The following is a 72,089-nucleotide window of genomic DNA, read 5'->3' on the forward strand; positions in this document are numbered from 1 at the left end:
TACCATGAAATAAAAGTTTTGAATCCACTTATCGTCTGTTAGTTCTAGATAGTTAACACCCTTCTCGAGGAGAAATGCTTTGATTTCTGGAAACAGCTATTCGAAACGCTTTAAAACGTTCCCTCTTGATAACCAACGTACCTTGTTATGAAGCAGAAGATCACCGTACTCACTCTCCATTTCAACTAAAAATTCTTTGAATTGGCGATGATTAAGAGCTTAAGCTAAAATGGAGTTAACAATCGTAATCACCAATTCCATAACTTTACAAATTTCCAATAAAAACACATAAATTTGTTTTTGACCACTATAGTTTTATTTTCACTCTACCGGTTTCGGAAGAACCCTTCCTTCGTCAGGAGAATATTAAAAACTTACACAACTTAAATTTTAGGGAGAACCAACAGACAAGCAGTTGTGTGGCAACTTTACTGAGCTACCTCTATTTTAGGGAGAACCAACAGACAAGCAGCTGTGTGGCAACTTTACTGAGCTACCTCTATTTTAGGGAGAACCAACAGACAAGCAGCTGTGTGGCAACTTTACTGAGCTACCTCTATTTTAGGGAGAACAAACAGACAAGCAGCTGTGTGACAACTTTACTGAGCTACCTCTATTTTAGGGAGAACCAACAGACAAGCAGTTGTGTGGCAACTTTACTGAACTACCTATATTTTAGGGAGAACAAACAGACAAGCAGCTATGTGGCAACTTTACTGAGCTACCTCTATTTTAGGGAGAACCAACAGACAAGCAGTTGTGTGGCAACTTTACTGAACTACCTATATTTTAGGGAGAACCAACAGACAAGCAGCTATGTGGCAACTTTACTGAGCTACCTCTATTTTAGGGAGAACCAACAGACAAGCAGCTGTGTGGCAACTTTACTGAGCTACCTCTATTTAATACTTAAATTGTGTGAAACGATTGTATTATTAAATAAAATCTTATTCGGCTGTGAGCACTTTTGGTAATATACAGGTTAATTTAAAATTGATAAACGTTGTACATGTAAATACATTAAAATTTATACTATACAATAATGTAGAAACTATACGACAAATTTTCGCGTGCGATATGTAATACCGCTATTCGATTTAGTATTTTCATCGCTTTTGTTAGAACACGAAATGATGAAAACAAAAAAAAATCATTTTTCACTCAAAAGAACAAATCACGGCAGACGAATCAAGCAACATGGCCTAAAGACAAACTGCAAGCGAATGATGTATGCACAAGTTATTTCGCCCCAAATTTCAAACTGCCTGACCTTGATCAGTTCAGTTCTCGCCTCCGGGTTAGAATATGCTAAAATTTTGCTCCGCAATTATTTTTCTTTAAAACGGTTCCGGTCAAACTTTTACAAACATCAAAGCGCCACCAGGTGTATTTTTTTCGGGCTATCCGCCTGAAATACTTATTTTCTTGTTATTGTGTTACTTTTGTATTATTATCGTTTTTAGTGTTAAAAACTAATAATCTGCCCTAGGGGTGTCTTCACCACATCCCCGGTATTCCACTACCGATACTGGGTGAAAAGTTCTCATCCGAGCGGTGTTCCTCATCAATATACGTTTAACGTGCACAGTTATCAGTGAATCTCGACGACACATACTGTATCAGACGCAGAATTTTTTTCTGCGTCGAGTGATCGTCGTGTTTTTTTTGTGAGTTACATACTTTTTGTGATTTAGACGTTTTAAAGTGCAAACACGTGGTAATTATTCCAGAACATTCCACGCAAATCTCTGTTAAGTGACGAAAGAACAGTTTGGAGGACTAACCCTTTACTTGGGAACAATGTTAAATTTTGATCTTTTTTTTGAAAATTAGTATGGTTAAGTCCAATATTTTTCAGTTTTTGTGAAGTGCCATATCCATTTTGAACATCTTATTTTTTTAGATAATCAATATAAAGTGGAGGACTAATAAGTTGATTTCTTAAACAATATTTTTTGTGGTTTTATTAAATTCAAAGGGGAGGGATACTAAAAAATAAAATAAATTTATTAAATAAAATTGGGTAATTGTAGATTTTTATTGGGTAATTGTGTAACTTCCTTAAAATTGACTTTTTTTGAATTTTGACAAGAGTTAAGGTGAAAAATTTTCCCCATTTTTGGGTAAAATTTCAAAATCTAGGGATTTTTTTTAATTTACCCCATTTTTTCGGGAAAAATGGATTCTGACGTAGTTTCGCCCGGCGAAACCGGTGGTGCCACTGGCAGACGTGCCGGACCTTCCAGTTCGCGGGAAAGTGCGCTATTAGCCCGTATGATCAGCCTCCAGGAGGATATTTTAGGCACAAGAACTCCTGCAGGTCTTTCCAAGAGCAAAAGGAGACCAAAAAGGAAAACGGCCTCCAAAGACCAAGGTGCCTCCACGCCTTGTGACTCGGATTCCGTGGACACCTCGGACCAGGAAGATACTAGCCGTTCTGCACCTATACCAGAATCACACGATATGGTCTCCATCGCCGCTGCCGCGACACCCAATGCAGAAAACAAAAAAAGAGTCAGATATAGCGACTCTCCAGACAACCAGGAGCACAAAGCCATCCCCGCTTTGGCTAAATGCCAAAAAATTCGTTGCATCCTGATGGACGGAACAAATAAACTTAATAAGGCCGACAAAAGCATCCTTAATACAACTCTGGACGACCTCATGTCGGACATCACTCGATTAATGCTTGAGTTAAACACCCTCACTACGCGTAGTTCCACTATAGATGAGATGCTTAGTGCCCAGTCTGCAATGTCATCTAAACTTGATCAAGCACTTTTGACTCGCCCGTCGACAACCGCAACTCCCTTTACTAAGGAAACTTTCTCCTATGCCAGGGCTGCATCGTCATTGCCTGCATCTAAAAAAATTGTCATTAATGGGTTTGAGCGCCCTATTCCTAAAAAGCCACTCACAATCCTTGTTTATCCAGAAGCTCCTGAAGGCAAAACATCGGAGCAAACCCAGAAAGCCCTGGAGAAGATCCTCAACCCCAAGAAGGATGATTTTCAAATCGTCCGATCTAGGAAAATCAAAGGAGCGGGAATGGCCTTTCAAGCCAAGGACTCTAAGGATCTGGAGAATATAAAAAAGGCTGAAGCGAAACTTACTGCAAACGGCCTGAAGTTGATCAATCCCTTGGGCCGTCTTCCTAAAATAGTTATCTACAATGTGCCAAAGGGCGAACAATCCGCGGATCAGGAATTATTTTCCGAGATTTTCTCCAATAATTTATCTGGCCAGACCACTTTGTCTTTGGAAGATCACCTTCGGACTATGCGGCGAGTTTCGCTTTTTGGCAAGCGCGACACTCCTACCATGAACATGGTGGTGACTTGTCATCCAGCTGCCCGTAAGGTATGTTATATTTAACTTTAATAGCCATGTAATATACTATCGGTGAATTACACAAATAGTCATCGCCGCACAAGGCAGAGCTTGATACTCCTATCATTCAAGGTGTGGATTATAGTCGGTCTCCCAATGAAACATGTTTCTGTGATACTATATGTTTATTGTACAGGTAATACAGGTTATCAAACAGATCTACAAAAGGTACATAGCTTTTTAAGGCTTAACTTGATACTAGGCAATCTATTGACTCTAAGGGCTCTGATTGACAAAGGTATATTATTAGCTCACGTGTAATTTACGGCGGATGCGGTGAAACGGTCGGCAGGTGCCATGGCGGGGGCCAGGCGGAAGCCGGACAGATGCAGAAGGGCGGCCACGGGGGCACACCGAGCTGGACAACAAAGGAGCGCCAGGGCGGCGGCTGGAGACGCAGAGACGATGGAGCAGGGCGGGGGCACTGGTTGGAGGGCCAAGGGGCTCCACACAAACAGGCTGGAGCGGCAGACGCCCAGAACTGAGGCAGGGGTCTACGAGTTCACTGGTCTCAGCCTGGCGTGGACGGTAGGAAGGGCGGCCGACATCAACCGAGGTAGGCGGCTGGCTGCAAGGGCGGATACGGCGAGGAAGAGCTGGAGCACGGGTCGGTTCGCCAAGGGGTTCTTCACGACCCGGCTGTGGTGAGCAGAAGTGTCTGGGCCGTAGACAGCATGTGGCCTGGACGGAGGAGACATGACTCAGTTGTACAACGTAGAGTGCTGGTGGGTAGCTGGTGCTTGTCCGGACGAACTGCGTCTCGAGACGCGGCACATTATAAAACGTATGCACGCTGATCCATTATTATGGGCGCCTTTGGCGGTAAAATGCTAATTACGAACTAGTCTCGAACATGTCGCCTGCTACGCGTCTGTCAGGGAACTGAAGCGTGGGCCGGCTTGCGGGGGGAAGCTTGTCCCTACTTCTCTGCCTTTTGGCGTGTGGTCCCATGCCCTTATAAGGACACGTTTTGCAATTCGCCATATGATTGGTTGTAGGTACTTGTAAGTCCGCGCGTTCCGTATCGGGCGGAGATATCTCGAGCTCCTGTGTATGTATTAGTGTCTTGACATGAATTCAGTGCGTGATCGATTTCTGGCAATGCGTGAGAATATACCTAACTTTGCAGTTAGCTCTTGCAAGCTATGTGCAAACATAACACTACCCTCCTTGTCGACGAAAGAAGATCCCAGGCAACGTAGCTGAAGCAGGGCAACGTCCTCCTGTTGCCGTTAGAGAGGTACAGAGCTACCTCATTTCACAAAGATTTAAACACTCCCTAACTTAAGAGCCAAAACAAAAATTTAACTACCTGAGAGCCAAGTTGAACAATCCTAACAAGTACACTGAACAAGGGTTGCCAAACGTCTTTCAAAAATAATTGCAGAAATGATCTCCAAGGCGCGATACAAAACACGCTATGATTTACATACACAACTTTTTTCCCAACAAAAGAATACACATGGCCTTCTTTCCAAACAGAAAAGAATACATATCACCTTCTTCCCAACCAAAAAGAATACACCTGGCTTTCTTTCCAACAGAAAAGAATACACATCACCTTCTTCCCAACCAAAAAGAATACACCTGGCTTCTTTTTTTTTTAAGACAACACCAAAACAACAAATGTAGCATACAATGTGGTATATCCGAACGGATGTACACAATTTACCACCAGGCCTACACTTTCCATCAAACCACAAAAGAAGAACAACTTATCCATGTTCACAATTGTACAATTTTATACATAATGATATTCTGGTTAGAGAATATTATACGCTTATGCGATTGACCAAAATCAACCCATATTTCGCGTTTTTTTTTTTTTTTTTACAATGAAATTCTTAAACTAGACATGGTTTTTTATACGCAATATTCCTGTTATGGAATGTGTACGCTGATTATATCATGCGATTGACCGAAATCAACCCATATTTGCGTCTTTACCAATGAAATTCTTGACACTATACAACACAAGTATCAATACACATGTTATGTTATTTCTTATTATCCATTGATAATTTTGAAAAACGGGAAAAAAAAACAAAAAATTTTACTCAAGATTTTAACAATATATTCTCATTTAGTCATGTTTTGTCTGGTTGCTAATAATTCTTAGGCATATAGATCAACCTCTCGTTTCGCATATTGATTATACAGGTCAACGCTACCAAGACCTCCCATGTAATTAATTATAAGGCTAATATTATCCTATAACATTTAACGATTTACTTCCTGTAAACCATACAGCGCTGTACCAGGTGTTAACAAGAAACACCCGCACGTCGTAACGATAACGTTCGACAAAACAATTAGACCACTCATAAAGTGTTCTCACCAAATAACCAGACAAAACCCAAACTGACCTTAAGTGCAATTATCAACCCAATTCTTTGGTTAAGATTCAATAATGTCCCAAAATGACATAAATATGCAACCTCCATTTGTCCTTAATGACCAACAATATTTGATTACCAATGAATCCAAGACATAATTACGTTATTTTTACAAAAACTATTTCTTCTTACCGGGTATATATTATAATTCATCTACCTATGAGAAATATACACACCACACTTGACAAGGCGTAACACATATTACAAATAACACAATTTTATTTCGTCTCAACTTTATGAAGGACTTTACACGTTATTTCTTTTTATTGATACCGAAGCAATCAAATACGTGTTTACAAAAAATACAATTCACAACCCATAACTAATTAATAATTAGTTAGGGAACAATTTACACAATTATAATTTACAAACATATAGCATACCACTCAACAACTACTGTCTGTGATAATTCCATTTCTGTTATATAAGACTTATTCGAGTCTTTTTAATTTAATAACCGAGAACTACATCATTCGATTTCTAGAGATTGACTTCCTTAAAAATAACGACACGTATTCACTACGCAAGAAGGAGAAAAGAAAAAAAAGAAAATTCCAGAAAAAACAAATAATTGGTAGGTAACCAATTAAACACAACAATATTTGACATAATTTTCTATACAAGAGAATGTCTGAACAAAAACCACATACAGGGTTTTCCTTATTTAAACTATACAATTTTTATAACACAAGATATTTGAGTTATAATTACAAAATGGGTTCCTAATCTACCACTGATAACTTTAAGTGATGAAGAACGAAATCATCACTTCAAAAGTACAGGACATTTCTTACGCCGTTTCTTGTCAACGAAAAGATGATTATATATACAAATATAATCTTAATTTGTACTAAAAATTGGTATATATTCTTAGTACAATAATTCCACGAAATGTAAATTAAGTTTACTTTTTCGGTCCCGGGCAGGATATTGAATACTTAAGTCGGTTTTTCCTTTATTGAAATAATAAAAAAAATTCCACTAAACTCAAGGTTGCTTGAATTAACCCTCAATCAATGTAACGTGTCGGTTTCGTAAACGAAATATATACAAAAATGTATATTTTTAAATATAAATTTATATAACTTATGTAGTTACTTCATAACCACAACTTATATCTTCTATATCACAATACTCACTTATTGTGATAAAAGTGTCTGAGTTTCGATTTATTGTTATTTTTATTTTAAAACGAGTTTTAGTTATGGAAGAGAGAGATAAAAAAAAAATATATATATATATATATATTATGTATTTCTACAAGATATCTGTTAGCTACTCAGAATCTCACAGAAAACATAATGAAATAAACAGAGTGGTTACTATGTCAGCCAAAATAGATGCACTCAAAGATTCATGACGTCTTTGAGTTATAAACATTGAATGACACATAGCCCCTTGTTTATTCAAATAATATTATTAAAATGCACGAAATATGTATTATAGTTTACATAATATATCGCATTAATTGGGTGCGAGAAAGAAATATATGCATCAACATGAACGCGGCGACCTTTGACGAATTCATATTTATTATTATTATGCGTAAATATTGTTCATTGCGACGCGGGAATGAATCTTTTTGTCGGTATTTTAATAGTCGTGTATTATTAAGATATATCAAGTTACCGCTCGTAGCGTGTTTTATTTTTGACCAAACAATTTATTTTCTGTGTAATATTTTTCTGTTGCGAGTTTTTATTCTGATCTATGATTTATTTTCTGTTATATTATTTTTGCGGCAAGTTAATAATAATAATTCCCTTGTCGGCATATTATTACCAGTGAAATTGTTAACGATATTTATTCTCAGACCGGATGAGCAAAGTGATTGTATGTGTAATGACCGCCGTTGCCTTTTCAACATTTAAAATTCTACCAATATTGGGAGGATCCATGATTTAATAATGGGAACGACCGGTAAAGTCTATGGATCTTAATTTAAAAACAACCAATACGATATTTATTAAAGAATGTGAATTAAAACAATAACTGAATTTAATCCGATCGCAAATTGACACTTGGAAGTTCGTTAGAGTATTTGAATTATTCCAACTTATTACAATGAAACAGATAAGCAAAGCTTAACCTGACAAAAAAAAATTATTTCTATAACGAAACAATTAAATTGCATTTCAAAATTGAAATAACACATCTATCTCTCGGAAACATCCACAGTTAACATTTATTACGCCGCAATTCCTCGTTGGTTTATTGCGTGTTTACTAATTGAAAACTACGCATTACGAATTTGCCGTGAAACTACGCGTATATGCGCGTATTTAGTTAATAAAGAGTTCCGCGTTACACTACCGACTGCACATTTGTATTACAAACACTCCCGAAACAGAAATTGAATTATAACACACAGCTGTGGAAAAAAAACATAAATGCACAATAGTACCATCATAGACACACAATCACAAGGCACAAATCAAATTGGGCCACCGACTATCCACGTTGAGCGTCCAGTGTTACATTAAACTTTAATAGCCATGTAATATACTATCGGTGAATTACACAAATAGTCATCGCCGCACAAGGCAGAGCTTGATACTCCTATCATTCAAGGTATGGATTATAGTCGGTCTCCCAATGAAACATGTGTCTGTGATACTATATGTTTATTGTACAGGTAATACAGGTTATCAAACAGATCTACAAAAGGTACATAGCTTTTTAAGGCCTAACTTGATACTAGGCAATTTATTGACTCTAAGGGCTCTGATTGACAAAGGTATATTATTAGCTCACGTGTAATTTACGGCGGATGCGGTGAAACGGTCGGCAGGTGCCATGGCGGGGGCCAGGCGGAAGCCGGACGGATGCAGAAGGGCGGCCACGGGGGCACACCAAGCTGGACAACAAAGGAGCGCCAGGGCGGCGGCTGGAGACGCAGAGACGATGGAGCAGGGCGGGGGCACTGGTTGGAGGGCCAAGGGGCTCCACACAAACAGGCTGGAGCGGCAGACGCCCAGGACTGAGGCAGGGGTCCACGAGTTCACTGGTCTCAGCCTGGCGTGGACGGTAGGAAGGGCGGCCGACATCAACCGAGGTAGGCGGCTGGCTGCAAGGGCGGATACGGCGAGGAAGAGCTGGAGCACGGGTCGGTTCGCCAAGGGGTTCTTCACGACCCGGCTGTGGTGAGCAGAGGTGTCTGGGCCGTAGACAGCATGTGGCCTGGACGGAGGAGACATGACTCAGTTGTACAACGTAGAGTGCTGGTGGGTAGCTGGTGCTTGTCCGGACGAACTGCGTCTCGAGACGCGGCACATTATAAAACGAATGCACGCCGATCCATTATTTTGGGCGCCTTTGGCGGTAAAATGCTAATTACGAACTAGTCTCGAACATGTCGCCTGCTACGCGTCTGTCGGGGAACTGAAGCATGGGCCGGCTTGCGGGGGGAAGCTTGTCCCTACTTCTCTGCCTTTTGGCGTGTGGTCCCATGCCCTTATATGGACACTTTTGCAATTCGCCATATGATTGGTTGTAGGTACTTGTAAGCCCGCGCGTTCCGTATCGGGCGGAGATATCTCGAGCTCCTGTGTATAAATAGCAATCTTTCAATTTTTTAACCGACTACAGAAAAAAATATTGAAAACATAATACAATCACTTAAAAATGGTAGTGCGCCAGGATACGACGGTATAACTACAGAAATCTTGAAAAAATACTGCAATTTTCTAACCAAACCGATTACGCATATAATTAATGTAAGTACTAAATACGGAATATTCCCGTCTAACTACAAAAAAGCCATTATAATCCCAGTATATAAATCCGGAGATTCAAAAGAAGTAAACAATTACCGCCCAATATCCTTATTATCCAACATTGCAAAAATACACGAAAAAGTAATAAAAAAACAAATTACTGATTATACAGATAACCAAAAATGTATTAACCCTAGTCAATACGGTTTCAGAGATAAACTTAGCACACAAGACGCAATTGCAGAATTAACTTAGCTTATTTACAAAACATTAGATAGAGGCAAAAAGTGCCTAAGTATATTCATTGACCTCCGTAAAGCTTTTGATAGTGTCTCACATTCAAAATTAATTAATAAACTAAATAATATAGGAATTACTGGCAAAGCTAAAACATGGTTAAAAAGTTATCTCTATCAAAGAACTCAACAGGTTAAAGTAAACAACGAATTAAGTGAAATAGAAAATATAGATTTTGGAATTCCACAAGGAACTGTTTTGGGACCTTTACTATTTATACTATATGTAAATGAACTTTTTGAACTCCCAATCATTGGAAACATCATATCTTACGCAGATGATACAGTGATAACTATTGAAGGAAATTCTTGGAATGAGGTCGAAGTATCAGCTAATAATGCCATAAATATCGTTAAACTATGGTTTGACGAAAACTTATTAACACTAAATGTCGAAAAAACCCATTTTATACCTTATAGCCTAACAGGGAATATCTCAAATGTAAATCTAAACATAAAAATTCACGAAAGAAATTGCCTCCTTAGAATCGCACCCTGTAACTTTAACTGTATAAACATTAGTAGTAAAAAAGAAGTAAAATATCTTGGAATAATTATTGATAATAACATCAAATGGAAAAGTCAAATAAATTCCACAGTAGACAGAATGCGAAAACTGATCTATATATTTTTTAGACTAAGAAATACTGTATCATTAAAAATACTAAAAGATATTTATTATGCACTGGCGCACTCTGTCCTACAATATGGAATCGTGGCTTGGGGGGGTGCATATAAATCATCCCTACTCCCACTGGAAACTATCCAAAAAATACTAATAAAAATCATCTTAAAAAAGCCATATTACTACCCAACTATAAATGTTTTTCAAGATTTCCCGGTTCCCCCACTTACAAAAATTTATGACAAAATTGCACTCCTACAAATACATAAAGATTTCTTTAGTAAAAATAATTCACCACAATTGAATATTAGCAAAAGAATAATATCTGTTGGAGGACTAACCGTGCCACTAGCACGAACCACAACAGCACAGCATCACTATATATTCAAGGGTGTAAAATTATTTAATAAATTACCCCTTGATATACGATCGGAAGAAAACTTCGAAAAATATAAAAAAAAAATTAAATTAAAATACTCTTGTACCACCTCATAACTTTACTTATTGTTTAGAAATATGTTTTTGCCTTTTAAATTCTTTGAACGATTTATTAACTAACCTATATTTTTATTACTTTTATTGTTATTTTTTGTTTTATTACTAATATTTTTTGTTTAATTTAAACAAATGTTAAAATATTTTTGTTGTCCTCTCCTAAACACAAGCAGCTGCTTTATTAGGAGAGTGATTGAAATATTTGTGTTTATATTGTTACAAAATTGTAAATCTTGTTTATATGTTTCAATAAAAAAAATAAAAAAAATGTATTAGTGTCTTGACATGAACTCAGTGCGTGATCGATTTCTGGCAATGCGTGAGAATATACCTAACTTTGCAGTTAGCTCTTGCAAGCTATGTGCAAACATAACAGGTACTACTAGACAGCGGAATGTGCTTCCTTGGGTGGAATGCCTGTCGGACTCGTGATTACACTGGTGCCACCAGATGTTTCAAATGCCAGCAATATGGCCATATTTCCAAGTCCTGCTCTCAGGACAAAGAAACTTGTCGCCACTGCGCCGCTGTGGGACACACTCATGAGGATTGCCCCAAGAAGGCACTTCCCGCTGTCTGTGCTACCTGCACTCGCTTTAGGAAGCCTGCCAATCATCCTACGGGGGATAGGGATTGTCCTGCTCACCTGGCCGCCATCAATGCTCAAGTCCGTATGACTGATTATGGCTCCGCATAATCTACTCTCCCTAGGTCAGATTAACTTACAGCGTTCCCGGTTGGCCACCCTGGACGCGCAGCGGGTCATGTCTGACCTCAAAATTGACATTCTGCTTATTCAGGAGCAGTACACCAGGGAAGGTAAGACACCAATTGAATTTCCGGGAGCGGTACTCGAAGTCGGCTCATCTCCAGGGGCGGGTGTTCTGGTCAATACTTCATTGATCAGCCCCTTCCTTCTGGCTGGGCTGTCTAATGAGTACCAAACCTGTGTATGTATTAAATTTGCTGATACTGAGATCTATCTGATCTCAGTCTATTTTAAATGGGGGAACCCGGTAGGACCACATATCCTGAGTCTGACGCGCGCCCTAAACGCGCTTAAAGGTCGTAACGTAGTTATCGGAGGGGACTTTAACGCTCGCTCTCCTCTTTGGTTTGACAATACTAAAACCCATTCAGTACGATCACGGACTGACGCCGTCGAAGACCTGATTGCTGCGCAAGGCCTTTGTATCGTTAACGAACAGAGTTCGTTCTTTACATTTTCAAACACACTAGGAGAGAGCAACATTGATCTAACTCTTTGCTCTGGATCAGTTGCGGCCAGAATATCTAAATGGAGGGTCCATGAAAGCGCAATAGTTTCGGATCATAGATTAATCACATTTACAATAGGTGTTAAGAAAACTGAAACTCCGAGATCCTCCTGGAATTTCAACACCTCCAAGGCGAATTGGGATAACTTTGGGGAGGCGCTACGAGATACATTAAGGGATTTTCATCACGTAGCAGCTAATGATCCGGACAATTTGGGGAACTTTTTCAATTCTGCCGTTGTATCTGCGGCTGATTCCTCTCTGGGCAGATCAAACCCAAAGACGAAAATTAGAACGCCGTGGTGGTCACCTGAGCTGACTTCGCTAAAGGGGGCCTACAAAGGAGCCTATAGGGCCTTGGGACTGTCCAGGAGGGGAAGCTGTACGGAGGAGGAGACAGCTGCCCTTCAGGCCGCTCTCAGGAGATCCAGGGCAACTTTCAAACATGCGGTTCTCCTTGCGAAACGAGCTGCCTGGCATAATTGGGTTAAAGATGTGGGCAACGCCAACCCGTGGGAAATCCACAGCGCAATTGAAAAATCCGGCAAGGGATCGGATCGGTTTTTGTCAAGTTTAATTGGGAATATTGATGGGAGGGACGCTGAGACTGTGGACGTGGCCTCTACTCTCAACACACTTTTGGGCAAGTTAGTCCCTGTAGAGTCAGTAATTGGGGAAAGTGACCACCAAAAACAGATTAGAAATCTAGCACGGCTTCCACCTAGAGACCTCGCCCAAGAGGATAGAATCACTCCCGTCACTAGAGCTGAAATAGGTGCTATAATTAAGGGTTTGGGTCCAAAGAAGGCACCAGGGCATGACAGACTCAACGGCGAAATAGTGAAGCATGTCTGGGTCCACGCTAAAGAGGAGCTCTTTCAAGTGATGAAATCGTGCCTGAGAAGAGGAATTTTCCCTTCTGAATGGAAGAGGGGCGTGCTCAGGATTATACCTAAAGGGAACGGCAAACCACTCACCGATGTAAAGGCTTATCGCCCGATAACCTTGCTCCCAGTCCTCGGTAAGATCCTGGAATTACTTATTCGGCAGCGTCTTCGCAGTACACTATCACCGCCCAGTGAACTTCAATTTGGTTTCGTCCCGGGTAAATCCAATGTGCACGCCATTTCGTTTGCGCTTAGCTGGGTGAAGGTCTGCACAAAGAGGTATGTTGTAGCAATCTTCTTAGATATAACTGGTGCCTTCGACTTCGCGTGGTGGGACATGATACGCACAAAGGTTAAAAGTAGGAATTGTCCAAAACGCCTGTTTAAATCGGTTGACAACTACCTATCGGGACGAACTGTCTCGATATCCTATGGTGATTTTACTATAGAACGCGAAGTAAATATGGGCTGTCCTCAGGGCTCCGTTCTGGGACCTGAATTTTGGAATATTGACTTTGACGACTCCTCTAGGTTACCCTTGCCTGAAGGATGTATCATGATCGACTACGCGAATGATAAGATGTATCTTGTCTCGGGGAACAGCAGAAAGGAAATTGAAGAAAAGGCTGGTGATGGTTTGAACACCCTCCTTAAATGGGGGGAGAGGAACAAGATAACCTTCGCTCCCCACAAGACAATGGGTCTCCTGATGAAGGGCTCTCTCAGTAGAAAAAGAAACCCTACCATCCGGATGGGAGACACTAACATCAAATTTGCAGACACGGTCAAGTACCTAGGTGTAACACTCAATCGATCGTCCTCATTTCTGGCTCATGTTAAAGATGTTTCAAGCAAGGCTCAGGCGCTGTTGAGAGCTGAGGAGACTCTCCACCGCTGAATGGGGACTACGCAGTCCGGCACTACGTGCTCTGTACAGTAGGGTGTGTCAAATATTTCAACTTTTGAATTCAGAAACGCCTGATGTCTCAAAAGTTGCGTCTTACAAAGAAAATGAGAACTACATTTAAAATTATTTTTTAAAAAATGGTTATTAGCTCGCTAAAATGCATTGAAAAACAGAAAAAAAAACCCAAAACATGTATTTTTAAATAATGGTAATTAATATTTTCTTCACAATAATTTAACCTTTTAACGTTTGTTTATTATTAAAAACTGCATATAGTTGACAAAAATTAAAAAAAAAATCAATTTTATTAATGCAAGTAAATCTACAAGAATACCAAAATTAACAAAAAAATGATAAAAATCCATTGAAACGTTTTCCATTGCCATTTAGTTTGCTTTAATTTTCAATTATTGGACTTCGTTTGAAATTTGTAGAATCAAATGAACATCTCCCCTTTCCTTTCGTCTGCTCCACCACCTCTTTCTCCTACCACTGTACCCCTACTCCTGCCACAATAAGATGTTTGTTTTTTGTTAAGTTTAAGTTGTTAGTTCCAACAGTTTTTCAGATTCTGATGAGGAACCAGCGCTAAGTGAAGATCATCAATTTGCAGTGGCTCATGAAACATTATCTCCTCGAAATATACAATATTCTAAGATGAAGAATCCCTTGACGAAGTTATCTCAAATTTGTGATCGATACGGTGTATCACACAGAGCAGCAGCTGCCATTGCTTCTGCGGTTTTACAAGATGTAAATGAAGCCGGTCCGTCTTCCGTTATAGATCATAGTAGATTACGAAGAGCTAGAAAGCAAACTTGAGATATGTTATTAAATAGCCGTAAATTGACAAATATCGAAGGTTTATTTTTCGATGGGCGCAAGGACAAAACAATGTTTATTATCAAGAAAGGAAGTAAATTTTATCGACGAATAAAAGTTGAAGAACACATAACGCTTGTGCAGGAGCCAGGATCACTGTATCTCGGACACGCTACGCCATCATCTGGTACTGCTAAAGACAGCGAAAATGCCATATGTTCTCTTTTGGAAGAGGAAAATCGTCAAATGGAGAAAATTGTTGCAGTTGGTTGTGACGGAACAAATACAAACACTGGCCGGAAAAAAGGAATCATTTCAAGAATGGAACAGAGACTTGGAAAGCCATTGCAATGGCTCATCTGCCAGATGCACGCCAATGAACTACCATTGCAACATCTGCTATCTTTATTAGATGGACCGACTAGCGGACCTGTAGCTTTCTCGGGACCAATCGGAAGAAACTTAAAAAAATGTGAGAACAGGAAAATTAAGCACGGACAAAATTATTTATATAATATGTGTCTGGTTGTGTCAAAAGGTATGATAACTGTAGATTTGGCAAGGAAACAACCAGGGAAAATGTCTCATGCCAGGTGGCTAACAACTGCAAACAGAATATTACGGCTATATGTTGCAACGGAAAACTTAACAGAAATTTTGCAGATATTGGCCACCTTTATTGTGAGAGTATATGCTCCAACATGGTTTACCATATAGTGCAATAGTTCTTGTATAGATGGAGCCCGTAATCTCTGGAAAATGGTTAGCATTTCCAGATATCTTTCAGCAGAATTGAAAGCTATTGTCGATCCCGTGATTCAGAGGAACGCATATTTTGCACACCCGGAAAACATTATTTTATCAATTTTAACCGATGACAATAAATGTATAAGGGAGCTAGGATGTAGAAAAATCATTAAATATAGGGCCCTTCAAACTTCAGGAGTGAGAGAGTTCATAATTCCAAAAATTAATTTCAACTGCAATAGCTATATAGAATTAATTGACTGGCAGGCCACAGATTTAATTCTGACAGAACTTCCACTCCTGAGCAACGTAAAAACGGATGAATTACTTAAATTGTGTGATGAAGGAAATGTAAAAAGGTTCGATTTTCCTAAATTTCCTTGCCACACACAATCAGTGGAAAGGTGTGTGAAGTTGACCACAGAGGCGTCTTCTTCTGTTGCTGGTTACAATGCTAGAAAAGGTTATATTTACGCCAAGCAACATTCAAGAAACATAATGCCAAATTTTAATTCAATGCAAGATTTTAAGTAATTACTGTTTTAACAATATGTTATCATTCAATTTTGAGCATCCATTATTTTTTATTCGTTGTATTTTGGTCAAAAATGTTGTTGTACGTTATTGTTTAGTATCTTGAATTTAACCATAAAAAGTGTTATTTTTCCCTTTTATATTTTTAACAAACACATCACATATGTTTAAAAAAATATTTATTTTTCGTTCTTTGTACTGCAGTTATGGAAATAAAATTAAGTGTGCTACTAAATATAAAATATGGACCCATTGTTTTATTTTTTTCCCAAATCACGAAATCAAATTTTTTTCAAAACTTCCGGCCATTTTAGCGAGCTAATAGTGAACACCAATTTCATTTATTTTTACGTTTTCGAATAGCTACAGATCATACGCAACTTTTGAGACCCCAGGCGTTTAAAAATAAGGCTTTTTTTTCTCTCTATGGAGAGCGACACACGCTACTACCCACCCATCATACCTATTTCCTTCCCAGAACTCACTGTCCTTCCTTTCTTTAAAAATACCCCCAACACAGCATTCACAAAGATGACATAGGCCTTGAGGGTTACGATTTTCCTTAGGGCCTCCTGTGTGGAGACGATGTAAAGAAATACAAAAAATAAACAACTATCTCGCTAAATCGTTGGCTGTGACTAATGGTAGGGGTATTGGTTACCTAATAAATGGTTCCCGGGGCGGCAGAACACATAATTGTAATCATTCTTGAGGGCACTGATGTACAGACATTATGGCTCCTGTTGATTGACGAACATATACTAAAACATCGTTGGTTGGAATCGGTGCTTGAAATGACTTTAGCCATGTTTAGTAAAAAAACAAATTGGAATACATTTTTCAGCAATTTTAATTTAAAATTTGAAAAATTAAATTCTCACCAATCTAATCGCAGCAATTTTAATAGGCACATATTATGGATATTACGCTTTGTTTCAACTTAATCATTACAAGAAACTTACGTCGGGAGAGATGGTAAAATAAAATTTGATTCAATCAATGTTCGAAATTTGTCTTTTAAAATGACTCAAAGAACCTCACCGCATGAACCCGGGCACCCCTGCTTAGTCACGAAACGTAGTAAATGATGCATTAAAGTTACATTTTTTCTTTAATCAAGTTCAAAAGATTTTTTAAGCATGGATTTGACGTTTGCGAAAGTTCTATTTCAATATAAATACGCGTGAGGCAGTCTATCCTCTTTAAGTATAAAGTCATTTTCATAGAATATGGATGTTCTAACAGAATCTAAAAAGTACGACAACGCGCGCGAAATTGGCGGTTAAGTTACAACGCATGCAAGCCGTCAAGTTTGTCAGAAATATATAGATCAACAAAATAAATCGTGTAAAATGTATATGCGACCGAAAAATGGGCGTGGATACGAGAGGGGATATATATATATGTTTGTGTTTATTTTATAGAAAACTTTGGCAATTTTTGTGAGTTATTGAAAACATCTTTTTACTAATTTTCAAATTTTATTTATTATTCTACCAAAATATGTTTACACTAGATTTTAATTCAAACTAACCATTCCTCCATTGGGCACCATGAAACAGGTAGCTGCCTAGTATGGTGCTCTAATATATCTTCTCTAAATAAATGTATTAATCATGTAACATGTAATTATAAATAAATAAATAAAAATAAACTGTTTATTTTTATTTTATTTTATTTTATTTTATTAACGCCTAGAAGGCTTTTACATATACATGTTATGGGTTTTGTTGTTCAGATTAAAATGTTTCATTGTTTTCAAAAGAAAAACAAACATTCCCTGGTTATAAATAACTTCTCCTACTACCATAACAGTAAACGGAAAATTTTGACTGTGAAGAAAAGTTGTGCAAAAAAATAGTTAAGATTGAGTGTTGTTGTTGATCCAAGATAAATAGGAGCTGACCCTGACGAAAATATCAGGCTTACCCACGGCACAAGGAACTACCCTGGCTGCAATACCGACCAAGACATTTCCATCGACGAGTGGGCTACCGGAGTCTCCCTATAAATAAAAATATTTTCTTTAGTAAAAACAAAGAGGATTTTTACATTCAAGATATTAGTAGTGATCAAAATAAGATGCCGGCATAAAAATTGGGAGTACTCGTCTATTCAATTAATGTAATAATTGAACCTTAACTATTTGATGAATATATGGAGCAGGTGCGTGAGTTTGTATGTTAAATGGAATTGAAATCGTATGGAAATTATGTTGAACAATTGGAAGAGGTGGGATTGGGCTTGAAATTATAGCATATATAAAATTATATATTATTGATAGCATGGAAGATCTACGGTCTCTCGTGAGTAGGATGAACCAAGTATGTATGAAGAATGAGTTAAAATTATTGTATATAAGTCTTAAGTCATGGTGCTTGAAAGATAAAGAACGAAAACAGTGTACAATGTAGATGTGAATGATGAATACTTGGAGAAGGTGGATGGATGAGTTCGTGTATTCGGGAATTATGTTTACGAGAGATGGAAACGCCGATTGGGATATTGAAAAATGGTTAATGCAGGAATGGTTAACTCTAGTAATGGAGGAGTGAACGCGGTTGGCGCTAACAAAATATGTAATGAGGCGTATATGTGGTGAAAATTGTAGTGAGTAAAATTAAGAAAAGGATGCTTTCATCGTTTGGGCATGAGCGAATGAATGAAGAATTGAGTGTAAGGAGAACAAATGACGCGAATATAAGAAACAGTCCATTTTTAATTGCCATTCGGGCATCAAACAGTATGTATCAGACTATGTATGAATGTGAATGAAGCAAGGACCGTGTACCAGAACCGAGTGGGAATTTACAAAGGAATTCTAACGAAATATGTAAAATCCTTAAAAATAAAAAATTGAACCTGCAGAAATTTTTGAAAATCTGCCGAATATAGTTCAAACCCGCCTATATTCACTAAAATTTACCCAAGATTTGGAAATCTCGTACACAGGTGGCGTATTTTCCTTCGGTATTTTCACAAACTATGAATACCGTTGACAAAGACATCATGAAAACAAAATTGTTATAAGTAAGTTTTGCAAAATAATAATATAATATATAAATTAAATTAAGATTTTTTTTGAAGTGAAACTTCTTTACGCGCGTCATGCAATTTCGAGGACCGGAGTAAAACCGACTCATGACCGAAACGAAAATGCGGGTACCCCCACCACCGATTAAAGTTCATTTGATCTAGTCAAAGTTTTGAAGTAACATATAAATGCTTCTTAGCTCATCCCGACAACTGGCGTTGGTGGTGTAATGGTCAGCATAGTTGCCTTCCAAGCAGTTGATCCGAGTTCGATTCTCGGCCATCGCACATTATTTTTTTGTTTTTAACGCCTTTTTCATTCAATATCTTATTTTTTAGTAGGTCAGAACATTTTTTAAAAGAAAATAATATTGCAAAATAATAAAAACACTTATCTCACTGTGATAAAACATTACTCCGCTAGAGCGCGCTTTGCGTTATTGTGTTGGATTAAAATTATTATCTAATCCGTATATTATGATAATTGTATTACATTTATTTAATTAATTTATTTATTTTGATAAAATGTAATAATTTACAGAAAAAAAAATTAAAACTATCTCCCTCTGATAAAATATCCGTTCGCTAGAGCGCACTACGCGATCTTGTGTGGGATTCTATTTCTGTACATTGTACATTATTTTTAAAAATATATTATATTTTGGGTGTGATGTAGGTAACATTATAAAACATAACAAGCTCTCATATTTTCAGAACCTACATAATATAATCAATTTATGCGGCTTTGCTTACAGTTGGTGCTCAGCGTGGTTGGCTTTCAATCAGTTAAGCGAGGTTCGATTCTCGGCTGTGGCATTTTTGAAGTGAAACCTTGTTGAGGTGGGGGAGCCGCTCACGAACGTTCTCTCTCTTCTCTTCTTTCCTCTCTCTCAGACACCAGCGAACTGCGCCACGCCAAGCATCAGCTGAAACTAGAAGTTTCACTTCTGTCTTGCGTAGACTTGACACACCCACTTTTTAATTTATGTTGAGGGATCAGTAGGATTTATAGGCCCTGTTAGAAGTTCTACCGAGCCGAAACCTCTGATATGAAAATATCTGGAGTCAGTGAATTATTTTCCATTTGATCTCTGCTGAGTTGACGTGTTGTTCTTGTATTGTTTAGTATTTATTTTGCTTATATAATGCACTTACATTATGTTGATTGACTAGAAGATCATTTGTGGAGAAGTGTGTGGAAGGGTTTAGTTTTTCCTATGGGGAAGATTTAACCCGGACAATAAAATCGGAAGTTTAAAAATAATAACTTATATCATTGATGTCGCTATTCCAAAATCTTTTAATATTCATAAATCTGTTAATGAAAAAATAAGAAAATACACAGATTTAGGAAATGAGATAAAAAGAATTTGGCATTCTCAGACCATAAAAATATTACCATTCGTTATTTCGGCTACTGACATTATACCTAGCTCTCTCATTAAAAATTAAGGCGTATTAGATCTATCAAAAAATGTATATATAAAGATGCAAAATTTGGTCATTTTGAATACATGTAGGATAACGAAACATTTTTCAAATATTTATGTTGAGGGATCAGTAGGATTTATAGGGCCTATTAGGAGTTTTACCGAGCCGAACCCTATGAAATGAAAATATCTTGAGTCGGTGAATTATTTTCCCATTTGATCTCTGGTGAGTTGACGTGTTGTTCTTGTATTGTTTTTTATTTACTTTACTTATATAATGCACTTGCACAATGTTGATTGAGTAGGTGATCATTTGTGGAAAAGTGTGTGGAAGGGCTTAGTTTTTCCTATGGGGAAGATTTAATCCGGACATAAAATCGGAAGTTAAAATATTAATATTGTTCACATTTATTCTAGGATGTGGGGAGGTTAGTGCAATCCCACACGTCCCATATAGAAATACATTTTCTTGAACAATAATTATGCAACATACAATAATATTTTTAACAAAAATATATAAAGAAGAATAAATTAACAACAGAGAAAAGATATATGAAAAATGCAAAAATATATAAAGAAGAATAAATTATCAACAGAGTACTGTGCAGGGCGTGGTCTTGAGTGAGCTTGGGCCCAGCGCTCACTCAGGAGTGGCGCTTGGTGCTGGTAGACTGCAGTCACCAACGTGTTGGCGGAGGCCATTGGCCGCATCCTTGCTCCAGTGACCCGGTGTCTCATCAGGCCGGAAAATCCATTCAGTCCTAGTTCCGTGAACATTGTCGATGCGCTGCTGTATCTTCGGTATCCAAATATGACTCTACAGGCGTCATTATATTGAATTTGGAGTCGTTCCATCGAGCAAGTTCGGTAGTGACACCATGTCTCACACGTATACAGGCCAGTACAGAATGCGTTGAACAGTATTTTTTTAACGGTATTGCTGCATTTGCAAAATCTGCGGGCAATTATATTAGACACTATGGCTTCTCCTTTGTCGTACGATATCGCCATCATCCGATATGTCTTGATTAATAATGTGCCCCAAGTATTTTACGTTCGAACATGTATTTATTCTTGCCTCTTTAAAGTATACGGGAAACATCTTACTTGTATCTGAATTTTTTCCGTGGTGGAACGCAATCAATTCCGTCTTCTTCGGGTTTTACATCATATTATGCTGTTTTCCATATTCTTCACAAGTGTTTAGGAGTAATGTTAATCCCTTGATCGACGGAGCTAGGAGGATTATGTCATCCGCGTAGCTTATATGATTCATACATATACTGTTAACACGACAGCCCACTCTGATGTCCAGGCGACTTGATAACTTGTCCATGTATACATTAAATAGAATGGGGGACATACACCCTACTTGCCTTACTCTTGACCGCAAATAGTGCCAATAAGAGTGCCAATGAGAGTGCCATCGGGATAGTGTGTTTATAAATAAGGTAGGTATATTCATAGCTTTCAATTTATCCCATAATGTTTTATGACAGACCCTGTCGAAGGCTTTACTTAGGTCTAAGAAACACTCGTATACGGTAGTTTTTCGTTTCTTATAGAATCCTATTATTTGCTTTGCAGTATATTTTGCCATATTAGTGGATTATCTAAATTTAAATCCCATCTGGTTATCTTTAGACATTAATTTATCATGTATCTTATTTAATACCTTTTCAAATAATCTTGCAGTTATAGTTGCAAGAGATATTGGCCGGTAATTGCTGGAGTTAGTCATGTCAGGCTGTCCCGATTTCAGGATTAGAGTTATAATCGTTTTCGTCATTGCGCCCGGTAGAAAGATGTGTTTAAGTATTGTGTTGAACAGTATGTTTAGTAGTTTGGGTATGTATCTACCTCCGTATTTTATGTGTTCAACACTTAGATAATCATGTCCCGGAGACTTACCAGCCTTAGTTCCTGTTATGGCCTTCATTATATTACTTTCAGAGAGGTAAACGTTTTGTCCATCATATTCCATAATATCGGGGACAGACGGTACTTCACTTCCGGAAATATCTGCAAAGGTTCTTTTAAAAGTATTAGCAATTTTTTCCGGGTTTGTGGACCCATCAATTTGGCTGGCGATTCGAGTTTTTGGTTTGATCAGGTTATTGCTTTTCTTCCAGAATTGGGCAAACTGCTTTGTGTCAAGTGATTTTACGATATCATCCATCTTTGTTTGTTCAAAAGAGCTTTGACAGTGTTGAAGAGCTATTTTGAACTCCTTCCTTTTTCGTTTTTTTTTCATCCGCAATGGGACCATGTAATGGTCTCCCATTTTTAATCCACTCCATCAACGCCGATCTGGAATTTTCGTAGTATTCCTTAACTTGTTGATTCCACTCAGAAATGTCACGATGTATTTTGGTTTACTTTGATCGTTCTCCCGATAAAATACAATATTGGCAGCCTTACTTAGGGCTTCAACAATATCTGTGTATATATTGTCCATATTTTGTATATGGTCGCATTTGTCACATATAGAATCCGAATTAAAAATGGATTCAGAGTGTCTTTGATAGATTACACTAAGTAATACTTCTGCTACAGACGTATATCCACTGATTTTCTTATTATTATTCCTTCTCCATATTATGTTATTAGGCTGTTGTGGATTATTAAATATAGTTGCAGGTTCAGCAGCGATTACGCAAGATGTCGGCCGGTGATGGGACCAGTCGGTACCATAGTGTATTTTCAGACTAACTAATTTGTTCTTAAGATTATAAGTGCATATACAGTGATCGAGCCAGGAAGTGGTATTGTGTGCATCGCTAATATATGTATATGTGTCATTCGGAAGTCTTTCAATATCGATACAACTGTAGTTATTTTCGGTGTAGAAATGAGAGAGTTCTTTCCCGAATATGGAGGATGGGTGAGCATTGAAATCTCCCATAACAATGGTTTCAGAGTGTTCGTTATCTTGAATGATCGTATGTATTTTGGAAAGGTAGTTGGTGAAGACGGTAATGTTGCCCGCATGACATACCGGCATGTAGACAGTCAGTATGCTTATCGTCCCTCCGTTGGTGGTTATCTGAATACCAGCGATGCGGTCATCTCCACACGGTATTATTTTAGCTTGCAGCTCGTTCCTCCAAAGTACTGCGACTCCTCCTTAGGGTCGGCCCCATAGCGGTCCGTTTGATAAATCTACAGCAGAGGTACCCCATCCCTGGAAGTTCGGATGAATTTTGGATAGATTCGATGTTTCGTTTTGTAATTACCATGTTCCTTGCAAAAGTATTACATCGTACATATCTATAACGAAGATGACATTTCTTTTAAAACTTTTGCAGTTTATCGAAATTATCTTAATTTTGTTCTTTTCTATTTTATTTTTTTTAAATAAATTTACTGAAAACAGTGAACCAAAATTCTTTGTTCATATAGGGTTTGAAATCCGTATTCGGTATAGTCAACTTGAAAGATCCAAACTGCGCGGGATTTCGTTTATTATTTTTTTCTATTTGGATATTACTTCCTTTTATTTAACAATTGATAAAGTCTCGAATATTGTCCTCAGTAACACTATTGTCGAACCTCGAGACATAGAGCGTTGTTTTTTACTCAGCTATTTTGATCAAGTTCTCCATCGCTATTCCAGTTGTCATAATATTTTTCGATCTCCTTAGTTTTCTTGTAACGGTTTTATAACCATCCGTATTTAAATTAGTTGTCTCTGGTTTAAATGTATTTTTGTGAGATTATGTGCGTGCAACTTTGGCTGATTCATCCATTCCCGGTTGATGTACCTGTGATGTCTGTAGTATGACTTTTTGTTGTTGTGTGAGAGAGCTAGACGCCGCTACTTTATTCCATGATTGAGGAGAGTGCGTGACAGGTGGGGGAGCTAATGCGAGAGGGGCGGGCTGGGTTATCACATTATTGCAGTGCGCATTGTTGTCGAGATGTAATTCATTAGTTGGCGACCGTAAGTTTGAGCGGTTCTTTTCTACCGCAACCGGTATGGTGACCTTCAATGTGTTCAAGGACGGCGATGTGTTTAAGTCTTGATTTGGAACACGGTTATATTTATTTATTTTCAGTTCATTCCTTAGGAGAGCCATTTCAGAGCGCAACACTTCATTTGCACAACATTTGTGACTGAATTGTGGTTAGTTCACCCTTTAATGCCATTATATCTTTTAGGAGACAAGTGACATCTACGTGATCGAAATTGACAGGCGGTAGTTTGAGTAGATTCTGAGCCACAAATGTCGGTAGAGCTTCTTTCTCTGTTTCCTTCAGTATTTTAATAATATCATATAAATTCTTACACTTCCTACCTTCGCCTTTCCTCATAATCCTGCGTTTAACTGTTTCACTGCACAGAATGTCTTTTGCAGCCTCCACTTAATCTTTTGAGAAATGATTGGAGCATATTTGGACCGCGGTTAGTTCGTCTAAGACATCGATTTTGTTTTGAAGAAACGTTAGAAGTTCATTAATAATTAATTTATCACTTTTTTTCGTAACATTCATATTGTTTTTGTAAGCGGCGGCAGCAGCGTATGCAATTCGATCTTGCGCACGAGCAGACTGAAAAATACCCCTCATAAATGGGAAGTTATATACTCGAAAAAAATGTATTAGTCATCCGCCATTTTGCCTCTAGACCTAAATAATGTATAAATGTATGGCTTACTCTGCAAGCTCCCTCGCCAACCTTAGTGAATGTGCACAAATTAGTCTCGTCAACGATGTCACTAGTGAACTGTTTTTTACAGTCTTCATCGGAGAGGGTGAGAAGAGTGATCTTCTGGAGGATGTTGGAGGGTGGTCCAGGCTCCTGAAAATACAACAAAACATTTAAGCCACCACAACGATGAAATATAATGTAAATCATTCTTTTAGTTTTCAAGGTCTGTTCAATAAAAACATTTGTAAATCTCTGAATTTTATTTACAACGGAACAATCACATGATGATTTTAAAGATCTAATCTAGAAAGGTTCCGATCTCCCTGTTGGTCTGCAAAAACCTGCTTGCTCTGTGATTTGTGATGGAAGACAGAATATTCTAGTAAACACATCACATGTATTAAAAACAATACTTGATATTTTCAAATAAATAATAGTTGAAAGTGAATTCACGCTGTGAGTTTTCAACAGATCTCTGCGTTTTCAGAATTACCCCAGTGCAGCAATTAATTTTAACATTAACTTCATCATATGTTTTCAATCGCTTGGCGGTGCCATGTTTAGGCCGCAGTGTAAGAGTGCCACATTAGTTATTTAAAATAGAGTACTCCGGCTACACAATGGCAGGGAAAAATAAGACGGGAAGTAGGTTTGAGTGTCAGCCAAACCTAAGACAATTCACGGCTAGCTCAAAGCACCACATTGAGTTGTCCTAGGCCAGGGAACAGCTATCTTGTTCCGATTACTTCATTTATGTCAGGACGGCGATCGTTAATAACCACAAGTGATATTTATCAAGTGTATATTATGGTAGGGCTCAACACAAAGGAGATGTACACAGATCATTTCAAGCTTACACATACGGGTTCATGAATTACAATACGGGTACATGCATTCTATATTTAATCTCTCCTATCATCTCTCTCTTCTGGTGAATTATAAACAGAAACTCGGCACTGAATTGTTATCGAAGCACATGAAGGGTAGCAGATTCGCAGTAGGATCCAGCCAGGAGTCCATCCTACAATTCTTGTCAAAAGCTCTAATATCGACACGTTTTAAATTAATTTAATTTCCGCGCAACGCAAGAGGAAAGCGCATCACATGTGTTGACTCTAGCAACGTTGGTATACAAGAAAGGGCTGTTGCCCGCCCACATCTCGCGAGCTAGTTTAGTTCTGAGACGCCGATTCCTGAGGAAGCACTAACTTGTGATGATTCAAAACGCTTTTGTAACAGCGGATGGAATGATTTCGATACTTCGACTTACAGTTTGTACCTTAGTCATTGAAAAGGTCTGTCCTTTCAGATTTATTATATATCTTAAGAAATCTATAAAAACAGTCCTGGGTCATGAAATTGCACTAGTTCATAAAAATGAGACTCGGCAATAAAAAAGCACCTTGTAACGAATTCCAAAGAACTTAATGATAAATATATTGTTCAAAATATATACTCATTTAGACATACATGCAAGACCACTGTACTTGGGAGTATTATTGTTTTTTTCGTAATCCCAAAACCTACCTCCCGTACACTGTCTAGCGCGCGAAGTTCCCTTGCTGCTTTCTGTAGAAATAAAATTATGGCTTCACGCAGTTCGCCGTCCGCTTTCCGCTGCTCGCTTCTAGTAATAAGCATTGCATTGTTTGTGAAATATAAACGAATAATACAATGAACGAATAAAGGAGTGAAATGAGAATATATGACGTGAATTTTAATGGTAGAAGAACTCGCGGACGCCTGAGGAAGACATTGCACGATAATGTGATCAGACACTTGAGATCAAGAGTCAGAATAATAAAAGAGTATGTAATTAGTTGAAGAGCTGTGTGCTCGAACAAAACTCACCTTGGTTTGTCCCCATCCAGTTAGAGTGACGTTGACTCCGCCGCCAGTAGAGCTGGAAGGCAGAGCGATGAAGCCGACGCTAGTGCTGGTGGTGATAGGCTCGCTGGTGGTAAGGATGGCGATATCATTGGCCCAGGCATGAGTTTTATTGTAGTCGGGGTGAGTGGTGATTTTTGACATCAGGTATTTGGTACCTCCTGAGTTCAGGTATATGCTTCCAACGATGATCATCAATTCATCAGCTTGGCGGCTGTTGGAAATGATACAAATATTTAACTAAAATATGGGAAGGCGGGTACGGGTACCGCCGCCCAGGGAACCATTCTACCATAGGTCACCCCAAGTAGTTCGCTACGTTTGGTTACTTATCCCGAGGTCGATCTTTATACCTCTACAGCCGGGCTTTTATTAATTCATATGTCTGTTACTCCAGGACAATAGCAAGAACTTAATAGTTGTCGCTGTTACTCCAGGACAATAGCAAGGACTTAATAGTTGTCGCTGTTACTCCAGGACAATAGCAAGGACTTAATAGTTGTCGCTGTTACTCCAGGACAATAGCAAGGACTTAATAGTTGTCGCTGATATTTTCGTCTTTAATTTAGACACATTTACAGCTAAATTAATTCAGCTCTTTTAAGTAAATGTAAATAATTTATAAATATGATTGAGCAGCAGTATTCATTACATATTTTTTATGTTGTATTTCAAAAGTTCTTTCATAAATATTTTTAATTGTGTTATACTGTGGTTTAGTTCAAGTTTAAGTAGCTGTTGTTTTTAATAAAATCTTATTATAAAAACCCAATTGGGCGTTAATAAAAAAGGATCCGACCAACTACAATCGCAGTTCAGTGAAATCATGACTACATTCAGGTAATGTGCAGTGTACAGAGCTAGATTTTACAAGTTTTGAATGCATTTCAATACTGTCCATGAAAATTCCTAAGTAAAACGTTGATATTGTAGATGTCACATATGGTTTTTTTACAACATTACAAATTTATTCTGAAATTTGTTTCAGAATATTTTTTTTTATTGCTATTTGCTAAAATAGCAAAATGTCCAAATAAGTCAAAAGTCATTCATCCCAAGACTAGCTATCGGAGATACAGCATATTGACACATCACGCGACGCGCACTTGGCACGGATAGCTGCCTACACGTGAGGTCAAAACGCTGAAACTCAAGCATTCTGTCTCCCCCACCAAGACAGACTTATAATTCCACACCGAAGGCCCTGAGGAAAACAAATTCCTTGAGGGCCAGTGTCTTCTCTGGAGATGTCGTGTGGAGGATCATTTAGAGAAGAGGAAGGAGTGAACATGGGTCTTGAAGAGACCCATGTTGTAGGAGGGAGGAAACACAAAGGCTTTCAATCGATCTACAGTCGAGCAAGAACGAGTCGTAGAAGCGATACGTTCTAATATAGGGCAAGCGTTTGGCGTATTTCCTGAATATGCACCGGTGCCGGACGCTAGTTCTAGTGGCAAAACAGCGTATTTGGCAGAATGCTGTATTTTAAGTTGAAATGTTCTGTCATGACAGAAGTGTGCTTTCGCAGTAACATCATTGTGCCATTTTTCTTGGAAAGTAACTACATAAAACAACTAAAAGAGACACATTAATGAAGAAGAAGATTACATTAAGAAAGCTAAACGAAACATGAAACAGAACAACGGTCTAAACTGCAAATCGAACACATGATCTACCGGAACAAGGCCTTTAACGACTCGGACATCGGAACACTATTATTTTACGTCGAAATTGTCGATCTCATATTTCAAATTCAGAATAACAAAATTATCTTGCAACTGTTTTTTTTACATATTATTGGAAGCTATAAATTTTTAATTTTTTAATTATGAGATATGAAATAAATACAAAATGAGATCGACAAATCTGACGTAGGTCCATGTATATATTGTATATATATAAGGAGGTTTGCTTACTATTCAACTCAATGTGCAGCTGTGAGGACGGTATGTGCGTTCACAATGGAGCCTCCTCAAAGAAACTGGTTATTGATGTCCCTCAAGGACGCTATGTAGGGAAACTCATCGACTTCTGCATCTGTTCCTCCGACCACACGCCATTGGATTTCATTGTCAGCAGTGGGCGCAGCTAGAAATACACATACATTGTATTTCATGTTTATTTTTAAAATTATCTCCTTTTTTAGTTTTTTTTTATGTATAACCGTACAACTGCTTCCAGCAGTCTATAGCCAGTGAGACTATGGCGTCCCCAATTCGTGTATGTTGTGATGCTGAAGGAAGGGAAGGAGACGCGGTAGAGGAAAGTGTGGAAATTCCTGACAATTCAGATCTGATCACCAAACACGGCCAAAGCCATTTCAAGCATCCTTTCAATTCTGAATGGTGATTTTACACGAGGGCGATACTGAGAGTATATTTCACTCTCAAACGTGCAGAAATAACAGAAATTAAACGAATAAAATTAGCTCGTGCACAGTGGGTGTTTAACCCGCGACCTCCAGCTGGCCAGTCGAGAGCCTTTTCACTCGAACTAAATCCCAAAAAGAAACTGGAACTTATATACCTAGTACTACGTCGTTTGATTGTAAACAATCACAAAATCTACAAGAAACTGTTAATCTGTTTGCTGAGTTTTTTGGTGGTGTATATGTTAGTAAAAGTGTAGACAGTAAGTACTCTTGCTCTAATTTGGTTGAAAATCTTGATATATCTGACTGTACAGTAACTATAGAGGACGTTATATCTAAGCTGAAGAGTCTCGATTCCCGCAAATCCGCAGGACCCGATAAAGTTCCACCTAGATTCCTCGTTAACTGTATGCATTCATTGTCACATCCCATACATATGAAGTTACATATGAAATACATTTATGAAGTCACTCTCATCAGGTGTGTTTCCTGATCCTTTAGGATTCATTCACTTCTTACAAATTTGCGGCATCAAGTGGAGTACCGCAAGGATCTCATTTGGGCCCAATAATATTTTGTTTGTTCGTCAATGACATAGCAAATATTTTTAGTAAAGTCAAATATTTATTAATTATTTGCCGATGATCTGAAGATCTACAGAATAATTTAAGATAATAATGATCGCGCTATTTTGCAGTTGAACCTGAATAAACTATTTGCTTGGTGTTCTGAAAATGATTTGCAACAAAATATTAGTAAATGCCAGATTATTAGTTTTTACAAAGGTAAAAATCCTCTTTTCTTATTTCATTAAATCTTCTTTGAGTTTCACAGATTCTAGATCTCGGTGTGTTATTCCACGAAAGTCTATAGCTTAACTTACACATCGATGAAACTACAAGCGATGCAATGAGAATGCTCGGTTTTATTTTGAAAATGGGGGCAAAGCTTAAAATGTTTTAACTTTAAAACTTCTATATTGTTCATTAGTACGAAGTAAATTAGAATATACTTCAACAGTATGGTCAAAGTCCATTACAAAGTCCATTCTCAAGCCTTCTAAAAGGTACAAAATAAATTTCTTCGGTACATCAATTTTTAAATTAATATTTCCATCGAATTTATAAATTATAATAAGAAACGTACCGAAACAATAATTCTCAAACTATCAGATAGAAGAATTCTAACTAAGAATTCTAAGGTTCGGGTTGAACTGAAACCGGTTGGTTATAAATATATACAATAAAGTGGTATTAAAACAAAGTTATTTATTTTAATTATTATAATTATGTATACCCACAAAGTGTTTGCTACAAGTGAAAAATTAATTCTAACTGATATATTATTTTTATTATCCTGTTTGACAAACTACTTAACTGTAGTTTAACGGGATATATATGAAATAAAAAAAATAAAAATAAAAAAAATTCAAAATTATCAAATCTCTAATTGACAGCCCTGAATTATTGGAATTAATTTATATGAATGTACCTGCCAGACAAACTCAAAGCAAAGACTCTTTTAAATGTAACAATAACCTTAATTCTAACTACTCTTTGTATTCACCAATCCAAGAATTCATCACCTTGCAAACAAATACATTGAACTTATTGATATATTTGGTGTTAATAATTTTGTGAGTTTCAAAAGGCAACTAATTTCAGACCTAATTGCTAGTTATTAACTTGTTTTATTTATTGGCTTTTAAAAAATACTCTTGTCTCTATTAGTCCAGTCAGTGGGGGATAAAAAAGGGCTCCACCTTGCAAAAGGTTAGGTAGTAGCGATTTTCACATATGTTGTTAAGATTGGGACTCTAAAGAAAAAAAAAAGTTTTCGACCTTGGGAGGGTCGAGCTCGATCCGCCATCTTGGATTGAAGGTGCCAAAATTTGTTTTTTTCAAAATAATTGTGAAGTGGTCGTTTTTACAACCAAATTGTTGAACGCAAACTTAAAGACAACTAAATTACCTACATTTTTTGTAGAAAGTTTTTTTTTGTAAATCTAATAGGTAACGAGTTACAGCGGTTGAAAGAAGAAAATTTTGACAAAAAATTGTAAAACTCCAGTTTTCTTGATAAATTTTGTACGAACATATTACACAATATCATTTTAACGTATTTCTACGTTACAATATACTTATATAGCATCATCCGTGTGCTCGATGACGTTGATTTGTTATAGTGGGATCCTAGTCTACAGCTGACTTGGCAACACTGATTGAGTCGGGGTGGTTACAGGACGTTGCCTGGATGCTCGGTCACTCAGTGTGCTCGTGCGCAAAGGTACGAAATCATCATTTTATGGTGTTTTCGAACAACTTCCAGAAGGCGTGCAAATTGAAGGTAGCAAAATTAATGTTGTAGATGGAGGATATCTTTTACATAAAGTTGTATGGAATCGGAATGATTATTTTGGGTCAATTTGCGAGAAGTACGTTCACTATGTAAGAAATCACTATGGATCATATGCAGTCATTGTTTTCGATGGATATCCGCTTGATGATGGTGAAAAAAATACGAAAACCGCAGAAAGACTTCGCCGATCGAAGAAGCACATGTCTGCAGATGTTCTTTTCGATGAAACAATGCCAGTTCAAGTTTCACAAGAACGATTTTTAGCCAATGAAAATAACAAAGTCCGTCTGATTTCGATGCTTACAAAGCAATTTATACAGGATGATTTTACAGTTAAGCAGGCTGAAGAAGATGCTGATGAGTTGATTGTCAATACTGCGATTTCCTTGTGTTCATCATATGACGCTGTTTTCATTATTGGCGAAGACGTTGATCTCCTAGTTCTGCTGACAGCATGACAGCATTAGCACCACAAAAAAATAGTATATATCTTCGCAAACCCGGTAGAGGCAAAACTTTTGAAAGATTGTATTCCGCGAATAGTGTGAAATACAAAGAGGCGGCTGAGAATATTCTGTTTCTTCATGCCTTTAGCGGCTGCGATACAACATCGTCCTTCTTCAACCAAGGAAAAAATAAATTTTGTTCGCTTGTGCAAAACGACACAAGACTCAATGCCATGATAAGAATCTTCAAACAACATGATGCAACACCAGAAGACATAGCAGTTGCAGGAACACGCTTTCTTGTTGCTTTATACGGGGGTGACATGGATAAGGAAACCTTGGAAGAAGTCCTCTACAAACGTTTCGCAAAGTCGACAACAAAAAGCAAATTCAATCTTGCCTCTTTGCCACTAACGAACGACGCTACACGGTACCATGCATTTAGAACGTACCATCAAGTCCAAAAATGGTATGGAATCCAAAAAAATCCAGAAAACTGGGCCTGGAAACGTGACATCAACGGGCTTGTTCCAGTAAGAATGACAAAGAAACCAGCACCCGAGACTTTATTAAAATTTATTTCATGCAATTGTAAAAAAGGATGCGGCGTTGCATGTGGCTGCAGGAAAGCTGGATTGAAGTGTTCTATTGTATGTGGGTGCTGTAATGGTCAAACATGCCGAAATTCACCAGAGGTTCACATCGATGTCGAGGACGAAGAAGAAGAGCTTTTGTCAATGGAAGCCCAAATATCACAGGCAATGAGTTAGATGATGACATTGATGACGAAGACTGTTATTAAGTAACATAATTTATAGTAACATAATTCACAGTAATGTAACATAATTCACAGTAATGTAACATAATTTACTGTAGCATAACGCAGGTATATCTGTGGAGTTGACCTACTGGGGATACCACAATAAAAAAAGTGCGCAATGTTCTCTACCTCATGGTGGTGTGGAAATGAGTTAACAAAATTATTATAATTATGTAATGAATAACCCGCAAAAATTACAAAGTTGGGAATTTCATCACTTTTTTGAAAAATATTCACATTTCCGCCACTGTAACTCGTTACCTATTAGACTTACAAAAAAAAACTTTCTACAAAAAATGTAGGTAATTTAGTTGTCTTTAAGTTTGCGTTTAACAATTTGGTTGTAAAAACGACCACTTCACAATTATTTTGAAAAAAACAAATTTTGGCACCTTCAATCCAAGATGGCGGATCGAGCTCGACCCTCCCAAGGTCGAAAACTTTTTTTTTTCTTTAGAGTCCCAATCTTAACAACATATATCAAAATCGCTACTACCTAACCTTTTGCAAGGTAAAACTCCCCACTGACTGGACTATATACCTTCCAACGTTTAACTAACGTACTCCTTAGTTTATTTGTTATTTATTTTTTTGGACGCATATTAATGACTGTATGCATTTACGGTCATACTTGAAATGTATATTATATTTTGATTTACTTTACCATTTCAAGTACTATTATTTTAATTCGATAGTAATTAGGGCATTGGTATTTTGCCTTATTTATTAGTTTTTTTTTCTAGAGATACAACAGACATTATTTTTCTTCTTTTTTTAAACATTTGTTTTATAATACATATCAGTATATTAAATATAATTATTTTCTATTTACCTGACGTGTAAATTATTTTACTGTTTTCAGTCTTACTGGTTTTGCAAAAAAACATAAATAATTATATGCATATATGAATGTACAATGTACATACTGTGATGTTTTGGACACTCACATAAAATAAACGAAACGAACGTGCTCAAAAAAAATTTTTGTTTAGACAACGACGGGAGATTTTATTGACAGACAGGGCTGGAGTAAACACATTCACACGGGACAGGGCGCAGGGACGGACAGTCAGGTTTGGAACTTGAGTGCGTTGACAGCTCCATGAAATCGATACAAATGAGAAGTGTTGTGTGAAATTGCAGTGAATTAGTGGATTCAGATGGTGTTAATAGTATTGTGGAATTTTGAACTAAAGTGAAATATTATTGATCCGGTGTTTGTGTGAAGTGAAAGTGGTTCGACTCAGTGAGAAAACAATTAATAATAATGACAATAATAATAATTGGATAATTTGTAGAGCGCCGTTTTGTAAAAACCCACCTCAGGGGCGCCAGGTGTTGTGCAATCGCGATTGTGTTATAAAGTTGTGTTGATTTAAACGTGATTTCGTATACAGTTCGAACTAGATTGCTTGTCTTAAAAACATGAAAATAATGAAAATAATGATCGCGTTTTTAAAACAAAGTGAACATATAAAGGCAGGAAGTGTTTAATCGGGCTAAGTTATTGATTTGGCGAGATGGCATTCTATCCACGGAGACCGAAACCCAGAGAATCAAATAGATTATTAACTGTGGGTTCGAATCCTAACAGATTAGGGAGGTACAATTTTATTTACAGGAATATTTAATTACCCTTTTATAAGCGTAGGGAGGAGGTCGAAAATTAAAGTGATTTAGCTATATAGTGTAACCAGGTAAGCTTCACGCTGAGAATGAGAGGTGATTAACTGGGTGAGTTTTTATATTATTTATTAAATTTCAGAGGACCTTTTTAAAAGACGGATACAACCGAGGTACAGGAACTAAGTTTACGACACCTGCCGCCCAAATAATGTTATCATTAACAGGGATGTGCTAGGCGAACCGTCAATCAGCTGTGAGCGAGAGACGAGTCAACGACCTTTTCATATATAGGAAAAGACGCAGGTACAGTCAGTCAAAGGGGGAAGTTTTGCTAGCGTATGCCGTCCCGAATTGAAAGCGATCGGATGCAACCAGACGGAACAAAATGAAAACTTTTCTTCTGTTATTTGACTTTCTAATTTAATACTTTTCATCTATTATTTGACTTTCTAAGTTACGAATTGGGATGCACAAAAACAAATCTAAAGTCGAAAGAGGGAGATGGTAATCTCCGAAATAAAACTACCAACCGAACAACTTTTCTCAACAGGTACCTTTCGAGAGGTAGGCAGCCTCTTTAAATTAAATGCAAAAAATCAAACCAATTATCCGTTTATACCTTACCTGAGAGGATAGGTATTCAGTAGGAGTTACCCACACCTAATACACGAGGATGCTAGTAACCTCATAAAATAAATACTGGAACCAAATATTAAAATACAGACAGTCCTCATCCCAAATTTGGCATATCGAGTAGACCTTACATATATCTCACATGATAATTGGCTGAATGGGTAGGCACACAACCTATCGTTAATAAGCGGGCAAAATGTCGACAAGATCGTCGTGTGTTATCTATGTATTGACCTAGAAAGGGATGTAAATCCCCGACGACGTGGGAGTTACAACGTTTTCTAGAGGTGGCACGTAACTTAGGACCTTACGTGTCACATTTTCGCGACTAGATTCGTGATAAAGGGATGTTATGGTTTTCCCCTTCTACACTCAGTAAAGTAGTTTATCCTGGAGGTGTTTGAGATTGGGGCAATTCTGAAATTGGTGAAGAGACCTGGTTTTCTTTATTCTGGCGTGAAGGTTGCCGATTTGGAACAAGGGGAGACCCGGCCGGTTGTGATATCCAGACACGCAGATATCGATTGCCTTGTTCGAATTATCATCCATCAGTTTTGTTTGGTAAGCGGAGGAGCCAGTCTTAACTTGAAAAAAATTCATTTCCTTTCCTCTCCTTCCCCTCCCAAAATATATACATGGATGGCGCCGACAACTAACACCATAAATTTATCGTATGTATATCACATATATAAAATCTAACACTTTATTATACTCACATAACCCTACGATAGATAGAATCGCGTAGCTAGTTGGGGGAGCAGGCGACTTAGAAGATAAGGTTTATGAAATGGTTTTAAAACACAGCGGTAATGGATTCAACTCACTCTATCTCAAAAGAACCGAGGGATACCACACATACATACATAACTAGGATTCTAAACCGAGAAACAAAAAACCAACACAACGTTCGGTGAAGCCTTTTTATACTGAACCGTCACGTGAAATGAGTACGTTCAAGGTCGTACGTCACGTGGACAAACTAGGATGTACACACTTGAAGGGGTGTGTAATAAAGAGAGGAGGAAAGGCTTATAAAGACCACAGGGAGGATATTCCTACCCCGGATATACATAACCAAAGCCTTATGGAAAAGTTTCCTATGGGACTTACAGAAAATTTATCGTAGAAAGAAGAGAAGGAAAAGTTTGAAGTAGAAAGGGCAGATCATTACAATACGTACTTTATACATAAAACTTTTTTTTATTTACATTTATTTGGATTTTATGTTAATCTTATTATTAGCATTTGATTTTGTATTTTTTTTATTTAGTTATGGTATGATAATAATCCATGTATTATGTTTAATGAATCGTTATGTTTAATAATTGATAGGGCGTTATTAATGAATGATAAATAAACACGGAGACCGTCATACGGCCCCGAGGAAAATAATGATGGTGTGTGGAGTGTATTATAAAGAGAGGAAGTTCTGGGAAGGACACGGTATAAGGGGTGGATAGGAATCTAGGGATCAGTGTGTCCAGAAGTGACGGACTTAAGAATCCAACCCTCCCACAAACCGTACCGCATGAACCCGGGCACCTCTGCCAACAAAATCACTACATATAGCGAACCACGTGGACCAAACTTTGCCAGAGGCGTTGGTTATCCAATAAATGTTTCCCAGGGCGGCGGTACCCATAACTGCCTATAATATTAGAGTCTACTCTGAATTCAACCTTAATCTCCTTATTGTAGGTTCGCCATTATATTTTATATTTATTTTTAATTATTTAAGTTACTTTTTCCTGAACGTTAGTCCATTACTTTTTACTAGGAAAACCGTAAGTTGATACAAATAATTTTTTAAATTTTTCTGTCAATGTAATTAATAAGAACTAACTAAAAGAACCTAACTATTTTTCCATTAATTAAGATAAGATGTTAAAATAAAACCTGCAGAACAGCAGTTACGTTTTTTTACAAAACACAATAATAGTTTATGTGTTATAATAAAAATATGCATATCATTATATTATTTATTATAATAAGAAAGATTTTAAAAATATTTATATTGAGGGATCAGTAGGTTTTATAGGCCCTGTTAGAAGTTCTACCGAGTACCGGAGTCGGTGAATTATTTTCCCATTTGATCTCTGATGAGTTGACGTGTTGTTCTTGTATTGTTTTGTATTTATTATGTTTCTCTTATTACACTCTTTTTATTTAATACCAAAAATATACAAATATTTAAGGATCGATGAAGGAAAAGCGACTAAGGCTTCCTTTTTGTAATTATAAATTAAACGCTAGACTGTTGCGAGTCTAGTCAATATAAGAGAACCCATTTGACACACTTTGCATAAGGACATATTTAATTGTCTCTTTTCACAAACAAATTATGTAGCAAACTCGACGATTCCTCGCTTACATAGTTTAAAAAACTAATATACAAATAATATCCACATTTTTAACAAAACATTAAATGTTAAATATTATTTCTGTAAATGATTGGATTATTTAATTTTTCATTTAAATTTATCCAATTTCAAACCATAAAACCACTGCTTATTACTCACTTCTGTGTAAAAACATAAGAGTCATAAATAAATCTATATGTACAAAAATCGAGGTTTTTTGGTTTGTCCCCCATAGACTCTAAATCTACTTTACCAATTTAACTGAACATTTCGAGGTTTCTTTTTATTAGCGCCAGGACTGTTCAAAGAGTGGTTTCAATGGTTGAAGAATTCTGGGACGCTCGAGATCGACTTAACACGTTATCTCAGCACTAAAATGAGATACGTAGTCGAATTAAAGTCAAAATAATGCAGTCAACAGAAACAATATAAATTTCGTGATATTGTATGAAGCGAATGGCAGAAAAATCCTAAGATTCCCGAGGAAGACACGAATCAAATAATTATTTGTGGTAAAATGAGATGTAAGTGATGAACGAAGAAAGAGGTGCTAGGAGAATATATGACTTGGAAGTGAATGGTTGAACAGGTCGAGGAACCCTGAAGAACACAAGGCACGATCTAGTGACACAAATAAAAACACTCAAAATGACATAAAAAACATTTGTTTGCCCTTTGCCACTCTCGTATCGAATATGGTATACTAGGATGGGGTTCTGCAACTTCAAGAACATGATGCAACCATCTAAATAAGCCCAGGAGGGTATTTTAAAGACCATCCTAAAAGCTCCCATAAGGACGCCAACAACAGAAATCTTCAAATATTTTGCTGTCCAAAACATTAAAAAAATCCAAGGCAAAATGTTTTAATCAAACATTTTGAAAAATCAAAACAAAATGATGAAAATAGCAGATTAGTTTGTTATAATTTTGAATTGACTTACCGAAAACTGCAACCAAGACGGTGGAGAAAAGAAAGAGTGCCCTGAACATTTCTCGACAAATGATGAGAAACTAATGATTTTTCAACTAACCACGTTAGCCTTTTATTCAATCTCCTTATCAATTCACATAAAAAAATAAAATGTGTCACATGAGAACGTATCACTTCTATGCGTCTCTACCCTGGTTCTTGTATTCAACAGCTCGGCTGAGAAATGATTCTTTGTTTCCTTCATCCTACAACGTGGGTATCTTAGAAACCCAACATTACTACGATCTTTCCGTTTCGGACAGCATTACAGCGTCCATCATCAGGGCAGATGTGGTAAACTAAAATCATCAAGGCACATGTTTTACACATCTGCCTTGATGATGGACGCTGTTAACGTTGGCTAAAGAAGGAGGTAGCGCAACACGGCATAATTCAAATAAACCACTTTTATACATTTGGCCGTGAAAATCTCAAATCGTATGTATTTTTATATTTGTTTAATCGCCCAGAGAACTTTTCCATATATTTATTACGAGTATACCTGGTGTCTGGGGGTAAAGTGCGATAACTACGGAAGGTGATTCTACATGATGGTATTCAAATGTATGTTATTCCCTTACAAAAAGAAATTTATTTTTTCTCACCAATTTTCAATTTTTTACCTAAAAACAACCTTAAAACATTTGAATTCCGACAAAAAGTTATTCATCTTTTTTACTTGTACTATCATGTAGAATCTTTATAATCACCCGGAAAATGACATCTTTTTCAGAAATTAAAATGACAATTAAAAAAAATAATGTAAGTACACGAGTTAAGAGATACATAAATAAAAATATTACATTTTAATTCGATAACTTTTCTTTTAATATGTAATATATCATTTAAGAAGAAGATAATACGTATAAATCTAAAAGAAACATGAAACAGAACAATACACAGAAAAATAAAAAAAGGTAACGGTCTCAACTGGGAATTGAACCCTTGATCTCTAAATCAGTTGCAAGATAATATTGTTGATACTGAATATAAAATATAAAATGAATGAGTGGTCAAAGGCGTTGTTCCGGTAAGACATAGATCCTGGGTTCTGGGCTCCTAGTTGAGACCATTATCTTTCTGTATCTCGTTCTGTTTCATGTTTCCTTAAGATTTGTAGCGGCAGCTTCTAGTTGGTTCTAGAAATGCAATAAATGCAACGCGCCTCACATTGGAACCTACCAGTAAGACGGCAAATGTACGCCTCATCTACCTATCTATAATGACAGCAAATCCGCAATCCTACATACTCGCGATTTGTTCTCGAACGAGTGGTACATGGTGACATCGCGGTACATGGGTCAGTCTTACAAGTGAGTCAGTCCCATTCAAGCGTCCATGTACAAGTGACGACGGGCGGCGACTCTGTCCGCATCAATCCGCAGGTACCTACAAGCGTACCGGCCTCGCTCGCGGTTCGAGCCCATCATCAGCCCGCATATGGAAACAAACCTTCATTTGAAAGCAAGAGCACGTTTTCATCTCCCTACATATCTTGACTGAAACTGATCTCACATATATCATCTACCGCGATTTCTTTGAAGTTAATCTATAGCACAATAGCGGCCTCAATGTCATATATAACATATACTTTTTTTTATTTAGGAAGAGGCACAATTTATTTATTTATTCTCTAATTGGGGTAACAAATTCAGGAACCCCCGAATTAAGAGTATTAGCTGTGGTTGTTAGGAGTAATACATGTTAATATTTGTTTTTTGTTAAGTTTTGAGCAGCGAATTAAATATAACTTAACTTACATTACGAACTAACCTCACCGCTAACACCTAAGCCAAATCCTATATAATATGTTAACTGCTGTAAATTTTTAAAATATAATTTCATCAAATTTCAATATAATGGCTTCTCGTGATTGCTAAGTTAATTAAAGCGAATATCAAAAGGGAAGAGAAAACCACATAATTCTGTTTCTTCCTTCAATCTTAAGCGCAATGTTAATTTGTATCCTTATATTTCACACAAGTAGACTGTTTGGCTAATTAGATAATTATGCATACAATTTGTACTTTTCATGTAAATTATAATAATGAATATTTGTTTTAATATAACAGCATTCTGGGTACGTAATCATAATAATTTTAACTCGCATCTGATTATACATTTACAAATCCATATAAGATTTAATAAAACGATAAATAATACATTTTCTCTATCTCAATATTCTTAAGCGGTCTTGCATAAATATCAATAAAATAGTAGTTACCTATCATAGATTTCAATTTCAGATTAGCAGAGATTACCCACAATCGGTGCGTGATTACAATAATAAAAGTTATACCGTTAAAAATAGTAATGAACTTAAATCATTTCCATGCGATAACGTCATACAACTAACATACTTTGCACTCCCGCAACTAACCTGTAATAAGTCGACATTTTTTTTATTTAATAAATATAAGTGGGTACAGGATGTTATATATGAGTACATATGATTACAGAATATATTTATGTTCGCAATCTCACCAATGAAGAAACTGGTTCTTGTGCTTAGTAAGAGAGTTACACAAATTATAAGAAAAATAGGAACATTATATAAAGATATAACATCTAAATACAGTGGAGTTGAGTACAGACTGATAATCAATATCAATGAAGGGAAAAACAGGCAATTATTCAGTTAATTATTTCTGAACGTGTAACTTCAGTTTCAGTTTAAGTATGTTAATATAATTTAATTTCTTTATTTCAATCGGAAGATTGTTGAAATACTTTATTCCTAAATAGGTATAGTTATTTTGCATTTGTTTGGTATTACATTTTTTTAATTTTGTTTTTTTTTTGGGGATTACTTTAAGGATTAGCTTCTGGACCACTTTGATCGGGGTTAGAATCTTATTGTATGACCCCCCCATCCAATAATTCCGTATTGAATTAACGACTGGATTAGTGCGGAGTATACTCTTTTAAGGTTACTTCTTTTTAAAATATTTCTTAATCTAATGAATATATATACACACTTTCTGATACGCTTAACCAATTCACAGGTATTTCTCTTCCACTTCATATGTTGTTCTATTATCACTCCGAGATATTAAATTTCTGATACTGAGTTAAATATTGAACAGCCTTGGATATAGGTATGTGTTTTTATTACATTTTTTATTGTGAATAATTATTTTAGTGTTAGGGAGTGTTTGTAGTTTGTTAATTGAGAAATGTATATAGTATGTCTTGTTAGTGTTCAATTAGAGAAGATTTGTATCAAACCATCGTTTCAATGTGTTCATGCTATTATTTGCTTGTTCGTTTACTACATTCCAGTCGATCCCATTCATTCCCATAGGTTTTACTCCACTGTGGATCAGCATGTGGCTCTTCAGGTGACCCTTTCGAGAACACACATAGTTGCAAGCGGAACATGAAAAAGGTTTTTCTCCACTGTGAGTCAGCATATGGTTCTTCAGTTGACACCTTTGATTACATGCATAGTTGCAAGCGGAACATGAAAAAAGTTTTTCTCCAATGTGAGTCATCATATGCCTCCTCAGCTGACCTTTTCGACAACATGCATAGTTGCACACGGAACATGAAAAAGGTTTTTCTCCACTGTGAGTCAGCACATGGCTCTTCAGTTGACCCCTTTGATTACATGCATAGTTGCAAGCGGAACATGAAAAAAGTTTTTCTCTACTGTGAGTCAGCATGTGCCCCTTCAGCTGATCCTTTCGATAACATGCATAGTTGCACACGGAACATGAAAAAGGTTTTACTCCACTGTGAATCAGCATGTGGCTCTTCAGGTCAACCTTTCGACAACACGCATAGTTGCACACGGAACATGATAATGGTTTTTCTCCACTGTGAGTCATCATGTGGATCGTTAGGTCTCTCTTTCGATAACATGCATAGTTGCATACGGAACATGAAAAAGGTTTTTCTCCACTGTGAGTCAGCACATGTCTCTTCAGTTGACCCCTTTGATTACATGCATAGTTGCAAGCGGAACATGAAAAAAGTTTTTCTCCACTGTGAGTCAGCACATGGCTCTTCAGTTGACCCCTTTGATTACACGCATAGTTGCACACGGAACATGAAAAAGGTTTTACTCCACTGTGAATCAGCATGTGCCTCTTTAGGTGACCCTTACGACAACACGCATAGTTGCACACGGAACATGAAAAAGGTTTTTCTCCCGTGTGAATAAGCATGTGGATCTTTAAATCTCCCTTTCGAGAAGATGAATAGTGGCAATCGGTACAGTAAAAATATTTTTCTCTTTCATGGTTGCGTTCGTTTATTGCAAAATTTGACTTAGGAGAGGAGTAGTTGCTATGTGGAGGAGTGAATCCTTTTTCGACAAAATGCGTCTGAAGATCTGTCGACAAATTTGAAAAATAACATGGGTGAAAATGACTCAGTTAAACACACTTTTTCTAAACTTAGAGTAAATAAGCGAAGAAAGTTCGTAGAAAGGTTAAAAAAAATAGGAGAGTCAGAATCGTTCAAGTTTACAGTGAAAAATTGGTTTTACCTGCTGCCTTGGTAATTCTTCCAAAGCGTTCTAAGCATTCCTCTTTAACATCCGGCAGATCTATGTCAATTTTCATATAAGTAAGTCCCGCTACATCTTGTCGGGGTCCAAGATCCGCGTTTACGGTAACTGTCTCCACATAAATGCTTCCTGTAATAAAAAGGACGATAAATATAATGTATCTTTGCATGGCCAGCCCTGAACCAAACGGCGCCAGGTGCGAGTTTAATTTTGACTGCCCTAACAGTCTTAATTAGTACACGCCAAAGCAGGATATCACTGTAATCAATTAACTGATGATTTGTTTTTTTTTGTAGCGCGGTATTTATCATAAATAATATCAAAGGCGATGTGTTAGGTTGAGCACTCGACGCCCGGAGCGAACTGCTCCAATTGCACCAGGGTAGGGCCAGCCCTGTATCTTCGTAAAATTGATATAAACGAGAATTTTTTTTAAATTGGAAAACAATAAACTATTTTATTACGAATAAAGAAACTATTGATCAACGAGGTCAATGTCAGATAAAGAATGACCTCAGATGTCCGCTTCAGGGACCGATTCTTCAAAAAACAGAAACTTTCTCTAGAGCACCCGTAGTAGAGAGTTTGATTATTTTCAGTCAATGGGATATTGTTTTTCCAATCAATATTTATGTATTTTAACGTATAATAAATACGTGTTATTTACATCATGTCCCAAATGAAATTAAGTAAAAATCGAGGAATCGAGAACTTATTGTGAATAATATAATAAAGTTTTATGAGTGCTGTATTTTGGTATTTTCCGGCAAGGACGCATATTAAGGTAAATACCCAATACACCTCATGTATTATAAGAAAGGATGTTGTGAACAAGTATGTGTCCTGTTTGCACGACATTTCAAAAGAGATATTGATTCAGGACATCCGAATTTAAAGTTCTATATTTTACACGTATGCAATGCAACAAACTGATTGTCTGAGTACTCTCAGCATATTGCAAGCATTCCTTCGTTACAGCTAGGTGGTCGAAATCTTAATCTGAAAATGCAATTTCACCTCCATCTTCTTCCCGGAGACCTGGTTCCGTCTTGATGGATATAGTATCTGACTTCAGTAGATCCATGGTCTGCTTTGGTAGAGTTTGGTTATTGGTTTAACACCAAAAATATATCTGAAACAGAACGTTGTTAAAATAAAATAAAATGATAAAAATCCAAAAGTAAAATTAAAAGAGGATACATGATTTTAAGCTCAACTCGTTAAATTATTCCTCCTCATGTACACTTAAAAATTGAATATAACAAACTGCAAATCCTGATACATTGATAAACACCTAACTTTTAAACAGCATATTCAAGATATTAAAGATAAAATAAACCCTTTAATTAGCCTATTTAGCCTGATATCATATCTGTTACCAAATAAAATTAAAAAAGGTTTTTTTTTTTTTTTTTTAGTGAATACCTCACAAGAGTCCCAACTGCTCCCGTCTGGAGCCAGTGAGACTATGGCATCCCCATTTGGGGGATGTTGTGAGGCTGAAGGTAAGTGGGGAAAGGAAAGAGGAAGGTGGGGAAGTACCTGGCTATTCAGATCTAGTCACTAAACACGGCTAAAGCCATTTGGAGCAACGTTTCAATTCTGAATGGTGGTTTTTCACCAGGGCGATACTGGTAGTATCTTCCACTCTGGAACGTGCCGCAAATATACTATATATTATTTTAATTAATTAATTGTGAAATAACACAAATTAATCAAATAAAATTTATTTGCGCACGCCGGGTTCGAACCCGCGACCTTCGGAATGGCAGTCCAATGCGTTACCACTGGACTATGCCGGCCGTCGATATATTATAGCCTCATACATTCACATTTAGACTACTTGATTGAAATCTGGGGAAATACATCTGAAACATATATAAATGAACTACACGTAAAACAAAACAAAAGTAATCAAAAAGCTGTTTCACTTCAAACCTAGAACTTTAACAGAAATATTATGCATGGAAACAAAACTATTAACATTAAGAAACTTTTTATGAATATAATACATGTCTCCTTATATGAAAAATAAATAATAAACTCATACATCCAAATACAGAAATCATTAAAACGTACCAAGTACCCACACACTTTATACGGCAACAAGATAAAATACATTTAAACACCATACATACCTTTATAATAAAAACACATACATTTGTTTTTGACCACGATAGTTTTATTTTCACTCTACCGGTTTCGGAAGATCCCTTCCTTCGTCAGGAGAATATTTAAAACTGTTTTAAATATCCTCCTGACGAAGGAAGGGATCTTCCGAAACCGGTAGAGTGAAAATAAAACTATCGTGGTCAAAAACAAATTTATGTGTTTTTATTATAAATTATGATGAGCCACAAAGTGAATGCTTTTTACAATTACACCATACATACCCATTACGGCAAGCAATCCATTGGTTACGAGGGGAGCAACATACATAATTGCCTCCCAAACGAAATTAAAAATGAAAAAAGTGTAGGTAAATTTAAGAAAAAGTTGTTAAGTTTTATGATCAATCAACAAAGCAATGATCGTGAATAAAATCGTTGTGTAATATATTAATGTGTAATGTATTAGTTTTTTCTAGTTAAATAAGTGAAAATGTAATTTATTTTATCTAGAATAAAAAAAAACATAAAAAAATATATAAAATGTGTTTCGCTTGGAATATCCTGTCAAAATAACGAAGTCGTAGCCAAAACACATATTTGAAAACCTTGAAGATATGACAACGGTTAAGAGAAACGTTGTTTAGCGTGGGAAAACTATATTTACAATGTTTACCGCCATTCCGCTTTTAACAAAATATCTGTTAACCATATGTTTTTTTGTGATCATTGTAATAAATGCCTTCAAAATGCTAATCTAATAATAGGTAGACCTCAAATTGACAGTTTAAACATTCTACTGTGACAAAACGCCCAATGATTCCCTAACTAAACTGGAATAACGGCAGCTACCAAATAAATAGCGATGAATATAAGTATGAGTACTTACTTTACCAATAACCATTACAGGCGTGGGATAGTATGTTTAACAGGAAGAAACGGAGAAGAAAGCACTTGTTAGCACTTGTCAAAAATATTTATAGGTTATGCATTAGAAGTGAGTCGTTCGCTAACGAGTCGGCTCAGTGAACCGGATCTTTACGCGGATCCGTAAGATCCGGTACCCAAATCAGCCGCTCACTCGTTCGGGAACGATGAGTCGGTTCAACTCGTTCGCGAGTGGTGAGCCGGTTCACTCGTTCGAAAATTTGAGGAACTTTTTGAAATCGAATTCCGTAGCCACCCCCCCCCCCCCATGGATTTCAATATTTTGTGGGGAGTACGTATGTTGATTTTTTTTGGGGGGAATTACGTTTCATAGAAATTCTGTAACAACCCCCCCACCATGGATTTTAAATATCTCGTGGGGAGTACGCATTTTGAAAAATTTTGTGGGGAATTATGTTTCACAGAAATTCCGTAACAACCCCCCCCCCCCCCCCCCCATGGATTTCGAATAATGAAAGCGGGAGAATATTTGTGGGGAATATGTGGGCAGAATTAGTGCAACTGAAAAACAGCGACATTAGGCCAAGATCCGTAATACTGCCGGTGACCCGGTGAGCCGGTTCACCGAAGCGGATCTTTCAATTGAACGGGAACTAGTAAACCGGCTCCCTCAACTGAGCCGCTTCGCCCATCTCTATTATGCATAGACAAGAATGAAGTCATAGACAATTATTATAATTTTCATGGCGACCAGATAACTAAAAAAAAAAAACATTTTCACCATGTGACTTTTGAACACATACATTTTGTTAACATACATATTCATAATATGATAATTAATCACGGTTATTATTAAGAATGATCGTTACTAAGAATAATGATTTTTAAGAACATTTCATATTCAGCACAATTTGCGAGTCATTCCACCCGAGTGGTACCAACTACCAATATATAGGCGGAAAACAAGTTTAGCTATTATGTCTTTCAAAATCAGGAACAATTTTATCGATAGCCCATTCCTCTTGGGATGCTATCATTTATATGTATCAGACCACTACAGCCGAAGTCGATACCATGACCTATTCAGAGTACCAAAATTGCACTATATGTGACCGATACAGGAAGGGATTTGTCTGCTGATATTTCGTGTTGCATTATTTATATATTTTTTATAGTTTAGTGAAGTCATTACATTTATATAATCATCTTTCGTTTTGCTTTGTGCCCAGTGTCTGATATTAATGTTAATGTCACCAACAATAATATTTAAGGTACTTTTTAGATTCAGTAATAATTTTTCGGTTTCTATAATGAAATTAGTGGGATTCGATCCGTGCGTCCGGTAGATAGCCAATTTTTACATTTGCTTACCAAGTAATTAATACTTACTTTGATGATATGTGTATACAGAGATGTACTTTATTTGAAATAAATCCATTTAAAATGGAAATGCAAAATGGGTATTTTCCATTTTGCATTTTAAATGCTTTTCTAAAAACCATTTTGCATTTTGCATTTTGCATTTTAAATGCTTTTCTCAATGCATTTTCCATTTTAAATGCTTTTTGCAACATTCTTCCTACAATCTCCACTTTTTTTTTCTTTGAAATAATAAGTAATTCCAATTTTTTTTAGTTACTGAATTCGGGAAAATTATCAGAAAAATTCCATCACGTAAGGTTTTTCCGCAAAACGCAAAATACTGTGAGATTGCCTATCTTAAGGCGCAAAACGGGGTTTGTTGCCGAAATATATATTTTTTATTATTTACAACTTATTATAAGATAATTTTAAGTTTTATAGACTGAAACAAAACATTTAGTAACTCATGACGATAAAATTAGTCAGCTTTGAATCATATATATTGGGATTTTCCATAGTAAGTATTATGAGAGAATGCCGAAATTCCCAAGGTGCCCACTCCCTTCTATGCCCTTTCATTAATTTATTTCTGTTCCAACTTTCGTAACGTGCGTTTCAAAAATGACTTCAAGAGGTTGTGTAAATTCTTCTGAGAGTTTTTGCTATATTTGTGGTGAATTTGTAGTGAAAAAACAACAACTAAATATTACTGATTTCATTAAAAAAGTATATTTTGGGTATTTTGGTGTGAAGATAGGGAACCAGGACAAATCTTGGGCCCCGTATGGAGTTTGTTCAGGGTGTGTTGAAGGACTTAAAATGTGGTCAAAAGGTAAAGTTAAATCATTTCGTTTTGGTGTTTTCTTTGTGAATGGGATAGTCGTGCCAAAGCTAAACACTGAAACCAGAAAGTGTGGCCGAAAAGAACAATGAAGGTCGGAGAGAAAAACGTGCACTTTAAATCTTTGGTTGATCCTAAAAAGGTTCTTCTACCACCGCTCCATATCAAACTTGGGATGATGATGCAGTTTGTGAGGGCATTGCCAAAAGATGGCGAGACATTTAAATACATTTCAAGCAAGTTTCCTGGTCTGTCTGAAGCAAAGCCGAAGGAGGGAGTTTTTGTTGGTCCTGACATTCGTAAGCTGATGAAAGATAACAACTTTGAAAATGTGATGAACGATGTTGAGAGGTCAGCATGGAATTCTTTTAAATATGTAGTTACGAAGTTTCTAGGGAATCCGAAGGATCCGGACTTTGAAAATATCGTAGAAAATAGGTTGTTCAATTTTAAAAATCTGGGATGCTCAATGAGTTTAAAACTCCATTTTTTGAACTCCCGTTTGGATTACTTCCCGGAAAATGTTGGTGCAGTTAGTGAAGAGCGAGGTGAGATAAGATATCAAGGAAATGGAGAGAAGGTATCGAGGTCGATGAGATACACATATGATGGGCGACTACTGCTGGATGCTGCATAGGGAAAATATAACGTCACACAAACGAAAAAGCACAAAACGAAGCTTCCAAACTAAAAAAAGCAGATTTTATAAAGATTTATAATTGTATATAATGTAAATAAAATATATTAAGACTTAAATTTAATTAAATTTGTATAATTTTATGATTTTTTTTCTTTTGAACATTCCCTACAGAAGTTGTGTGAGGCGGGTTTTCCCTATATTTTAATTTCCACTTTGCGGAAAATCCTTACGTGATGGGTCGAAATGGATGGCATTCTCGAATTCAGCATATCGAAATACATATAATTCAACCATTACCATTTAGAAAAAAAATTTAAAATGTCAATTTGCGGACCTGTGTAATTTACATTTGTCAAGTTGCTCCCTGGTAGAAGCCCTGGCAATTGAGTGATACCATTACAAAAAATACTGATTCAAATACTGAACATGGGGCCATGACGCTGTAATGTTAAATATTAGATAGCAATTTCTATGTTTTTACGTTGGCAACATTAGTCCCGCGCAAATTTTTTGTGGAATAATCCGTAGTCGTGGCATTTTTTGATTTACCATCATGTAATATGTCTGTTCTACATTGATGTCCATTATTTAATGACAAAACTGTTTAAAAATTCTATAATTATTTTAATTGTTTGACCTGAGAAACCATTTTGCATTTTCAATGCAATTTGAAAATAGGTATTTTGCATTTTGCATTTGAAATGCTTTTCTAAAAACCATTTTGCATTTTGCATTTTCAAATGGAAAAGTTTTGACCCATTTCCATTTTGCATTTCAAATGGTTTTGTGTACCCATTTTGCACATCTCTGATGACGGACCATATCATCACTGAAGCAGGATGCTTTACACGTTTCACAATGCAGTCTTCATTGAATTTTTCATGCGTCTTTCGCCGAACAAACTCAGTTTTATCTTGGACAATCTGTATTGACGACTCGTCCGAGAAACAAACCTGCAAGAAATTGTTTTTGTATAAATGTGTAAAAAACGATACTCTAAGCATGTGTATTCTTGTATTAGGGTTATTCAAACCTTGCTCCAGTCTTTCTGTGTCCAGTGTCGATGCTCCTTGGCCCAGGCCAGACGTTTGGCCTTCATGGCAGGAGTGAGTTTTGGTTTTTTTAGTGGCCGACAACATTTCAGTCCCATTTCTACAAATCTTCGCCTGAGAGTCCGCTCTGATATTTGTACTCCATTATCATTAAGAATTTGTTTTGTGACGAGCCGTGGCTTTCGACGGTTTTTAAGTGTAATGCGACGTATTTCTCGCTCAGTTCGAGGTGTTGTAATGCGTTTTCGCCCGCATTTACCGACTCGATCCTCCTTGATCGGTATTTCGGCGTCCACTTTTTGCTTGATATTACGCACAATGGACTGTGATACATCACACAAATCAGCAATTTGACGCTGGGTATATTGACAATGCCGTAACATTGTCGAAATCTGTGCTTTTTTCATTGGTGTGAGGTCAGCACACTTCCCCATATCTGTTAATAAACATTTTTAGGTTAGGTCGGTTGACAACCAATAAAAAAACAAAAAAAAAACAAAAACTAACTAAAACATGATCACAACGTATTGATCGAGTACTAGAATAATTCTAAATGTAAAAAAATCGAACACTAACTGAATAATAAGTCGATACCACTGAAGCCAAGATTTTTTTCGAAGACTTCTCACAAGTCAGCACAGTAAAATTTTCGACATGTACTGATACTAGCAGCCGCCATTTTGATAAAAAAAAACATTTATGTGTTGCCACACTGATGAAAGTGTTGCCAGATATAGTGGCTAATCAGTAAATTGAAAAACCATAACATTTCATTCCAATAATAAATTAATTATAGCCACCACTATCACAGATAGCGACGTTTTTTTGTTTGAGTATAATAATTTGGCCACCCACTGTACTAACAATTAAAGTTTAAAATAAAAATTCCTACATTACAGTATCTTTTTTTCGGGAATTAAAAAAAACAGTGATAATAACCTTTGATAATGTTTAACAAATCAATCTTGGAAACTTAGTAATAACCAAACTTTTTGCAGAACTTCACTTTAATCGAGGTTAAAAAAAATGCACAACTTACTTTACACATCTGACAGCAGACACATAAAAAGCTGTTACAAAACAGCACGGACTATTTGCCATATTATATTCACTGACGTAATTAAAAAACAAATTTCGGAATGCCCAGAAGTGCTTGCCCGTTTAGGAATTACGAAATTCGATGTTGTTCGTACCAAGGTGCCCGATTAAGGGTTTTTAACAATCTAATGGGCAACACTGACTATTAATTTTTATATTAAACTGGTTGATGCATTGTACTTCACTGCAAATAGTTTCACCCTGTTTCCATTTATAGTAAAATAATCTTGCACTATTTTTACCCTGGCAGTTATATGTATCATCTCAAGCTTGTGATAGTTACTGGTAAGTTTTAATGCTGACTTTTTTCTACAAGAGTATTTATTATTATTATTACACGCCCTAATGGGCTATTATTATTACACGCCCTAATGGGCTTTTACACACTTCAAAGTTTAATAGTAGAGTATCACAGTTATTATAGATTCTACAAAATTAAAACAATAAAGGAAACATAATACAACGAAAAAAGAAAAAAATATATTAAATGTTACAACAAAAGCATATAATAAAATAGGATACATTAGTAAAAATGATAAGAAGTCTCACATAAATAGATATTCAAAATAAAAATAAAAATATATATATTGCGGAAATTATAGATGCCTATTTGTGTCTCGATTCATAAAAGAATTGAAATAAACAATATTTATATTGATTATTTTTAAGATGAAATATATCTCCCAGATCAGAGTATTTATTTCCGAGACTGTGAAGTCTTGGAATTGGGGAATTTTGATAAGACAGTGTTCTGGTGTTGTAAAAATAAAAGGGTAGTAAATTTCGGCAAGATCTTTTGGGTATGTGGATGCTGATTTATTGGAGTAACTCAGGACAGTCAATTTTGTAATGAAGTATTTTATGTAGTACTATTAAATCTGTGTTTATTCTTCTCTCAGAAAGTTTTAATAGGAACAATTTATCTAGTAAGTAGTTATAATCAATGTTTTCTACAGGAATATGCAATTTATAGTTTATATACTTCAGGAACTTATGTTGAATCTTTTCAATATTATCGGAATGTATATTGTAAAAGGGAGACCATAACGTAGAGTTATACTCTACTTGGCATCTAACAAGGGTTTCGTACAATATGATAAATGTGCCTAAATTATTGAAGTCTTTTGAAATTCTCAAAACAAATCCAAGAGTCTTAAGAGCCTTATTGATAATGTTATTAATATGATACACAAAAGTTAGTTTGCTATCGAACAATATACCTAGGTCAATAATTTCACTGACGCAATTTAAGTTTTTATCATTTAATGTATATTGAAAAAATATTGGATTATTTATTCTGTAAGAATTAATGAACTGACATTTCTTTATGTTCAATGCAAGTTTGTTGATAGAGCACCATTCAAAAAGATTTCTCAAATTAGTTTGTAATATAATGCAATCATTTATGTTATTAATCTCTTTATAAAGTTTCAAATCATCAGCAAAAAGTAATACTTTTATGTTAGTAAATATATCAACAATGTCATTTATGAATATAATAAACAAAATGGGCCCTAAATGAGAGCCTTGTGGCACTCCACTTGTGGCCATAAATGTGTAAGAATTTGTGCCATTTATTTTCACACTAAGACTTCTTTTGGACAAATAACTAATAAACCAATTTAATAAACTAACATAAACTCCAAGTGTGGCTAATTTATTAATTAATATTTTGTGACACACCTTATCAAAGGCCTTGCTAAAGTCAGTGTATATTGAGTCAACCTGGCATCTGTTTGCTAAAGAATTGGATATGAAGTTTTCGTATATTAGTAAATTAGTTAAAGTAGATTTATTTGAACAAAAGCCATGTTGGTGGGAAGTTATAATTTTTTGTATGTTGGAAGTTATCTTGGAGAGTACAATTTTTTCAAAAAGTTTGGGTATCGCTGATTGGATACATATCGGTCTATAATTTGTAATGTCCGTTTTGTCCCCTTTTTTAAAAATGGGTGTAAGAAAACTGTGTTTCCATGTATCAGGGAAACAACCTGTTTCTAGAGACTGATTAAAAATTAGGAAAAGAGGAACAGTTAGGCCGTTTAAACATTCCTTAATTAACACCGGTGGAATATTATCAGGACCAGCATTTTTTCTAACATCTAACAAATTTACATGCTTTTTGATATCATTTATTTCTATGCATATTTCAGATATGTCCAGACTAAGATTTGATGAGAATTTCGTTGCTAGGTATATCCTCTTCATTTACAGACTTAAAATAATCGGCGAATAAGTTTACAATGTTTTCATCATTACAACCAATTTTCCCATTGAAGTTCATACAAGGAGGAATACCCAAGTTATTATTTTTTTGAGAATTAGTGTAATTCCAAAAATGTTTTATGTTTACACGAATATCATTTTCAATTTTATCAATATAATTTTTATAGCACAATTTTGAGATTTTACAACACTCCTTTCTTAACAATTGAAATTTATTATAATCACTTGACATTCTGGATCGCTTGTAATTTATATGAGCAATTTTCTTTTTATATGTTAATGTGATCAATTGGGGGCTAAACCAGTTTGGAAAATGAGTAATTTTATTATGTCGAATGGGCACAAAATTAGTATTAATCACGTTAGGTATTCATTTTGACAACGGCTCTTATTCCAAATCAAACCAAGCGGCCACTCTTCTTTAATTTAGACTACGGTTTGCTCAAATGCTGCACTGTGCAAAATTGCACAGTTTTAAATGTAAACTAGCTTAACTTGCGCCAATCGGCAAGTTTGGCCCAAGGGAATTCACTTAGCTTTTTGTTTGAGGAATGTATTGTCGATTTGACGTCTACTTATTTTTAGTATTTCCAAGACTGATTCAAATTATAAAGCATATGGATTGCAGATTTTTAATTAAAGATGGTATGGCGGATCCAATACACTGCAATACTTGCTTATTTAGTGTAATCCGACTAGTGTCTTAACCGTTCTCAAAAGATTTAACTTCAAGGTCACAATTTCAATTAGGACAAATGTTTGTAATGCATACGCCTTCACAGTTTTTGACCGAATGTTCCAACCGATACAAAATATGCAAAGCTCACGCAATTTTAAGTTCCTTCATCACAATATTCCTTTTCAGGTATGTTTCTTTGGCCTTTAACCAATTACCGATCTTCACCCCAGCAGTGTCATGGATCTATTATATTCAGATACTGTTTCCATCAAGTCGGAACCAGGGCACCAGGAAGGAGTCGGCGGTGAAATACCCTATACGGATAGAGATGTCGACCTCCCAGATGTAAAGAAGGAATGCTTGCGGTATGCTGAGAGTACTCGCACAGCCAGTAAGCCCTGCCTTTTTTATCCAGTTAAGAATTTTTCCTCATAAAACTCATTAATGTAATATAAAATCAGTCAAGTAAATACAACCATCAGATGGTAATAGTAATAAGGCCAAATGAGCCGCAGTACTAGTCAGCTAGAAACATGAAGGGTATTGTTATAAGCCCTAGCTAGTTAAAGGATTACGAAAGAATCCATAAAATCAAAAAAAAAAAACAGCCAGTAAGTTCGGTTGTATATGTATAAAAATCTAAATGTTCAATTCCGATGTTTGGAATCCATTTATTTTTTTAGATGTAACGCAGGCAGTGCATAATACGCTTATTCAGAATAATACCAAAGGTCGTTTGGTATTATTCCTTTTAACTTATCTTGCAGAAAATTACTAAACTTATTTGGACGTGATATAAGTTACATGTTTTATACATTGAAAATACACATAACAGTGATGCAAGAAAACATTGTTCCATCGGCCATAAACAACGAAATTCCGCACTGAAGGTGCTCAAGAGCTAATGGTTTTCCTTCTCGGTACATTGGTCCCTGAAGCGGACATCTGGGGTTCTTCTTATTTCTTTAGTGTCTTGTCCAAATTCACACATATACATGGTTATTTAATGATATTTTTATTGTAAATATTTTCTCTAAAAATATAAATTAAGTCATGCTCAAGATCTCTGGAAGAGAGCAATCATAATAATTTGAAATGTATTTTGTGAAGTTATTGGAGGTGAATTGTTCATATTGGCATGCAAATGATCACTGTACCTAAACTGTTGTTTTGTTTTTCCAGGTAGCATTAATGTGGAAACTGTTACCATCAAGAAGGAACCCGGACCCCAAGAAGAAGATGAAAGGGGAATTCTTTATATAGAAACTAACAAAGACCTGCCTGATGTAAAAAATGAACGCTTGAAATACATGGAAAGAATTTACCAGACAGAAAGTAAAGCCGATTTACTTTGTAAGTATCTTTACTAGTTCAGCTTCTTGGACAAGCATGATACGAAAAAACGATTGGCTTGTCCCCATTGTAACTATTCGTCCTATTATAAGTCAATGGTATAACCGCATTTGAGCATACAAAGCTTTATCATGTTCATACTGCAATTTTTCATGTTCTCAAAAGGTATATTTAAAGAACCACATGCAGAATCACATTAAAGAAAAACCGTTTTCATATGACGACTGCAAAAATTCATGTTCTCGAATGGGAGATTAAAGGAAACGCATGCTGACCCACAGTGGTGAAAAACATTTTTCATGTTCCAATTGCAAATAATCATGGGCTCATAAGGAATCTTTAAATATGTTGAAAATAATGAATAATCTTATTTTCTCGAAAATTTCTTAAAAATCTTTTTAATATAAGTTTTGATAATATCTGTAGTGAAGCCACTGACATCCGACCAGTGCGATTGCTACTTAGGTTGGTACTTTGTACTAAAAGGTAAGGCATTTAAAAAAAACGCTTGTTTGTGCAGTGGTACACTGGACACATATAAAACATTTATTTTATAATAATTGTAGAACTCTCTGGGAAAGGGACGACTGTTCTTTCATTTTAAAGCGCTCTTCGTCTTCGGATTGCATTGTTGTTTATTTTTATAGGTAATATTAAAGTGGAGACTATCTTCATGGTAGAACCAGGATCCGTAGAAGAATACGGAGGGGGAATTCCTTATGTGGGAATTGACATAGAGCTGCCCGATATTAAAAAAGAATGTCTAAAACACTTTCAAAGAATAACACAGACAACAGGTAAATACAAATTCGTGCATTCTATTTTTTTTTTCATTTTTATGAATCAACGGTGCATACACTATTGATTTATTCGTAATCTTTTTCAGATTCATTGACAGATCCGAAGACACAAACTGAAAAACTATTATCTTGTCCACATTGTAACTACTCCTGCTTCTATAAGGCAAACTTAGAACTTTACTTGCGCACCCATACTGGAGGAAAACCTTTTTCATGATCCGACTGCAAATATTCATGTTCTCAGAGGAGTCATTTGACGACACACATGCTGACCCACAGCGGAGAAAAACCTTTTTCGTGTTTTCAATGTGACTCTTCATGTTCTCAGAGGGGACATTTGACTAATCATATGCTAACGCACAGTAGAGATAAACCTTTTTCATGTTGCGACTGCAAATATTCATGTTCTTTGAAGAAATATTTGAAGAAGCACATGCTAACCCACACTGGAGAAAAACTTTTTTCTTGTTCCGTTTGCAAATATTCATGTTCTCAAAGGGGGTGTATGAACAAGCACTTGCTGACCCATACTGGACAAAAACCCTGTTCGTGTTCCATCTGCAAGTATTCATTTTCTCGAATGGCACATTTGAAGAGACACATGTTGACCCACACTGGAGAAAAACCTTTTTCATGTTCCGGTTGCAGCTATTTATGTTTTCAAAGAGAAGATTTGAAGAAACACATGCTGACCCAGAGTGGAGAAAAACCTTTTTCGTGTTCCAACTGCAAATATTCATGTTCTCGAAAGGGAGATTTGACAAATCATATGCTGACTTACAGTAGAGAAAAACCTTTTACATGTTCCGACTGCAAATATTCATTTTCACGAAAGGGAGATTTGACGAGACACATGCTGACCCACAGTCAAGAAAAACCTTTTTCGTATTCCGATTGCAGCTATTCTTGTTCTCAAAGTGGGGGTTTGAAGAGACACATGATGACCCATACTGGAGACAAAAATTTTTCATGTTCCAAATGCAAATGTTCTTTCTCGAAAGGCATATTTGAACAAACACATGCTAAACCTCAATTGAGAAAAAAGATGGAAGTGAGAACCTAAGTAATGTGATCTGTATGGAAAGCTTGGTAAGCAGCTTCTAAGGCATACTTTTGGTCAAGGTCAGGCCGTTTGAAATTTGGGGCGAAATAACTTGTGCATACATCATTCGCTTGCAGTTTGTCTTTACGACATGTTGCTTGATTTGTTCTTTTGAGTGAAAAATGATTTTTTTTTGTTTTCATCATTTCGTGTTCTAACAAAAGCGATGAAAATACTAAATCGAATAGCGGTATATATATCGCTCGCGAAAATTTGTCGTAAAGTTTCTACATTATTGTATAGGATAAATTTAAATATATTCATTTACAACGTTTATCAATTTTTAGTTAACCTGTATATTACCAAAAGTGCTCACAGCCGAATAAGATTTTATTTAATAATACAATCGTTTCACACAATTTAAGTATAAAATAGAGGTAGCTCAGTAAAGTTGCCACACAGCTTCTTGTCTGTTGGTTCTCCCTAAATTTGGTTGTCGTATTCAATAATAAAATATAGCAGTATTTGACATATTACATTATAGATATGTAAAAGTTTTTGTTTTTACCGTGTTAACATCAGAAGGAACAATAGTTAACTGTGTTAACATCAGAAGGAACAATAGTTTAAGCAGTAAAAGTTATCAAGTAATGTTTTAGAAAGGAAAAATAATAAAAATAAAAAGGATTTTACACAAATTTATCTTTTACTATCCACCATTTTTTTATGTTTTTAGTGTTAGGTTTCTCATTTCATTAAGTGGCAGTTTATTTTTTAGTTTATTAAATATGCTGGTACACAATATTCCAGCCTTTGGCCTCCAAACTCATTAGATTAGTTCGATGATCAAACCTTTGTTCTCCGTAAAGCGAGTGCTGTGACTGTGCACTACCACTAGGGTGTATCGATTTTTAACTTTTTTTTTGTTTTCAAATTCCAAGATGAAAAAAAGTTGCTACTAGGTTCCACAACTTACCACAAAAAGTTTTGGAATTTTAAAAAAATGTTTAGGTCTCCCGCACAAGGCCTAAAGTTTTAATTTTTTTCAAAAAATATCAATTTTTTTAAAATTGACTAAAATAAAATCTTTACATTTGTGTTTATTCCAATTTAAAAAACAGTAATATTAGGGCATAAAAATAAGGAAGAAATGATTTTTTTTATAAAAAATGGATTTTAGGTCTCCCGCACAAGCCCTAAAGTTGGTTAATTTTGATGAAGTTTTGTAATTTTGTGTACATATATGAACCATGTTTTTTTTAAAGTTTAAATCTCCGGAATTAATTGTGCTTTTCTTACAGAATGCATAAAATGAGTCAATATATGAAAATATTTATATCGGGCAACACTTATTGGAACATCTTTGAGTAAACCACCTTTCTTGATCATCCTTTCACATGTGATACCTACGCTGTAAATTACGTGGCAACATGTTTTTTTGTGAAATAAATTTAAAATGTGGTCAGCTATTATATATAAAGCTATTTTATGCATATGCTCACAAAATTTTCATCATTAAATCATGAACGCTTGTTGATTTTTTATGAAAGCACTTACTTGATATGCAATGTTGCCAAATCTGTTGTCCTTCTGTCGAGCTTCTGTTTGGACGGACTTGAACAGATTTATTTCTTGGTTGAATATTCAAAAATACGTAATGCATTGGAAAGTTTGTCGCGAATTTTTAAAATTGCGGGTTTATTTAAAAGTAAAGTTATACAATCAAAACTTATTTATATTAGGTTTACAGTTGAATTCATTATTTTAAAATTCGTTTTGTAGAACAGGCTTTTATAAGATATTCTATCTTTTTAATAGCATTAATATATTATTTGAAAATGTAGATTGTTTTACAATTAAAATACCAAAGTTCAATAATATTAGTATTGTGTTTACAGTATAACAGAAAGTTTATTTTATAAAATCTGATTTATTTTAGTTGTTTTCTTTCCTTTTATTATAGAATACCTATTATATGATTTTCAGAAAACGATTTTTGTACACAATATTTGTGTACAAAAATCGTACAAAAATATGTATGTTTATACATATTTTTTAGTGGAATAAATCGTTGATTTTTTTTTACATTTACTCCACACAGGAGGCCCTGAGGATAATAATTTCCCTCAGGGCCTATGTCATCTTTGAAGATGCTGTGTGGAGGGTCTTTTTGAGGAGAGGAAGGAGTGAACATGAGTCTTGAATAGACCCATGTTTTATGAGGGAGGAAACACATAGGCCGGAAAATTGATCCACAGCCGAGCCGTTGAATACAGAAACGAGTCGTAGAAACGACCCGTTCTCATGCGACTAACGTTAACCGTGTATATATGTTGGGCATGCATTTATCGTGTTTCCCGACTATGCTCCGGTGCTGAAGGGATTAATGACGCTAGTTCCTCGGAGCATCTTCCATAGAAATACCGGTAGAACAAGCATATGCTCTAAAGATTGCAATCCGTTTGTTAAGATAGGAGAATCTATCAAACAGACCGCCCGTTTCTGCACAGAGTCGAGGGTTTTTTTCAGGTATTTTCGGGCTTCATACCAGAGGTGGCTGCCAAATCCAACCGTGGGGCGCACTTGTGATTTGTACAAATAAACAAATAAACCTGAAAAAGAACATAGTTGTAACGGAACTGTTATTTGAATTGTGCTGGTAATATTCCGTCAAAACAATGATATCGTATGCAAAACGCATATTTGGAAATAAGGATATAAGAACTGTGACTACGGTACCTTGACTTTGAACTTGACATTTGAAATCGGTTGAGAGAATTGTCGTCAATCGTCGGATTACTCGATATATACTTTATCTATATCTAAAGTTAAACCAGTAAACCTTTCATTGGGTCCGCCATTAAACTTTTAACAGAATATTGATTATCGATATTTGAAATGCTTTCGAAACACTAACATATTAACAAATATGTTAGACGTATAATTGACAACAATCGCAATCGCAACATCTATCACTCAACACAAACAAAACCCAAATCTTAAAATTTTGTCCAGTGCAAGCTACACCTATAAATATAAATGTAAACATTAATAATAATATTATCGAACCTTCCCAAACCTGTTTACTACTGGGAATAGAATTAGATATAAACATAAACTGGAAAGAACATGTCTCAAAAATTGTAGCAAAAATCAGTAGTTTTTCTTATGTTCTGGGTACCTTGAGAAAAATATTAAACACCGAATCAGTAATAGCCGCATACTATGGTTATGTATATTCAATAATAAAATACGGTATTATTTTTTTGGGGAAACTCGGTAAACGCTAAAGATGTTTTCATCATACAAAAGAGATGCATAAGAAAAATTACAAACTCTGATCGTTTAGATTAATGTAGACCCATGTTTAAAAATCTGAAAATTCTGACAGTCACAGACATATATATAATGGAGTTATGCATGTTAGTGCGATCATCTACAGACAAGTTCCCACTAAAAAGCTCAACACATAAATACGCTACAAGGCTCACAGAAAACTTACTAATACCAAAAGCAAACAAAACAATATTCCAAAAAGGACTATACTACATGGCCATTAAAGTATATAACAACCTTCCACATAACATTAAACAAATACAAGGTACACACAAATTCAAATCGTTACTAAACACTTTCCTTGTTAATAAATGTCACTACACGTTGAGTGAATACCTCATGTAAATGAAACGCCTATTTTTATTGGTATATATATTTGTATTTTTTCATTTGTATATTGTTGTTTTATCTGTATAAACATTGTAATTATTATAATAAAAACAAATAATATTATATAAACATTGTAATTAAATAAATGTGGTTAGCTGGAAGAAATGGGGTCTACCCATAAGCTACACCTTTTGTAATTTTTTATTTTACAATAAATTTAAAAAAATATAATAAAATAAAATAAAAATACTTCCAACTCCTAAATGTAAAAAAACAATAGGACAGTTCAACCATGAATATCTCGGAGTAAATTTTTTTAACTCATTACCAGAAAAAATTAGAAACATGAATGCAAATATAAACGAATTCAAAAGCCACCTTAAAAAATATTCCTAGAAGTTGAACTGAATCATATCAAATATAAACCAATATAACAACACCCCCCATACACACAAGCCCTGCTTATTTATGGGGGTACATCAAATACTTGTATTATATTATATTATGTAATGTAATTCGTGTATCTTTTTTTACTAATAAAAAAAATAACAAAAAAAAAACAAAATTTTTTAGTCTTTCACCATTCACCATCTTTCTTCATTGTGGAGAGTTTGCACGTTTTGCCGTTCTATCCTAGTCCTAAAGATCATTTTTTGATAAACGGCGTGTTTTATATTTGATAATTGCAGTGTTTAGCGTATAAAACCGTTGTGAAGGATTGAAACACTTTTAACACTATTATTTTTACCAATTGCCATATCTAATCTACGAAAGCAATGTAGGCATTCTGAGTGTGTTGCCTGCTCGACAGAGCAAGCAGTACTGATTCTCTCCGCACATGTGAAAGTATCCGAAACTCTATACAAACCTGTTCACAGATGATATTGGCTTCATCAGAACGTTTCTTTCTATAAATCCTTTTTGTGTAAGTCGGCTCGCATGGGGAGAAAGTTACCGATATCTTTTATGCCTTCAAATGAGTTTTTAAATGCGGTAAAATATTTATGTACTAAAATATGTATAGTATCAATTTAAAAGTGCGTAAAAACAGACATCTCCCCATCTCAGAATTTTTTTTATTTATTATTTTTTTTATAGTAATTTTATTTAAAGTAAAATTAATATTCTGAAATTTGTAAAAAAAAGATAAACTCTTAGCGAAATAATTACTATTCACTTGGAAATCACATGTGTTTCTATGAATCTCTCCCTTTTACGGTCATGAATAGTTGCACTCGGAATAATAAAACGTTATTCTCCACTGTCTGTTGGCATATGCTGCTTCGGCCGCCTTTTTGAGAAAAATAATAGGTGTAGAGGGAACAAAAATTATTCTCCTTTGTGAATCAGAGTGTGTCTCTTCAAATCTCCTTTTCGGGAAGATGAATAGTGGCACTCAGTACAAGAAAAATATTTTTCTCCAGTGTGAGTCAGAATGTGGCTCTTTAAAGTGCCCTTAAGAGAAAATGAATAATTGCACTCAGAACATGAAAAAGGTTTTTCTCCCGTGTGAGTAAGCATATGGATCTTTAAATTACCCTTATAAAAGCTTGAATAATTGCACTCAGAACATGAAAAAGGTTTTTGTCCACTGTGAATCCGCATGTGTCCGTTAAGGTTGCATTTTTTATAACATGCATAGTTGCACAAGGAACATGAAAAGGGTTTATTTACACTGTGAGTCAGCATGTGGCTATTCAGTTGACCCTTTCGATAACATGCGTAGTTGCACACGGAACATGAAAAAAGTTTTTCTCCACTGTGAGAGAGTATGTGTTCCTTTAAACTGACCTTTTGAGTAAATGAATGATTGCACTCAGAACATGAAAAAGGTTTTTCTCCCGTGTGAGTAAGCATGTGTCTGTTTAAATTTCCCATTCGACAAGATGAATAATGGCAATCGGTACAGTAAAAATATTTTTCTTCACTGTGAGTCAGCATGTGGCTCTTTAAATCTCCCTTTCGGGAAGATGAATAGTGGCAATCGGTACAGTAAAAATATTTTTCTCCACTGTGAGTCAGCATATGGCTCTTTAAAGTGCTCTTTAGAGAAAACGAATAATTGCACTCAGAACATGAAAAAGGTTTTTCTCCACTGTGAATCCGCATGTGTCCGTTTAGGTTGCTTTTTTCATAACATGCATAGTTGCACAAGGAACATGAAAAGGGTTTATTTCCACTGTGAGTCAGCATGTGTCTATTCAGTTGACCCTTTCGATAACATGCATAGTTGCACACGGAACATGAAAAAAGTTTTTCTCCACTGTGAGTCAGCATGTGGCTCTTTAAATGGACCTTTTGAGAAAATGAATAATTGCACTCAGAACATAAAAAAGGTTTTTCCCCACTGTGAGTTCGCATGTGGAGCGTCAGATGTTCCTTTCGTGAACATAAATATGTGCACTCAGAACATGAGAAAGGTTTTTTTACAATATGAGTCAGCATGTGGTTCTTCAAATTGCTTTTTTGAGAACATGAATAGTTGCAGTCGGAACAGGAGTAGTTACTATGGGGAGATACGAATAACTTTTCGGCGAGATGCATCTTCAGCTCTGTAGACAAATTAAAAATTTTGTTGATAATGAAAGCTCATAACTACTTAATACGTTCACTGAGTAAGAGGAGTAAATTCATGAACATATATTTATAAATCCAAAAATAGGATTAAACGAATTTTTTAAATATTATTAGGAAAATCGGTTTTACCTGCTGTCGTGGTAATAATTTCCATGCGTTTTAAGCATTCGTTTTTAAAATCAGGCAGGTCTATGTCAATTTCCATATAAGGAAAGTCCCCCTCAACTTCTTCTCGTGGCGTAAGTTCCGCCTCGATGGTATCAGCCTCTACATTAACGCTACCTGAAAAAACAAATCGATAATACCTACGTATAAGATACACGACATTATACTTTTTTTTATTTATAGGCTGTAAATTATTATTCGTCGATTGAGAACGCCTTTATAAACAATGAAAAGCGTGAATTTTGAGAACAGACTGAATAATTTGAGAAAAATAATGACTCCAGATGTCCGCTTCAGATCGTCAGATGCATGCTTCAAGAAGGAAAAACCATTTAATCTTGAACATCTTCAGTGCGGAGTTTGGTTGTTTTCAGTCAATGGAACCTTTGAAACCTTTATCATGACCGTGAGGGATATATAAGTAATAAGGGTGTAGTAATCTGAGTAAGTCTGAGGAACTAGCATCATTGATCCCTTCGGCACCGGTGCATAGTCGGGATACACGCCAAACGCGCGCCCAACATTTGTACACGGTTGACATTTGTCACATGAGAACGGGTCGCTTCTACGATTCGTTCTTAAGTTCAACAGCTCGGCTGTGGAACGAACTGCCGGCCTCTGTGTTTCCTCCCTCCTACAACATGGGACTCTTCAAGACCCATGTTCACTCCTTCCTCTCAACAAAAAGACCCTCCACACAGCATCCCCAAAGATGACATAGGCCCTGAGGGAAATTATTTTCTTCAGGGCCTCCTGTGTGGAGTTAATATAAAAAATAAAAAAAAATTAAGCAGTTTTCTGCAAATATACCTAAAAATCAAATAAATTTATAAACGAACTGTTAATACGACATTTCCAAACGGACATGGATTCAGAACATCCGAATTTAAAATTCAACATACGTATGCCATGAAACTTACTGACTGTCCGAGTACTCTCCGCATATTGCAAGCATTCCTTCTTTACATCTGAGAGGTCGTAATCAATATCCGTACACGGCATTTCACCTCCGCCTTCTCCCTGGGGCCCTGGTTCCGTCTTGACAGAAACAATGTCTGGATTTAGTAGATCCATGGCAGTGCTGTTGTAGCGTTTGGAAATTGGTTTAAACCAGGACAAATAAACCAGAAACAGAAAATAGTTTTAACGTTTAAGTCTCATTTTAGATGTCAAATTGACAGTTTAAACGTTCCGCTGTTGACAAAAAACGCCCAATGATTCCCTAAATTGGTAATTATTTACGTACTTCCCCCGTTTTTAATACGCATTTTAAATAAAAACAATCATTTGATCAACTTAACGACAATAAACAACAAGTTTTTGCAATTCTGATTTTGAAAATATTGATATATAATATTATTTAAGTAAATAATAATTTACGATAAAATTTGCTAGCGGACACACCATTTTGACAGAACACCGATATGAACATCGCGCATAATTCGCATTTGTTGGTGTAGTGGCACTGTAAAAAACATGAAAGACATGGTCGCAGTGTTGCCAAGTTAGCATTTATATGCTAAATTTGGCATAATTACTCCATGTTTAGCATAACTATTATGCTTTTAGCTTATAGCATGTTTATTTGGCTTATTTTTACAGAAACATGAAAATAATAAAAACCAATTTTTTAACTAACAAAAATGATATCGATTGAAAAACTGGTGTCTCAATGGAGAAACATAGTTCACATTAAATGGGAATCATTGACTTCCACTGTAGAGTTTTGGAATGAAGTCATGCATATAAAGATGCAGCTAATAATAACCCCTTCGGTTATTTATGTCAGTTTGCAATGTCTATTTTAACATTGCCGCATTCAAATGCGGACATTGAACGTGTATTTAGCCAAATGAGTCTGGTCAAATCAAAACTCCGAAATCGTTTGGCGGTGAGAACCCTGAATGCCATTTTGTACGTGAGGTTTGGCGTAAAGAGAGCAGGAGAGTTTTGTTATTCTTACACTGTTCCTGCTTTGCATTGGGACCAAAGAAAGTTACGACTCCGTCTCTCAGCCTTCCACATCAGCTGCTGTTAATGAAGAAGAAGAAGATGAAGATATTGATATTTTATTTCACTGATTTTATTTCTATTTTAAATTTATGTTAGCTTTTTTTTGGCTTTTGTTAAAGTAATTAAGCATTTTTCTGGCATAATTTTCCCATCACTCTAGCATATTTTGAAGTAGTTGAGTTGGCAACACTGCATGATCGGCATAATAGACAAGTATTCAAGATCGCTGGCCACGTACCCCTTTATTAATCGACCAGGCCAAATATATATAAATATATATTTAATAGACCAAATTTGGTCCCCAACATGATTGTTTAATTTTTAATGCGTATTAAAAACGGCAGACGAAGGTAAATATTTACCCCTTAATTAACTGAAATAAAGGCCGCTACCTAAATGAATAGCGATGAATATAAGTATTAGTACTTCCCACTATCATCACAGGCAGGGGATGATAAATCAAATAACGCGGGATAAACAGAATGTTTGGAAACGGGCAGAAACGACTCACGGTCACTTCTCAAAAAAAATTGTAGGTCATGCATAGTAAATATCAGAGATGTGCTTTATTTCAAATAAATCCATTTCAAATGGAAATGCAAAATGCAAAATGGGTTTTTTCCATTTTGCATTTTAAATGCTTTTCTAAAAACCATTTTGCATTTTGCATTTTAAATGCTTTTCTCAATGCATTTTCCATTTTAAATGCTTTTTGGCAACAAACTTCCTACTATCTCCACTCATCTTTTTTTCATAAGCCCCAAATATCAGTCGGTCCTCAACCTCGCTATGAGAGATAATTTACATTTGTCAAGTTGCTCCCTGGTAGGAGCCTTGGCAATTGAGTGATAACAATTACAAAAACTACTGAACACGGGGCCATGACGCTGTAATATTAAATGTTAGATAGCAGTTTCTATGTTTTTACGTTGGCAACATTAGTCCCGCGCATGTTTTTTGTGGTTTCATAGTAGTTTGTAGTCGTGGTGTTCTTGGATTTACCATCATGTAATATGTTTGTTCTACATTGATGTCCATTATTAAATGACAAAATTGTTTAAAAATTCTATAATTATTTTAATTGTTTGACCTGAGAAACCATTTTGCATTTCCAATGCATTTTGAAAATAGGTATTTTGCATTTTGCATTTTAAATGCTTTTCTAAAAACCATTTTGCATTTTGCATTTTCAAATGGAAAAATTTTGACCCATTTCCATTTTGCATTTCAAATGGTTTTGGGTACCCATTTTGCACATCTCTGGTAAATATACTATTCTCTATATATATATTGTTCTTAACCACAGACGACCACAGATAAAACAGTCGTACGTTCCAGACAGGTAAATATATCGTAGACCATAAATAAATCACTCGTATAGACAGAGAAATCTCAAGGCCATTTAAAAAAGTTCAACCATAGACAATAAAACTGCAAACAGCGAACATCGTTCATTCACCATCCCAAAAAAATGATATTTAAAAAATATATTTATTGTAATGCAGAAAAAAGAAAATAAAGAAACGCAGAGCTATCCACATATAAATATATATATTTTTTTTCAAAAAGATTATGGATAGTAATAATACAAAACAGGGTCGGTACCACCAATGTATTTATCATTGAAGTAGAAGATAATACTTATAAATCTAAACGAAACAGAACAAGACACAGACAAATAAGAAGTAACGGTCTCAAGTGGAAATCGAACCCAGGATTTTTGTCTTACTGCGACAAATTTATTGGATTTAATTTGACCCTGCACAAAAAAAAGTATTGAAGTTGTTGAAAGATATTCATTATGTCAAGTAATAACAAAAAATAGGGCCGGCCCTATGCGGGCGCAATTGTAGCAGTCCGCTCCGGGTGCTGAATTTCCAAAGCTGATAATACCTAAACGAACACACCACCCTTTAGATTATCTTTCATTAAAACCGCTCTAGGCAAACATACAAATCATCCAAATATAATTGATTACTAACTAGGGCAGTGTTTCCCAGCCTTTTTTTATGCCATGCCCCTCCGGCATCTTTTGTTTTAACTAAACAGCAGGTAAATTTTCAAATCATATTAAAATATGTTTGTTAACATTTGAACCCCTAATGAAATTAAATAAAACCTGTTCTAATACATATATTACTGAAATTAAATTCAGTTACGCTTGCTACAAATAAATTTTATGTCCGGATATTACTTAGTTAATTTCAGTCTTAGGTCCCCTCTATTAGTTATATCCAATCAATTAAGTTTCTTAGTGAGTAAATTGCTTATGGCGCAAAAACCACATTCCACCAAATAAGATGAAGTAACGGGCAATAATAAGTTTCTGTCTTGAAAAGTAAAATAAGGATATTTTGCTTCGCAAATCCTTAGTGTAAGTTTGTTATTTAAGCCTTTATGTCACATTCGCACTCACACTGAGCAAAAACCGTTCTCATGTTCTTACTGTAATTATTCATGTTCACGCAAGCCAAATTTAATGGCATACGTGTTCACTCGTACGACGACTAAGGATAAACTATTCTCATTTTCTTACTGTCATTATACATTTTCACAGAAGTCATAGTTATTGCAACTCGTTCTCACTCATTCTATAGAAATTTTGATCTTATTTTCTTACTGTGATTATTCATGGTCAAGCACATTCACACTCAAACTAAGGAAAACCCGTCTCTTTTATTGTGTAATCCATGTTCGCAGAAGTCAAGCTTAATGCTTAAGCTTAATGTTAAAAATCATTGACAGTCTTAACACTACACATTATAAAGGTCCTGACAATCTAAACACATTTATACTCAAAATCATTAAACACAGTGTAGCAACGCCTCTATCAAACATTATCAATAAAAGCTTTTCCTCGGGATTTTCCCAGATCATCTTAAAAAATCTATAGTCGTACCAATCCACAAAAGTTGACCCAAAAACAAAGTTAACAATTATAGACCAATCTCCCTGTTATCCCAAAAATTATTGAAAAAATCTTTAAAAATACACTAAGTAATTACATAGAGAACAGAAAACTTTTAAGCAAAAATCAGTTCGGACGATTTCGACCTGATAAGGTACAATAATCTATAATCACTAAAAATATTTTAATTATATCTTGTATCGTATTGTACTGTGTGTAAATCTAAAGGAATACGTAAATAAATGCCAAACATTCGCATTCATACTAAGGAAAAACTATTCTCATGTTCACTGTAACTATTCACGTTCACAAGAGATAAATTGAATGACTCACATTCGCATTCACACTAAGGAAAAACCATTTTCATGTTCACAGAAGTCACGTTTAATGAGACACAATAGTATTCATACATACTAAAGGAAAACCATTCTTCCTGTAAATTATTCATATTTATGGAAGTCAAATTTAACGACACACATTATCACTCATATTAAGGATAAACCACTCTCATTTTCTTAATGTTACTTTTCACGTTCACAAAAGTCAAGCTTATGAAGACACATTCGCACTCATACTAAGCAAAATCCATTCTCATGTTCTTTCTGTGATCATTCATGTTCACGGATATCCAGCTTCTTGTTACAAATCCGCACTCATGCGCACTCAATATCCTGTAGAGTTTCTTTGTTTTTCGATAATTATTGAAATCGTGACGGGTTTCATTCTATATTAAGTACAATTTGGCGTACAGTATAATTTTGTACCTATCAGGCATTTTTTTGAACGACCGATGAGTATTCCCTTTTCTATGTGGAATGCCTACGTGTCTCATCTCTAAAGTGGGTGCCCTACCTCTGAGGCGTTATGCTCCACCGGTGGGGCGTACGCCCCACTGTGGGAAACACTGTCCTAGGTCCTAGGAATCTACCGGTTTTGACAAGAAGCGCTAAAATTTTACTTGCGCCATGCGCTATTTGGCTCAGAACCGGCCCTGACTAGACGAACAACAATACTTGCCCTTTTTGCCCTTTGACTTGTACGTGGTATTAATTAAATCATTTAATTAATACCACGTTCATTTAATACACAAACCATGATATAAGAAATACAAATCGTGTACATAATAAAAGCTTGAATAAACATAAAGCTCGTAAAAAAAACAAAACATATTATTAAATAGAAGTTAAAAATACGTAATCAATATTTCTATTTTGGATACTGACAATTCGTGGTGAAATTCCATTATCTCTAATTTTTTTTAAATAAAGTCACATCCACGTCTATCTGATTGTGCGCTTAGATCTTCTAAGCTATGCGACTGATTTTGATATGGTTTCCACAATCATTTAGAGAATTTGTCCCGAAAGGTTTAGACACATAACATTTGCATATTATACTGATAAAAAGCAGAGAAAAGTCGATAAGAAGATTATTTTTGGGTGCTTTCATTCCTAACGCTGGCTAAACCTTTTGAGATACATCAAAATAATGTAGGAATAATAATGTACTAGGCCATGTGATACAGTCCTTGTGTTTTTTATTCTGAAAACAACATACAAGGCCATAGCACCATTTGACGCAACTCGCCGATTTGTATAATTATTGGTACCTCTTGCTAAAAAATGACCCGAAATAAAAAAGTAATTTTTGAAAATCTGAGTGTTAAAAATGTAAAATTTTGTATATAAGAGCACATAAAAATGACGCAAACAATAAAATAAATTATTTTTTTACGCTAAATGTTCCCGTTTTATTTCTATCGTGTTGAAGACACTATTTAGGCATTTCAAAAATAAAATGAATCAATAGTTTTGTTTCACCATTTCAGCCGCCGCCGCTTGCAGAATATGTTGCACTGCTTTGTGCGAGTCACGGCCGTATCTATCTACTAATACTTGGCACCCAGTGCGACTGTAAGTACAAGTCTACCATTAAACATAAACTGACAATCATTGCTTATTCCACATTGATGCATTCGGTTAATTTAATATGCTATCGTGTTCTGTTTTACATAGAGAAAGTACTTATAATACCGCACAAAAAATACGTTTATTTATGATAAACTTATATTTATGAGACAAGTTTTTCATGCATAGCTCAAAGAATAACAAATTATTATAAGCATTAATTACTCGCCTGAAATATCCATAGAAATAAATGCCGCCGACGGGAACTGAACCTAATTGAAATATATTTGATATTTATATTTTTGAAACTGACAATTCATGGCGGAATTCAATAATAATATATTATAATAAAACAAATATGAAACTTTTTTACATTTTAATTTTACTGACCGTAACCGGTTTCGGCTCGTTAAAGCCATCTTCAGACTGGTACTAATTGACCGTAACCGGTTTCAGCTCCTTAAAGCCAGCTTCAGACTGGTACTAATTGACCGTAACCGGTTTCAGCTGGTTAGCCATCTTCAGACTGGCACTAATTGACCGTAATAACTAACGACATATGGGTGAGGGGAGAGGGGTAATCTACAAGGGTTTTTTTATTCAATTATATTAATTACAATTGTTACTAAGTCGTTTTAAACTGTCGATTTTCCAATTATTGTGGTATTTCCAGTAAGCTAATTACCTTGGATTTGTAGCTAACTTCAATATTGTTCAGGGAAAAACCTTACAAGTAATATGAATTATTAATGTCCAAATTTTATAATCAAATCGTTATTATGATTTTTGGAATTCTTTTTTTCTCTAATATTATTTTTCGAGGGGATATGTTTACATTAGAGTGGACATGGTCATTATATAAACTAAATACATATTATAATTTCGAAATTATTATGAAAATTATAATGGATACAAAAGCGGAGACTTAACAATCGATTCTAATTGCTTATTCATTAAAAAGTTAGGGTCTATTTTTTTAGTTAATCGGGTAATATCTAAAGATTCTAGTCTATCAAGTTTATGACCTTTATAAGTGTGGAGAATTTTAACGTCTCTGTCTTTATCAAACAAGTGTTTGTTTTCTTATAAGTGTGATCCTACATTTGACAATTCTCCTTTGTGATTCACCAAGTTTTCGAAGTGTTCTTTAATTCGGATTTTGAATGACCTCCCAGTTTGACCTATGTAATATGACGGGCAATTAGCGCAGTTCACTTAGTAGACGAGAGAGTTTTTAAATTTTTTCTCTCTTATCTTTATTGTTGATTAAAATTCTCCCTAGAGAATTCACATTATTAAAAGCTTTTTTGCATTTATCATTATTAGTTAATCTGGAAATTTTTGTTGATATTTCTCCAATATAAGGGATTTTAACTCGTTGTTTAGTGATATCTTTTTCATTTTTATTTTCAAGGCCTTCTGAAATGATTGTTAATGTAATTTTGTTATTCCTTTTCTTTAAAATACTTTAAATAGTTTCGCTCTGTATCCATTGTTATTTGCTATGGTTTTTATAGTATTTAATTCATTAGTGTAATTTATATACCTAATTCAAAGGTACGTGTGAAAGT

The 72,089-nt window shown here is 35.7% G+C and overlaps 1 protein-coding gene across 1 annotated transcript; it reads right to left on the minus strand.

The window, feature by feature from the left end:
* Nucleotides 1–17,953: 17,953 nt before the first annotated feature.
* LOC149415794 (chymotrypsin-2-like) lies at nt 17,954–29,972 on the minus strand. The gene is made up of 5 exons (XM_089641706.1): nt 29,936–29,972; nt 29,076–29,181; nt 27,058–27,307; nt 25,213–25,356; nt 17,954–18,097 (listed from the first exon to the last, which is right to left on the minus strand). The coding sequence occupies exons 1-5, from the start codon at nt 29,970–29,972 to the stop codon at nt 17,954–17,956; spliced, it is 681 nt and encodes a 226-aa protein (XP_089497832.1).
* Nucleotides 29,973–72,089: the final 42,117 nt, after the last annotated feature.

Source organism: Hesperophylax consimilis, chromosome 17 (assembly GCF_061612785.1).
Source record: "Hesperophylax consimilis isolate HC1 chromosome 17, BYU_Hcon_1.0, whole genome shotgun sequence".
NCBI lineage: Eukaryota > Metazoa > Arthropoda > Insecta > Trichoptera > Limnephilidae > Hesperophylax > Hesperophylax consimilis.

What these genes read in the sequence shown, in the direction of transcription:
- LOC149415794 (XM_089641706.1), bottom strand. Translation starts at nt 29,972, where the DNA reads ATGAATCCTAAAGGATCAGGAAACACACCTGATGAGA. An exon ending in TTGAGGGACATCAATAACCA is followed by an intron (nt 27,308 to 29,075) that starts GTTTCTTTGAGG and finishes CATTTCCAACAG; the next exon opens with CCGCCAAGCTGATGAATTGA. An exon ending in CTGGATGGGGACAAACCAAG is followed by an intron (nt 25,357 to 27,057) that starts GTGAGTTTTGTT and finishes TTGTATTTTCAG; the next exon opens with GAGCCTGGACCACCCTCCAA.